Here is a 72089-nt window from a genome sequence, read left to right as displayed (position 1 = left end):
CTTGAAAATCATATACCTATTTTCTATGATAACACAAGTGCTATAAATCTTTCAAAAAATCTTATACAACATTCCAAAGTTAAACACTTTGAAATAAGATATCATTTCATTCGTGATTATGTTCAAAAAGGAGTTTTTAACATAAAATATATTGACATTGATCATCAATGGACTGATATATTTACCAAGATTTTAGTTGAAGAACATTTTAGATTTATTAGAGACCATCTAAATCTAAAATGTATTTTAGGATATAAAAAAATGTTGCATTGTCTTACCTTCTATTGCATAGTCCTACCATGTTTCATCCAATATGCTCCATCTTATACCTATGTGGACATACATTAGTTTGTGCATACTTTATATTCATATGTGTACAACAATGTATCATCTTGATTTGGAAAAGGTATCACATGTATTAAATGCTCTTAAATGCTTAACATCATTATCTAGCTCAGTTTTTTAAAAAGGCAACGTGTGGAGAAGATGGAATGATAAAGGCACATCTTGTCAACATAACCTACCCTCCATTGTCTTTTTAGTCTACCAACTACAATTCATAAACTACCATTTTCTCTCTCCCACGTTTTCAAACACTTAATCATTTCTTTCACCATCGTTCTTACATTATCATATTTCTAAACTTAAAACCCTAAAACTCAACTCTCTAACCTTCACATGGAACCTAAGACTCACACTACTCAAAGCAACAACAAAGTCCTTATGGAAGAACATCTTGAATCTTCTTTCTTCTTGGCAGGACCATTGTAGTACAAATTCTTTAGGATGAAGGATATCTTATAAAGAATTATTTGGATAGGGCTGGATGGACCAACTTTGCAAGGATGTAGTGTGACTAGTTCCATGTTGGTTTTACCTACTTCTAAGCATCGACAAGACTAGAGGCACATGCTTTGGTGGGAAAGGTGGACTAAGCCACCATGAGAATTAGTTGTCTCATTATCGCAACCATATCTAGTTGTAGACAAGAAAGGAGTCCTACTTTGGTGATTGGGAGACGACCATCACGCGAGGAACTATCGACGCGATCTTGTACTCCATCTCTCATCCTACTGAGAAGAAAAAGCTAAAGAAGTATCTCCATGCGGCCAAATGGAAGCCCCTATGCAGATTGTTCTATAATCTGTTCTTCAACACATTCATCCTTATGTTTGGTTCTAGGGATATGTCTTAGATGTAGACAGATTCTACCTTCATCATCTATGCTTGGGCGTGAAGATTAACCTACCTAGTTTGGTTTACAACCACTGGAAGTCATGTCTCAAACAACGAGACCAGGAATGCAGCAAGCAAGCACCCATTCCTTATGGGATGTTTTTCACCAAGATCATCTAGAGGTTCAACGTGGACACCACCGGTTTAGAGAAAAGGAAGGATTGCAACCACTCTAAAGCGAATGAGGATTTTCCATTTGTTTCCTCAAGCTAAGAGGAATATTATGGAAGTGAAGATGAAGCCTTCAAAGGAACCTTCATTGAAAAAGGCCACAACCAGCCACTACACCACCAAAATCCACCCTCAACCACAACCTTTCATCCAACCACCAATTCTCCCTCTAACCTAAACACAAGCCTCTCCTCCACCACCAAAAATAAAAATCAAAGCCTTTTTTACCCAAATCTCTTCACATTCATGTCTACGAGTCTTCATCTTACTTAGACAATAAACCACTTTCTTTTTGTCTCCCTTGACCAACACCTACTCCTAAACCACCATCATCACCACCTCAATCGTTTGAAGTCACTCTTCCCCCAAAGTCTAAGAAACACCATTTGGTTTGAGGTCTCGTTGAGCCTCAAACCACAAAGGAATAGTACAGGCTCTTCAAGCGTGCCAAGAATCAGTCTCAACTGGAGTTAGAAGAGTAAAGAAAGAAGGATGAAGAGTTGACTGCTAGCTAAAGAAGCCAAAATGCTTGAGGAAGCATATGTTTATTAAAAATACCTGACCATCACATCAACTTCATCTGATTATGTTGGACGTAGACACTGGTCTTCATCTACATAACCATTTTCTAACATAGATGAGGGTCTCAATCCAACTTAAACTGATGAGTTTGTTATTCAGACGAAGCTTTTGGATGTTACCCCCTACACCAGTCCAACACACAGCACCAACCACTCTTTTTGATTTGTCAATAAGGTTTGTTGGACCTATTATGCCCATGTTTCCTAAGTTGGTGGAACCATCTACTCTTGCTTATGACATTGCTCCTCTATCTACTAAGATAGTAATTGAGGCAATTCCTTTACAAGTAGATACGTCGTTGGTGGAGCCAAACCCTTAAGAACTAGAAGATTTCCTATCATTTATTCCCCCAATTGATGATTTTGAGTCTAAAAGTATTGACTCTAAGGAGGAAAGAGAATTGCAACATATGGAGGAGGAGCGTATTGTTGAAGATGATTAGGTACCTCAAGTCCTTGATGCCACCAGGAACTCTCCTTACTTCTACGAGAAGGAGTACATCATCATGTGTGCGTTACTATGAAGCTCTTGGGAATGTCATCAAGCTAAGGACATCCTTGCAGATTGAACTTAGGCCCATTTATCTCAATGCAACACCATGTTTGGACATGCAAATCACTTAGCTGATCCAACAACAATACCATGAAGTACAAAATTTGATCCATTTGTGAGCTTCCTTGTAATTAAGCTATGAGGGAACACCTCATCATCTGCCCCAAATGCTTGGTGAAGTATATAGGTCATGGATGATCCAACCATGGACTATGTTCTTCATCAATGAAACTCGTCTTAAGGATACTTTCCATTTTTTCCGCAAAGGTAAGGAGAAATTGAAGCCATACTTGGATGATGTGCACTACATGAGATATGCCAAGTGTCATCAGCCTAGTGCCTCCAACAGAGGCAAGATTGAACATTTTTCCTTCATTGTTGGAAGACACATCCATATCTCCCCTAATCCCCTCCATGATTATGCCATCTATCTCCAACACTCTCTCCTTTCATCACCAATTTACCACTATTACTCTCCTTTTAATTTTACTTTTTTATGTTTTTCTACTTGGTAATATTATTTTTCTTTATAGTAAACTTATTTGTTTACCCTCCTCTAGTCAACCAAGTTCGTTTGCTCCACCCCAAACTCCTCCTATTGTAATTGAAGATAGGAACAACCTTCTTGTTGGTCTCTTCAAAGCTCTTCAACATGCTTACTAGAGGCAAGTGATGAGTCATTCTTTTCCCTTATTTAATTTATCTTTTTGTACTTATTTTAATTGTTGATTTGGGTTTAATTGCTTGTTAACTGCACAGTTTTACTATTTGGGCTTCATTGGGCCAGTAATTCGAATTTTAATTAATTTCAATTCACTTGGTCCAATTCTTGTCCATTAATTATTTTCACGTTAATTGTGAATCATTTTTGGGCTTGGATATTTCGGACTTGAAGAGACAAAGTGCCATGTTAGCGCAACATCAGCACCATATCAACACCTTATTATTAGACACCTATTTTTTTATTATCGTTTTTGTAATTTCGGGCCAAACACATTGGAAGGGGGCCCATCTACGTTTTCTAGGGTTTAGGTATCTAGGTTAGGCTGCCCATGCAGCCACCCAACCACACATACTTCAGACTTTACGTTTATTTCTCTGTTCCTATTTTTTTTCTTCTTCTTCTTTCATGTTTTCTCTATTTTTTTTCTTCTTTCACGTTTTATGTTCTTTGTTACCTGAACTTGCATTTGAATACTGAAGTTAACACAGATTCATATTTTTCCTTCTCTTGTTCTCTCTTGTTGTCTCTGCATTTTCGTTTTAATGGAAGGCTAAAACCCTTAGGGTTGGCTCCTTGAGCAGATTGTAATCTCTGTTTGAGGTTCTATTCGTATTGTCCATCTTTGTTCTGCTTAGTTCTTCTTCATTAAATTTATGTATTAATGCATTCATCCTTAATGGGTTGTCTTTAATGTCACAGTTTACTTAATCATGTGGAGAGGTTTAATGTTGTATACGTTTGCTTAATTCGTGTAAGGAAGTCTTGAGTTAATCTTCGCTTAGTTGGTTAACTCGGATGGAACAAGGGTTAAGTTGATAGAGAAATCTCTTGTGAACTGGGGATAAGAGAGTTGCAATCTTAATAAGGAGTCAATCTCACTTTGCATTATTATTTCATTTTCAACCTTGCTCAATATGTCCAAAACCCCCCACTACGTGTTTAAACCTTTGTCAGAGAAAGGATGGTCCTTGGGAGACGACCTAGGAAAGCTTCCTAGTACTACATTTACTTGTTTCTATTTGATTGGATACGGCTTTGATCAGCAAGCCCGCTATGAATGAAAATTTCACAATCTACTTAGCTGTCTGAACATCATTTTGAACTCTAATGAGCTTTGTACTGGTTTTTGTTGGTGCCAAAATAAGGAGTAGAAATTATATTTTTGAACAATACCTTTACTTTGTTTATAGTTTGTGTTTTGATTTGATTATATTCTTTGCCATGATCTGACTCATAATAATATGCTCTGATATAACAAATGATATTCTTTTAGATCATGCATGTTTTCAAGTGGAGTCCCCTATGCATCGCATTTGATACTTATATATGTTGATATGTATGTCATACATAAGTATATGCTCTGATAAAAATATTAGACTTTAATATTCATGATAGATAACATATACTTTGATATGCAAAAATGATCTAATATATTCCCTTTGATAAGTTTTGAAATTCATAAGTAGTGCCAATACACATATTTGCTCAAATTTTAATAATGCCCTGATATAAGATCAAGAGAATACATTGATATACATATCTTAAATGAATGTACGCGTAAAATCAAATTGTTCATATAATCTTATACATAACGTTTAAGAGATACAATCTTATATTATTCTAATGAAATTATAACGCTTCCACATCTTAATGAAAATCACATTTTGTATAAAAATGATTTTTTCGAATTATTCAAAATAATAAAGTGGAAGTTTAGTCAAGAAAAATGTTTCGATTTTAAAAAACGTGTTTTTCACCATAAAAGGGGGAGAGATTGTTGAGTTAAAAGATGATTTTGGATCTCTTAAGCTTTCAATTTTTAACAATAACAAATAGAATATTTTTCTGAGATATAATGTTTTTGTAAAATACTCATCAAATGAAACATAAGACGCAAATCATTAGAGAGACGATATGTCATTAAACGAAGCATATAATTTATCTTTATAAAGTCTTAAATGTCTATCATTTCTAATGACTAATGACTAGTCGTTACGCGTCTAAGTGATTCCTTAACAGATCAAACAAAGAAAGCTTTTTGGGACTCAAAAATCTATTAAAGAGAATGAAGTCATGTTTGTGCTAAAACCAAGCACAAATAGATCCTTGAAATCACAAAGAAAGTCAGCAAAAGTTAATGCAGAACCTGTTTCTTGCTAAAGTTGATAAGTAGTCTCTTTGATCATATAAGAAGTAAAAATTTGGTGAAACACATTTGATGCATCAAAAAACTCTTCTCACCTTAAGGAAACTATAACAAAGAAAAATGAAGCAGGCTTATAAGGAACCCTTAGGGTTTTGAAATGGTCATCTTCATCCAAACTACTATATAAAAAGCTTCATGATCAGAAAGAAAGGTGACGATGTAGAGAAAAATAGAAAAAAGATAGAAGAATCTTTTTGCAAGTATTTGCATAAAACATGTTCTATTTGTAAATCTCTTTATACTTAAATTTTTGTATCACATCTTGATAGGAAGATGAAACAACTTTGTAAATCTTAATAACTGTAAGTTATTCGATTTTGTTGAGTCGGAAGCCCTTTTGAAGATTTTTGTGAACATGAAGTTTTAGTTTTGATGTAGCTATATTTAGCTTTGATTAAGTTTTGCTTCATTTTATATCTTTGGCTTATGTGAAAAGGATATTATATTGATGAAGTTAGCGGAAAAACACATAGAAGGAGGGTTGAATATGTGTGTGTGAACAAAGGAATTTTAAAAATGTTTTCGTAGAGAAGCTCTTTTTCGTCCAGTAAAAATTATTTTGATTTCTTAGAAAAAATGTGCAGAGTTAGTTTAACAAAAGAGTTTGTGTTTGAAGATTTACCGTGTGCACATGGAAAATACTTCTTAAATGAAAACTGCTCTTTAAGATAATAAATTAAACAAGTGTGGTTTTCGTCTGAAGATAGTTGTAATGAACAATAAGCATTGGACAAAGTTTTCAGTATGATAAATCAACTAAACAAAACTGGGTCTAAAACATAGAAAAGTAGTGCAAAGATTTTTATACTGGTTCGCTCAAACTAAGCTACGTCAATCTCCTTCAATTGAAGGGTTCCACTAGATTTTCAACGAAGTACAAGTATTATCACCACTTTTGGTTTATTATCGACCACTTCTGGCCCGCCAACTTCACTCGTCAACGTAGTATTCTTTGATCAGCCTCTTCAGGCTCATAGTGAGTATTCTTGACCACTCCTGGTTCTGAGTATTCTTAACCACTCCTGGTTGGCTAACTTCACTCATTAGCTCTAGTATTCTTTAATCAGCCTCTTTAGGCTCGCAGTGAGTATTCTCGACCACTCTTGGTCCCGAGTATTCTCAACCACTCCTGGTTGGCTAATAGCACTAGTATTCTTTGTTCAGCCTCTTCAGGCTCTCAGTGAGTATTCTCGACCACTCCTGGTCTCGAGTATTATCAACCACCACTCATTAGCTCTAGTATTCTTTGTTCAGCCTCTTTAGGCTCTTAGTGAATATTCTCGACCACTCCTGGTCCTGAGTATTATCAACCACTCCTGGTTGGCTATTAGTTCTAGTATTCTTTGTTCAGCTTCTTCAGGCTCCCAATGAGGATTGTCGACAAATCCTGGCCCGCTAACTTCACTCATTAGTCCTAGTATTCTTTATTCAGCCTCTTCAGGCTCGTAGTGAGTATTCTTTGACAAGCCTCTTCAGGCTTTTACAAGTATTCTTTTCCTAGCCTCTTCAGGCTTTACAAATGATAGATGGATGATTTGGTTTGAGTATTTGGTTTACTCTCACAAAGAGGATACAAGAATTTATACACTCACTAAGGTGCATGTTCCTAAGTTATACTTAGAACTTCCTTAGTCTACAGAGATAAATACATTATGGTACATTTGACTCTATAAGCTCTGTCTTTGGTTCCATTGCTTCATGGGCTTGATATGACTCTTTTTTCAACACCAGCCTTTCCAGGTTTGAAGTTATGACATATATATAGTCTTGTAAAATTTGCCTATTACAAGTGTCCATTGAAGCAGGATGTAGTCGTTCATGACTAGTTCGATCTTCTCATTTAATGCATTAGATCTTGCATTGAATGTTGCTTCCTGTTTATAGACATTGCATGAAGTCTTCTACGTTTGTTAGTAGTAGTGTATGACTTTAGTTGAGACCTAGGAACTTTTTGTCCTTTTCTGGTCGCGTAACTGTAGAGCGTTGTCTTTATCTTAAAAAGTGATGTACTTTTTCTGACACATGCATGCTTTTACTTTTGGCTTGTTTTTCTTCTTCTTCTTCTCTTCCTTTAATCACGCGATCATGTTGAGAGCTTTTGTATGATCGTAGATGATGCCTGAGTTGTCCTTTGAGACTTGATTCTTCAAATACTTGTATGGAAATCTTTGTCTGCGATCATGGTAATAGATTACTACTGTTACGAGTTTTTAATGTTGAAATCTATTTTGCTCTATAAATATAACTCTTTTTTAAAAAACTAAATAGGAATGAAATGATATTGTCAAAAGAGAGCAAGAAAAGAAAAGAAAACATGGTTATAATCTAAAAACATTTTTTAGAGAAGATCAAATCAAATTTTTCAGAAAAACTACAAGAGCAAGATTGAACTAAGAAAGATGTGTTCTTGAAAGGACTTGAAAGATTGTTGAGCTAATCTCTATGGAAGATCATTCTACACATCAGGGGTATTGTTTCTAATGTTTAAACTTTGTTTTCACTACTGGGTATATGACTCTTTGAGATAGGGTATCTCTAGAAGAGTTAAAAGAAATCTTGGGATAGGTTTTTCTTAATTGGGTTCTTATGGGGTGCAAGAATTTTGTGTTTGTGAAATCTTGTGTTATCAAGATTGTATGGTTTACATTCTGAGTATAATATTGCTTGTACATGGTGTTTGTGAAGAATATTATAGTGGAATGACTTGATTTAGTGGGATGCTAAGTCAGAAACTGGATGTAGGCCCTTGTATGCTTGAACTAGTATAGATCACTATGCAAATTCTCTCTTAAACTTCATATCTTGATATAATTCTTGTTAAAATTGGTAAAAAAAAAAAATTTCAAGAGATTGTTTCTATGATTGTTATCAATTGCTGATTCAAATTATGAGTATTTTATATGAAATTTGGTGATAAGTGAAAAAAGGTAATTACTAAAATCAATTTGGATTACAAGAATTTGTTCCATTGTGTAATAAATATGATATTGTGTATCCTTGATTGAATTGTAATCTAAATGTGATTAACTGAAATTGCTCTAAGAAAGTAAATAATTAAAAGGAATGTTCTTAAAAATCATAGGAAGCCATCTATGTGAAGAATCTACTCAACCCTCTCTTTCTAGATTCGTGTTCTACCGGGACCATCGAGTTTGAGCTTGGAGAGGCTTGTCTGTAAAAGAATACTTGTTGTTTAAGCTTGGAGAGGCTTGTTTGTAAAAGAATACTTATTGTTTGAGCCTAGAGGAACTTGTCTGTAAGAGAGTACTTGTTGTTTAAGCCTAAAAAGGCTTAAATGTAAAAGAATACTTGGTGTTGAAGCCTGAATAGGCTTTGTGTGAAAAGAATACTCGGATAGATTGCTTGAAGAGACAATTCAAAGAACACTTAAGTTTGAGCCAGAAATGGCTTATTGAAAAAATATTTGTATCTTGTTTAAGATAGTGAAACTCAAATTGCTTGGATTGAGAACTGGACGTAGTCTCGGTAGTTGAGACGGACCAATATTTTTATACTATGCGTTTTATCTGCTCTCTCTTCAACACTGTTAGCATTTCTACTTTACTACTTGAAAAAATGTGAGTTTTTGATTGACATTATTCAACCTCCTTGTAGTATCTATCTTTTCTCCATAATTTTTCTATCTAAAATTCATTTTTTTGTTATTATGTTAGATGAAATTTAAAGTGCGGTTGATCATTCAAAATTCTAAAATTCTAAAATTCCTACATTTTATTAGAAAAATATAAAAGAAAAAAATTGCATCATGCATACGCATAAGTTAAGCGTTAGTTGAAACATATAAACAAATATTTTTCGTTATTGTCACATTGTTTTAACCATATTATCTTTATTTTATTTTTTCCTTGTTTAAATGTCATTGTTTGTGATACTCTACTATCTAATGTACATGTCACACCCTGTTTTTCTTATTACAAGTATTTGCATAATTATTAATTATTGTATTTTTGTTATAATTAATTGAGTTGATTTCAATAATTATTTTAATTATATATATATATATATATATTAAGGTTTTATAAGTAATTGTTTCATTATTTATTTATTTATTAATTAATTAAAGAAGGATTTTTAGTAACTATAGTTAATTGTTTTTAATTGAGGGGTTAAGGGAGAATTATGTTTTTAAAAGGGAAGTTCTTATTAGTTTTTTATTTTATGCTCCTACACTTTTTTTACGCTTGCACGCTTCAGACCTTGGAGAACTTGAGTTCGAGGGCAATCACTCCGGAGATCCACATTCATCTTCTAGCGCTCATCAAGGTAAAAGGGGAGTGAGAAACCTCACTTTGAGTGTGAGATTGTATGCTAGGTATTGGGATTGATCTCTAATCTTATATTTGTTGTATGTTTTATGTGTGAGGATTTTTCTTTAAATGTGTCTTTGTCTTCTCCGTTGCTCTTTTATGTTCTAATTGTTGTTATGTACATGCATATGCCCTTAATTTCATGTTTTGATATGTAATCGCATGTTTTGGATTGCGTGTGGGTTTCGATAGGAACCCTAAATGATTATTATATAAATGGATAATATGCGTATGTAATTAGTGTGTATAAATTATGCTTTTTGCAATATAACATGTCCTTTGGAACTTTTTCTATCGATTGAATGTTCATTTTTGGTGATTCTTGATGAGTTTTAGTGATGAGATGAGTTTCAGAGTCTAAAGAGTCAAAATTCGCACTGTTAGATTTTGCCATAGTGTGACTAGTGAGTCATGGGTGTAACTGATGGGTTACAACCATGACTCTTTCGAATTTCAACCTTATTTGGATTCTCGCTGAGTTAGTCACGGGCATGATCGACATCACAGTTGTGATTTGTGAATCACAATTGTGACTCATGCTAATACTCCTTTTTCTCATTGTTTTCTTGTCTTTTCTTCCTTTTATACTTAAGATAAGTCATATTTATCAATTTGAGATACAATGTATGATACTTGTGTATGAATCTTGTATGAATTTGATGATGTGTTACCTTGGATTTGGATATAATGAGAAGTTTAAGCAAGACTTAGCCATGATGCGAATATAAAATGAAATGAATTAAGATATAATCATGAGTATGTATTGTTGTAATGGGATAAGGTATTGAGTCTATTCAACATGCATCATACACATAAAAGTATTTTTTAAGTGTATGATATGAAATATATTGTCAGGGAAGGTCCCCTTGTGTAAAAGCTTGGGGATTAGTCCTTGGGGATAGATTGATTTAGAAGTCTCAGTCTCATCCATTGTGTTCATGGTATGTATCTTGCGTGGCTCAACTATCCCAACTAGACCTTGATAGTATATCCTCCTAGTGAGAGTGCGTTGAGGATGTGACCCAACATGTATTCCTAAGCTACTTTGTGTGTTGCTAGCGACAATACACCATGTGATGTTTTTATTAACGCCACATGCATGATAATATGTAGTTTGTGTTCATTGCATATGCATCTTTATGTTATGTGTTATTCAATTATTTTGTTAGGAATGAGTGAATTGTGTTATTGTTACTGATTTTTCTATCCTATGTATATATGTATGTCTTATTTGTGGTTGGCTATCCAGTTGCATTCTTGCATCCTGAGCTATATTAATATGTTTCTCACTTTCTTTGCTTTATGTTGCTTTCCTTTGGTTATTATGCAAGTGATCATCAATATGGAATTCAGGATGTTGTTGATGAGGTCTAGTCCTCAATGATGGGTTATGCTTTGATAGGATGTGATATTAAGGCATATTTAGGATATTGCTTTTGTGGTTTAATTTTGAAGACATTAGTTTTGTTTCCTTATAATTTTAGTTTGGTTATGTTAGTTTTTTTAAGTTAAGAATCTGATGTTTTCTACCTGCACATATTTTGGTTTTATTTATGAAGATTATGTTATTCAATATTTTTATTATTATATATTATGATATGTAGGGTAAAGGGTGTCACAAGACAAATCCAAATGTAGCACCCCTCATAATTGAGGTCTTAACGACTTCATTCCTGACTCTTCACATAGTGACACTTCATATAACTCTTCACCAATCATAACCCTCTATGGGTAGCCTTTTCTAAGATGCTCGACCGCCTCTAAGATTAACAATTATCCCTACAAAGCAATACGAGACTTTTTAACTTATTTTTTCCTTACCTGTACATTTTTTGGAAAACTTCCCAAGAGCTCAGACATCCTTAAATAACTTCAAGTCAAATGCGTTTAACAATGAAGTTCTTAAGTGATAATTTACTGAAAAGTAGATACATCTTGTTAGTATAAATAATAGTAATTCATTCTTTTAAGTCATCCTTAGTCTCACACCTATACAAATATCTCAATCTCTTTCATTCTAATGTGTTCGAATGTTAGACCAAACATGTCATTGTATAAATATTGGGAAAATAATTTTTTTTATGATTGTTGACTACTATTGTCGAAAAAGATAATTTAGTAGGTAACATAACTTATTCTTATTTAGAATATTTTTAGGGCATAATCAATTGAATATTTTGTAAAATAAATTAATTAATATAGATATCAATTTTTATTATAAATTTTTGTAAATATATTTTCTACTATATATTTTTGAATTATTAAAAAAACATACAATTATAATATTTTTAATAAAACTTAATGTTTATTTATTAGATAAACTTTATTTTTTTTTTTAAATGCCCCCTTCCCTTACTCCTTCATTCGTTACTTTGCCCTTGGAAATAAATTATTTTTGACACTTCTCAATGAAAAAACTTATCCAACCAATATAAAAAAATACCCCAATGTATATTTATGGTTATTTGGACAACTAACATAATCAGAATAACCTATCACATCAAGGTGATTAGGGGTGGGCAAATTAAATTGCACTAAACTGAACTGTTAAAAACTATATTAAACTGAAAAGTAGTTCAATTAAACTGAACTGAACTGAAAATTAGATTACACAAACTGAACTGAACTATTTTTTATTCTATTAAACTGTACTATACTAAACTATACTGAACTATACTATGAACTAAACTGAACTGTTATGCACCTTAATCTGTTTCTGAACTGCACTATTTTCGAACTGAACTATTTATGAATTGCTTCTAAACTGTGCTAACTTTTCTTAATACCTTGAAAAAAAAGATAGGAATCCAATATAAACTGCAATTAACAAAAAATGTGTCAAAGAGATTGTAGAAATGCAAATCCAAAACTAAGTTGTGAGATCCTATGTTGGCTTGATAAAGTTCCAAAGGATCTGCAGCACCAATTCTCTGGCAGATTATCACATAAGCTGATGACGAGTATTTTCGAACAATTTGGTAGCCCTGCTTGTAATATGATATTAAAACATCTAATAAAACTACGCCAGCAGCTGGTTCATTCAATAGCTCAATTCCTAGCAATGCAGGATGTCTTGCATATCTGCAACTGAGAATGTTTAGTAGAGTGTTGTTTGGTACTTTGGTTATTCACTATGGCAGTGAACATTAGCTAGGATGATTCCAAATTTGTTACTATTTTTTGTGTTTCTTCAAAGAAAACCATGTCAGTTTCAATAGAAGCTCACCTTAGCTGGCACAAGTCAGTCTGCCACAAAATACTTCCAATTTGAAAGATACTCAAGTTCACATATTAAAAAAAGACGGTGTATTACTAAATCAAAAGCCTTCAAATGGATTAGCAAGAGGATGAGTATTAACCATTTCACCATAATTGCGTTCCAACATATTATACCAGATGGAAAATTAAAACAAGAAGAACACTATTTCCATCTTACCTTGAAGGTTTCCCATGAAGATGGGACATCCCTGTCAACTGTCACATTCATTCCTCCTCTATTGTCAGTAGATACATACTTCTGCAATGTCACTGACTTAAATTGAACCTCTGTCCCATCCTACATTTTTCAATATCAACATATAGATCAGTCAGATGAGTTATTAACACCCCAGAAGACTCATGTTTTTCAAAGAAAAAATGAATCAATAAACAAAATAAACAAAATGTGAAGTAGCTCACTAGCATGTCTCCATTGGCAATGCCATCAAACGGTGAAGGCTTGATCCAACCTTCAATAACCTTCAATAACCCAAAAAAAAAATTATTAAAGAGAAGAATATCACAGAATACCTTAAAACCGTGACATTTCAATAGCTATTCAGATAATTATTAGGAATCAACAAAGGAATGAAAAAAACAAATATTTTAGGGAAAAAGGGATACCCAGATGAAATTTTACATAGAAAAAGTGAACCTGAAGAAAGAAGAGAGAATCCGTGTGGTTGGTGCTTGAAGATGGTTTGGTTGGACGTCAGGAACCCATGCGGTGGCTGGTGCGAGTTGCGATTTCTGCATATAATCAGGAACCCTTGGCAGTGGGCATTTGCACATTTACCTTGTGCGGTGGCTGGTGTGAGTTATTTGTAGAGGGATGCCTAATAGCGTTTCCACCTAAAGATCTATTACTACAAGAGCCAACCTCGTGCCGTGCTTTTATTTTTTATTTGTAGTTATTTATAGTTAACCGAACTGTAACTTAATAAGTTCAGTTTTTTAAAATTGAATTAAAAAATAGTTTATTTCAGTTTTATTTTAAATAGTTTTAATTTTTTAGTTTAAAATAATTTAGTTATTTAATAGTTTTAGTTTAATTTAGTTAATTTTGCCCAACCCTAAAGGTGATTAAATTTTATGTAAGTTAAAAAATACTCCTTGGTAATCTATAGATACCTCATAACTCGTTTAACAACTTGCCAACAATTCACAAAATTTTCTTAAATACCTCAAGTACACTTATTGCAAAAGTAATATCAAGACATGTACAAACTTAGGCATACATAAGATACCAACAACAAAAGTAAGTGAGATTGTTTCCATTTATACTATTTCTTTATCATTTTGGGGACACCAACTATTAGAGAGTTTCTCACCTTTTGAATAAGTGTAACACAAGAATTATACAAATTTGCATTGAACATGTTCACAACCTTTTAAACATATTTTTTTTACTAGAACACTAAGAAATACCTCCACAATGTACAACAATATTAACAATTATGAATAAAATATTTATTTAAATAAATAAAATTAAATTACCAAAAAAAGTCAAAGACAAGCATTAAATTAATATCTCTAGTAAAAAAGGGGTTATATAAGTTCCAGTTTATTTTGTTGAGCAAAGTGCATGAATTACTGTAAACTTGATATTGAAAGTGATTTCCATTAATAAAATAATAATAAAATAAAAAAGAATTTATAATATTTATTAATGATGAAAACTATGTTAACTTCAACAAACTTTTCCACCTACACCAAATATATTTGAACCAATAATGAGTCCATATATTTATTTATTTTTAATTTTTTAAATAAAATAATAATAATAATAATAATTATTTTATATGACTGTCAAACTTATTTAAAAAATAATAATATTTATTTAAAAAATGCCAATCTATTTTTAAATAATTATTTATTTAAAACACATTTTTAATTTTAAACAAACTAGCCCATTATTTTTCCAAAAGTTAAGCATCAATAATACAAGTCACCTAACATTAAAATAATAATAATAAAAAACTTCCTTATGTTCATTGATGATAAATAAATGTATTCAAACCACAATTGATTTAAAACCCATTAATTAATATTTATCTTTCCATCAATTCAAATTGCAATGCACGGGTGAGAAAAAACCATTTTGAATCACAACAAAACAAACACAGAGAGATGCGGCCAACAAATTGGGTGAACATGGCAACACAACTCGGAGGCCTATCTATCTCCCAAGTCTGAGGCTCTGCTGTAACCGAGAAAACAAAGAACCGCCAAACATTCAATTTTTCCCTCTCCGATCTCAGATTCCCAATTCTCTGCGTCCCACATCGATGGCCGCTTCCGCTTCCAATGCCGTGCTTCTCGGAGACGTTTACTTGGAAGACGTGACGGCCAAGCCTTCCGGCGTTCACTTCAGAGAACGAATGCGCCGAGGGGCGCTGCGAGCCACCGTGAACCTCCCTAGGCCAAGACCGCTCAGTGCTCTTTTGAATTTCGGCTGTTCGACTTCCGACGCGTGTTGGAGGAGTTGGAACCAGAGCTCGCTCCCTGGAGCCAAGAATTCCTCGTTCGCTTGCTGCTCCGCGGAGACTACGCCGCATGTTCAGCACCTTGCTACATCGACGTTTGCAATAGACCAGTACGCAGCGTTTCGTTTCGTTCTCTGTGTTTTTCAGTGAACCCTCGTTTTGTTATATGAAATTGTTGGAAGTGTTGTTCGTTTTGTTCCTGACTTTGATAACTGTAGTTTAATTTACTTTTTATTTATTTTTTATTTACATGTGAAATGGCAGTGAAAAAATGAAGTGAAAATGACTAAAAATCGATTTTTTATTTTATTTTTATTTTCTTTTATTTTACGAACATAGGGATTGTAGTTGTCATAGCTTTCAAGGCATCTCAACAAGAAGTTTGTGTATTGTTACTTTCTATTAAACTGAAGTTTGGGCATTTCAAACTATAAGACAAATACACTAATAGTGTGGGCTAAATCACCTATTTCATCCCTGAAAGTGTTAGGCATGGTCACCTTAGTGCCTAAAACTGAAATTTGTCAATCACTTTAGTTCAACCACTACATGCAGCATATGATTTCATGATAATATAAACATATATTTAGAGACTAAAATGACGGTAGGTGATCATGTTTAGAGACAATTTCAGGGATTTATTTAGAACTTTCTTAATTTAAGAGACCCATGTAATAGCTGAACACTTTCAGGGACTAAAAAAATGATATACTCTTATAGTGTGTGTTTGGACACATCCACTGGGCTTGTTAAATTTGTTCAATTAAGCAGAAGCTATAAATTATTGATTCTGGTGGAACACGCATAACATACAAGAAGATGCATACACAAACATGTTGATAATCTTAGAAACTTGAATGAAAGCTTACTATTATGTTTTCTTAATTTAGAGTAAACCCTCAAATTGGTATTGTGTTATATACTTTTAAGTTATTTTATTTCGTAATTTTATCAAATTCAAAAGATTAGTGCTTGAGTTTTAAAACATTATTTGCATTAGTTTAGTGATAAGGTATTAAATTGTTAATGACTTAATGTCCAACAAATCGTTAGTTCGAGTGGTATTGGACTTAGTTCCCTTAAGTAAGGTCTCGAGTTTAAGTTTTGTGTATGAAAAAACCATGGTTGGAAGAGGAGATCTTCCTAAAGGTGACCAACCAGGTTTTCCGATGGAGATTAGTCGTCAACAAAACTGGTAAATACTTTGTACCAATAACATGATTACTAAAAAAAAATACTTAATGTGAATGACATTTTCCGAAGGCAAGAGTTAAGTTAGGCACTAAAATTAACTACACATTTAGTATCAAGATTAAAGAGAAGGTCCGCTCTTTAGATTTATATTTTTTTTCATAATTACTAGGTAAATATGTTGACTAATGTTGTTTTTCAGGACTAATTTTGGTGGCGAGAGGTTGAAGCTATTTTCAGGGTCATGTTACCTACCACACCCGGATAAGGAGGACACGGGTGGGGAGGATGCACATTTTATTTGCACTGATGAACAAGCAATCGGTGTTGCAGATGGGGTAGGTGGCTGGGCAGATGTTGGTGTTAATGCTGGACTGTTTGCTAGAGAACTCATGTCCCATTCTGTTAGGGCAGTTGAAGAGGAACCCAAAGGTTCTATTAATCCAGCAAGGGTTTTGGAGAAGGCTCATTCATGTACAAAGGCTAGGGGTTCTTCAACAGCTTGTATCATTGCTCTTACCGATGTGGTATACTATTAATTTATAACATTTTTTACAATCAAAATGGTTTTCTTCTTTTTCTGTAGGACAGCATTAGATGTGGTTTTACTTCTTTATTGCATTTTTAATGCTATGTATAAGTATTTATATTGTTCCCTTGTGCTTCAAGACAAACAGTTTTTGCATGTTTGCTTATCTTGATATACTTTTTGTTGACTTTATCAATATTACATTAGATAATGCATCTCCCCAAAATGTACATTTTATGTCACACGGTGTTTGATCTAAAATCTTGTACAATAAAACTAGACTCTTGTCTACGTCCAGATTCAGAAATATGGTTATGTTCCTTTAAAATCAATAACTAAATGGCTTAGGGAAAAGAATTAAAGCATGCACAGTTTTGGCCAGCTTATTTTTTCTTTCATGTATAGGTGATATTTTTCTCTATTATACTCATGTTAACATACAGTTGAGGCATGAGCACATACATATTATTACTCTTGTCTAACCTGCTCCAAAGCCCTAGGATCTTATTTTTTTTTTTTTTTTAGTGTTTTAGCCTGCATCTTGGTTGACTGAAGCCCATCTGTTTACAGCCTGTAAAATTTGGGTAGCTTGCTTTCTCGAGTATAAAAGGAAGTGATCGAGAGTATATCAAATTCTTCATCTGCTTACTATGTGTTTGGTTTCTTGATACAGGGGCTACATGCCATTAATCTGGGTGACAGTGGGTTCATTGTGGTTAGAGATGGATGCACCATTTTCAGGTCCCCTGTTCAACAGCATGACTTCAATTTTACATATCAACTGGAGAGTGGTAATGGAGGTGATCTTCCCAGCTCTGGCGAGGTAAGTTCTCACATAAAATTGCACCACAGGATTTACTTCTAAGGAATAAGGATATTACATTAGCAATATGGAAATCTCAAAATTAAGGCTCTAATTTGTTGAGATAGTGCCAGGGACTACTTACTGAAATAGTATAGCCTTACTGTTCTGACAGTGCAGTTCTGGTTCCATAAAACAGTTCACAGCACGTTCCTTCAACCTCTTGTGATTAATATATGAAGCAACCAAAAAAATGGATTGGCATTTGGAATTTCTTTTTTATCCTATTTAGTGATTGATTTGAAGAAACTTGGTGTGTGACTGATAAAGGTTATAAAAAGCCAGAGAGGGCTTTATTTTTATTTAAAAAAAGGGGACATCCAGACAGGAAGAGGGGAGTGAAAATGGAGATGTTTTGGTTTTTACTTGTCCGCACATGGTAGTATGGCACTTGTAAGATGATTTGCAGGTCAATTTTTCATTTGCAACTGTTTCCTCTCTTCCCTTTTAAGGCTTTAAGTATATACCATTCTAATACAATGAAATTCTCTGGCAGATTATTATTTGTTTTTTCTGTCTTGTCACACCACAGTCATCGTCCTAGAATTATTCCCTAGGAAGTCACGTAGCAGATGAAGTTTGTGTGTTTCAAACAAGTTTGTATATTTCTGGAAAATTAAACAAACTAACACATCTGTCACAATAACATATTCAGGTCTTTACAATACCTGTTGCCCCAGGAGATGTTGTCATTGCTGGAACAGATGGATTGTTTGACAATCTGTACAATGATGAGGTAGCTGAAGTTGTTTTACATGCAATTAGAGCCGGACTAGAACCCCGAGTAACTGCTCAGAAGATATCAGCACTAGCCCGTCAGCGAGCACAGGACAGGACTAGGCAGACACCATTTTCTACTGCTGCTCAAGAGGCTGGGTTCCGTTATTATGGTGGAAAGCTTGATGACATAACAGTTGTTGTGTCATACATAACTGGCTCAACATGTATGAGTTTTTTGCCATGTTAACTTTGCTACATATTGTATATTCGTGTTTGTCTACAGCGGCTGGGTTGCTAGCCTTATCTGTCATTTTTGACCTGAATGCTCTATTGATTCTAAGTTTCCTCTCAAACTTGGGTTGCTTACTTGCTATAGTGGTTAAGTATAAAATCGTGGGCCAGAATGGCTTAATTTCCTTCTCGCTTTGCATTTATAGTTATACAACCCCAATTTTTTTTGGCCATCTGTAGAAACTATTTTCACGAATATGAAGATCTTTATTATAGAGATCATTAATCATCAAACTTAACTATCCCCTCACAAACAAAAGCTGCAAAACCTTATTTCTTGTAGGACCATATTATTGAAGTTACAGGCCTATCCTCTGGGTTGTAACCGTTAAAGGTGTATACAAGTTGAGACAAATTGAGGGGTTTGTATTCATTTTCTGGTTGTGTTTCAAGTAGGGCTTAAAAGTGTGTTGAGCAAGCTCTCCTGTTAATAAACAAGGGAATGTCGGTTGAGATATGCAAGGCAAAAATTGGCATTTGCAAAAACTGTTTTAAACTGAACTATTGAAAAACTGACCTGAATTAAATTATAAAAACCACAATTTTTTTTTTTTTTAAATCGAACTGAATGCATTTTAAAGTTCAGTTGGAAAAAACCAAACTCTTATAATGAGTAGTTTAGTGCACTCGAGTTTAACAAAAAAAAATCTATTAGAATGATGTTCGCACAATTGGTATGTTCAATCTTGCATATTTAGTGGTTTTGATTATAACTAGAACAGTCCACTTGTTCTTCGGCTGTTTGATTAAAACAAGCAAGGAAAAGACAACAGAAAAAGTAAAAAGTTAAAAAAAAAAAAAAAAAAACTGCAGCGAACCGGAAATCGACACAAGGCCAAAGCTGGATAGATTTTATAATATTATATATTATATAGATGAGTAGTATGAATGCATCGGTTATTAGTTGAGAAATATATTTAAAATAAGAAATAATGATTACATACATTGATGTGATGCGCATTTAATAAGTATGGGAAAGATTATTTTACTATCTAAGTACTTAAAAAATTAGTATTTAAAATAAAATAAAAGCGTGTTATATTTGATGACAAAACACATTAATGAATTTAGTTCGAATATTGCAGGTAAATAAATCACTAGTTTAATTAATTAATTATTATTGTTCAATAAAAGTACTTTTATATATATAGAAGAAGATTATAATAACATTAATGTAATTTTTATTAAGTATTACAATATTTAATAATAATTTTATTTTATAAGAATGAAGTATCAAATAATATTAGATTAATATAAAATTATATATATATAATTTAAGAGTAAACAAATTTTAATATAACGGTTGAATTTAAAAAATTTATATTTAATATAAAATTATTAAGTGGTGTAATACTTAGTAAAAGTTACACCGGTATCGTTTGAACCTTTCTCACACACACACACACACATATATATATATATAAAGAGATCAAACGACTCCAATATAATTTTTATCAATTATTACACGGTTCAATAATTTTATATTATATTTGAATTTTATTGATCAAACCAGTGAATTATAATTTCATATTATATTGTACGTATATGTCAAATTTTGTTAAAATTGAGTAATAATTTAAAAGTAATCAAATTATTCATATATATATATATATATATATATATATATATATATATCGATATATTTTAAAATGTATATATTACGTCAATTTTGATCTATATGAATGAAGTATCAATTTATTTTAGATTAAATAAATAATTGTACATATAATCTAGGAGTAAAGAACTTTCAATCTAATGGTAAGTTTTAAAAAGTTCGTATCTAATATAAAGTTATTCAGTTGTATAATAGTTGATAAAAGTTACACCGGTGTCATTTGATTTCAAGGCCAACCCAACATATTATTAGGCTCAAAGCAATTCTCTAAAGTGAGACTTTTTTTAAAATTAATAATAATATTTTTGATAAAAAATTAAAATATTTTAAAAATAGATCTTGAAAAAAATAATTATATTTATATATCTTTTAGAGATATACTTTTTAAAAGAAAATTTTAAGAATGTAAAAAAGTAACTTTTTAAATTATGAAATTTTGAAAAAAAATATATGAATATTAATATAAAATATTTTTTTTAAAGAGATCTAAAGTGAGGGCTTTGTTGACCTCACCCTTGAGCCAGCCTTGTTTGATCCCCTATATATATAATTATAATATAATTACAAATGTTATTTAAATTAATTACTAGTATTTAAGTTTAATTATGACAAATATATCATTTCGTTTACATGATCATGTTTTTCTATTAGTATAAAGTCTAACATAAAGAAAATTGTTGATTGGAAATTTGGTTCAATTTAGTTCAAAGAAATGATTTGATTTAGTTAAGAAACGGTTTAATTTAGCTCAAAACATAATAAAATATTTGATTTAGATTAAAAAAAAATAATTTAATTCAATTTAAAGTATAGTTTGATTTGAATTTTTAGACTGTAGTTAACTAAATTGAAAAATAATTCAATTTGATTTGCATAAAGTTTTTCTACTTCAGATCATGTGAGCTATATTTTTAATTTTTACATAATTCAACTTAATTCAACTCTTTTTTGAACACTTCTCACAAGTCACAACTAGTCTCTCAATGGAAGCATAACTCTTAAAACTTATAAACAAATACAAGATGAGTAAAGGAAAAGAAAAAAAGAAAAAAAGAATGATCCTTTGAAAAGAAGTTACAACAAATGTCCTATTTCATGTGTTTGGTTGATGGATAGTATTCATATACATCTATACTTATAGAAGAACCTTGGTCAAAGGTCCTACTAATAGGATTATGTTTAGAAAGATATAAGAAGATTGAGCCACAAATGAGGTTAGTAAGTTTAAGCTCATCTTAAGCTATAGGTTACTAGATTTTTAGTTCAATACTTCTTATATATATATATATGTATATATATATATATATATATATATATATATATATATATATATTCTTTTATTTTGGGCCTTGTATTATGGGACAAATAGCTTAGGATTTGGTTTCATGTATTTTAACTTGAGGTGTAACTAGTAGGCTATAGGAAGTGCAATTAATATATGAGGTGTCATCATGTGATGGTTTGGAATTGGATGTCCACATGGAGTGTGGTATGCTCCATTTTTAGGTTAACTAATTCAAATTAGTCACGTGTATCATTAATTAGTCACACCATCCTTGCTTGCCTCTTGACATCTTCTCATAGGATATTAGTTTAGATCACAGAGCACATGGGACACATGGGTAAGTATGATTAAGCAACCATGATTCATTTTTGTATCATGGTTAGCTTAACTCACTTCCTAAGCTACCTAACTCTATATAAATTTGTTTCCTACTTGTATTCGTCACTTGGAGAGAATTTGATAAATTGAATTACAAATTTCTCTCTTTAAAGTCTTGGTCTCACTTTGGAGAATTCTTTTTTATTTTTTAAGAACTTTCATTAATGAATTTTTTCTTATAGTAAGTTCATCACTTTTTGTTTATCTCTCACTTGAGAGTGGAACACCAATCCTCTCCTTTTCCTTACCATATTTATCTTGTTATTTTTACTAATTGGAGCCATAAATGAAGATTGAAGGATCTTAGAGTCTTCCTTAGAGAATTCATCCATCATGCTTCCTAGAGAATTCAATTACATGTTGTTGAAGGGAGCCCCCAATGGTCCTTTCTTTACTTTCATAAACTTGGTTAAGAAAACGTCTTTGAATATTTTCGCATAAGTTGATGCCATTATTCACTAAGAAAGGGTAAGTTTTGGTCGGAATGAAGACAAAAAAAAACATGGTTTAGAAAATGTCTTTGAATATTTTCGCATAAGTTGATGCCATTATTCACTAAGAAATGGTAAGTTTTGGATGGAATGAAGATAAAAAGAAAAACAAAGTTTAAATTTTTTAAATTATAAGTTATTTTAATTAATTTATAAAAATAATTTGTAAGTTCTTCCAAAGAAATTTTGTATGAAATAAATTTATTTTAATCAAATTAACTTATAAGTTAGTTAAAAGAGTTTATAAATTATTTAAATATCTTGTTAAACACATTTTATATTAAAGTTATATAAAAAGTTATTATTAGTGTCACTTTTTTAATAAATACTTTTATCGGACAAAACTTTTGTGGGCGTTTACTAGAGTCAATAGGGAAGGGCTATCCATTTCTTACATTTTTAAATATAGTTAAATTAAAATGATAATTTATTTTTATACCGGATGATAGCCGACTAGGTCGAATACCCGAGCATCCGACCCGACTGACCTAATCAACCTCGTTGAACACGCCGACCACCTTCTATCTGAGCCAAACATGTCGGTGTGCTCGGCGAAGTTACGGATTTATGCCAGGACAATTAAAGAGAGGTTAATTTACGTAATGTGCCGGATTAGCCCCCTAATTTCCCGGGGCTCAGTCCCTAATCATGACCCAATAAGAATCACTATAAATAGGACCCCAACGAGGTACGTAACTAACTTTTAATTACCGCATTTAATACGCCGAGCACTTACTTGAGCGTTGGAGTGTCTTTGCAGGCACCCCCCCTCTCACTTCGAACTGATCGGAAAGGAACGAGAAGACATAGACCCAAGACTAGACTCGCTACAATAAGGACAAGTGAAGTGTGTATCCTAGTACAGGAACATTTTGGCGCCCACCGTGGGGCCGCAAAGACGTTTTCAGCCCCTTTGAACTCTACGACTAAGACCGAGACATGGTAGTAACACGCAAAGGACCATCAACATCGACTCAACCAATCCCTAACCCCGAGAACAATCTCGTCATGACCAACCAAGAACAATACCCGTATGGAATGCCTCAGACACAACCGGAGCCTGTAATACAAGAGGTTGCGTTCGGAGCCTAGCCCGACCTCCACGATGACTTGTGCGCATTGCGCGAGGAAATGGCAGCCATACGTAGACAGAGAGAAGCCGATGCCAAGGAATTGGCCGAACTGCGTCGCCAAAACGCTGAGCTCCGAAGCCTGAACCAAACTTACGTGCCGTCCACTCCCACGCTCCTAGAGGAGTCAGCCTATCACGTCCCAACCGACCAGGTCACCCAAACACTGGTTACCTCTTTGGTTGGCGGCAAGGTCGACACCACCACTCACTCGTTGAGACACCTTTTGTCCCGAAGGATAATGGAGGCAACCCTGTTGGACCACTGGAAGAGCATGCCGATCGAGAAGTATGATGGGTCTACCGACCCCGAAGAACACTTTAACTTTTTCCTAACACAAGCAACCCTCTCTACTCAAGACAACTCCGCCTTGTGTTGGATATTCCCCACGTCGTTGAAAGGAAGGGCTTTGAGCTGGTTCACGCGATTGTCGAGCTCTTCCATCGACTCGTTTAGCGAGATGTTATCCCAATTCACTCTTCAGTTCGCGACGAGCAAACTGTACAAGACGACCCCGCTAGCATTGGCGGGGGTTCATCAAGAGAAGAAGGAAAGCTTGAGAAGCTTCATGGACCAATTCAACAAGATCGCCATGGAGATTGGCGATCTCAACCCAGCCGTGGAGATGGATCGGCTGAGCACCGCCCTCAGGCCGGGGCCATTTGTGAATAGCTTGTGTAAGAAACCGCCCGGTGATATGAACGATCTCTGACGCCGAGCTGAGAAGTACATGCAAATGGAGGAATTAGCGGAGACCAGAAATCAAGCTAGGGCCGAGGAGGGGAATAGCCGAAAAGAATCGGGTCGAGAGCCGACGAGAAAGGCAAATGCCGAGCCCTCAAATGTTCGTCCCCAGAGAGGACCACTCTACACAACGTATACCCCCCTCAACGCGAGTAAGGCCAAGGTAATGGAGCAGGCCCTCGCTTCGGAGATCCTTGTGATGCCGAAGAGGGCGAACACTCCCCCTAGAGCAGACAAGGCCAAGACGTGTCGATTCCACCGAAACAGGGGGCACTCGACTGAAGAATGCTTAGCACTAAAAGACAAGCTCGAGGACCTTATCAAGTAGGGTCACCTTAGGAGCTTCGTCACCCTCAAGGACCACCAGGCAAGGGGGAGAGACCCTCACCCTCGCGAAGTCCCACAGCCGAGAGACTGATGCCACCGATCCCGTTCAGCCGAAAGGAGGAATCATTCACGACACTCCCGGGAAGACAACGATCGACCAAGGAAAGTGATAAACACCATAGTTGGAGGCTTCGCCGGGGGAGGTTCCACCTCTTCGGCACGGAAGAGACACCTCTGGGCGGTGCGATCAGTAAACAGTGTGAATCAGCCGAAGACACTGAGGATGCCACCAATAACTTTCTTCGATCAAGATTTCTGTGGCGTCGATCCCGTTCAAGACGACCCCATGGTGATTTCGGTTGAAATGCACAACTGCATTGTGAAGAAAACCTTGGTCGACCAGGGAGCTCGGTCGACATCTTGTATTGGAACACCTTTGTGCAGCTAGGGATCCCGGAGGAGAGCCTAGAACCGTATCACAAGCCGCTGGTAGGGTTCTCGGGCGAAAGAGTGATGACGAGAGGGTGCGTTGATCTATACACTCGTTTCGGCTTCGACCAAAAGTCCTCCTGAGAGATCAAAATCCGTTACATTGTAGTGCATGCGAACACGTTGTACAACATCCTGCTAGGCCGACCTTCTATTAACGCACTAGGGGCCATTATCTCAACCCCTCACCTATGCATGATGTTTTCGTCGAGAGATAGGCAGGTAATAACCGTGCACGCCGACCAGAAGACGGCAAGGGAGTGTTACCTTTCTAGCCTGAAGGTGTGGCCCATTACCGACCCCCCGACGATGAAAGGTGTGAATGTGGTCAGGTAGGAGATGACGGAGGGCATTGACAACAAAGACAACAAAGACATGCCAGGAATAGATCCCAAGTTCCTGTGTCACCGGGTGGCCATATGCCAGGACGCACGACCGGTCGCACAAAAGAAGAGAAAGATAGGAGACGAGAAGAGAAAGGTTGCAAACGTCGAGGTGCAAAAACTGTTGCAAGCTAAGTTCATAAGAGAGGTCACCTACACCACCTGGCTGGCTAATGTGGTGTTGGTCAAAAAGGCGAATGAAAAGTGGAGAATGTGCACCGACTACACCGACCTCAACAAAGCCTGCCCCAAGGACGCCTATCCACTCTCCTGCATCGACCGACTCGTCGACGGTGTGTCCGGGCACTCCATCTTTAGCTTCCTAGATGCCTACTCCAGTTACAACCAAATAAAGATGCACCCGGCTGACGAAGAAAAAATGGCGTTTATCATTGACAGCGCCAACTTTTGTGATAAAGTGATGCCGTTTGGATTAAAGAACGCCGAAGCGACCTACCAGAGGTTAATGGATAAAGTGTTTCAGGGTCAAATCGGCTGGGACATCAAGATTTATGTGGACGTCATGGTGGTCAAGTCCAATTCCATGGCCGACCACATAGCAGACCTAGCCAAAATCTTCAGTGAACTACGCAAGCATAACATGAGGCTCAACCCCGAGAAGTGCACCTTCGGGGTCAAGGGAGGCAAATTTCTGGAGTTCATGCTATCAGCTAAAGGAATAGAGGTGAACCGAGACAAATACCAGGCTGTGTTAGATATGTGAAACCTAAGCAACCTCAAGGAGTTGCAACGACTATCCAGGAGGTTGGTCACCTTATCCAGATTCCTTCCTCCCCTGGTCGACAAAATCAACCCGATGACGAAGCTCTTGTGAAAGAGTTCGACTTTCTTGTGGAACGAGGCCTGTGAAGAAGCTTTTGTAGCGTTGAAGACGACTTTGGAGATGCCACCGATCCTCACGAGACCCGAACCTTCAAGCCCACTTCAGGTATACTTGGCTGTATCCGAGGAGGCGATTAGCTCGGTGTTGGTACAAGAAAAAGAAGGCACCCAGACTCCCATATACTTTGTCAGCCGACTACTACAAGACTCCGAGACCCGATACTAGCTGATAGAAAAGGTGGCGCTTGGCTTAGTACATACCTCTCGATGCCTAAGGCATTATTTTCAGAGTCACCGAGTGATTGTACACACTGATTGCCCAATTTCTAAGGTCTTGGGCAAGCCTGAGCTAGCCAGAAGAATGATGGCTTGGTAAGTTGAGTTGTCTCAATTCGACATCGCATTCAAGCCGAGGGGGCCGATCAAAGCCCAATGCCTTGTTGACTTTGTGAATGAACTTCACCCACACGACCAATTTGAAGAGCATTGGGGGATCCTCCACGTGGACGGCTCCTCAAACTGCCAGGGGAGCGGGGCAGGAGTAATTTTAGAGGGACCCAAGGGGATAACCTTAGAACAATCCTTGCGGTTCCGGTTCAAGGTTTCGAACAACCAAGCTGAATATGAAGCCCTGTTGGCCGGATTAAGGCTAGCCGAGGACATGGGTGCATCGAGAATTAAATGCCTGACCGACTCCAAGGTGGTGGCCGAACAGGTGGGTGGCAATTTCCAAGTGAAAGACCACAACATGATGAAGTACTACCACACCTACCAAAAGTTGAAGGCAAATCTTCAAGAGGTATTGGTCGAGCACATTCCATTAAAGGATAACACCCGAGCCGATCAGTTGGCCAGGTTGGCCACGACCAAGAAACCGGGCCAATTGAGAACTATCATTCAGCAAGAAATCGACCACCCAAGTGTCGAAGCGGAGATGGTAGGAAGTGTCGAACCCGATCCCAACGACTCCCAAGACTGGCGAGGTAAAATCAAAGCATTCATCACCAATGAGGTCACGCCAGACGACCCGATAGAGGCCAAACGACTGAGAACGTAGGCCAGCAGATACGTCATCATCGCCGACCAGTTGTACAGACGCAGCTTCTCCACCCCGCTACTGAAGTGCCTAGACCCCAAAAAAGCGGATTATGTGATGCGAGAGGTGCATGAGGGAGTTTTCAGAATGCATTCCGTAGCATGAACGACCGTTGCCAAACTCTTGCGTGCCGGGTACTACTAGCCGACCATGAATACCGACTGCGCAACCTTTGTGAAGAAGTGTCAACCATGTCAGAAAGATGGCAACTTGATCCACCAACTGGCCGAGCGACTACATTGCATTCCCCCAGCATGGTCGTTCGCCACATGGGGGGCCGACATGCTTGGACCTTTCCCGGTTGCTAAGGGGAAATGCAAGTTCCTCATCGTCACCGTGGACTTGTTCACTAAGTGGATTGAAACTGAGCCCCTGGCAAGCATCTCGGCTCATCAAGTTCAAAAATTCCTATGGAAGAATATCATCACCCGGTTCGGCATCCCATCAACCCTGGTGACCGACAACGGCCTTCAATTCACTGACCAAAAGTTCAACAAGTTCCTAGCCGGCCTAGGAATACAACATAAGGCCACCTCGGTCGAGCACCCACAAAAGAACGGTCAAGCCGAGTCTGCCAACAAAGTCATCCTGACAGAGTTGAAGAAGCGGCTAGGAGAAGCAAAGGGAGCATGGGCCGAGCAATTGCCCAAGGTGCTATGGGCCTATAAATGTACACCCCAGTCGACCACAAGAGAAACCCCTTTGTGTTTAGTCTATGGGTCCGATGCAATGCTCCCGGTGGAAATTGGGGAACCATCATTTCGCCGAGCCCACTTCAACAAGTCGAACAATGAAGTCGAGCTCCAAGCAAGCCTGGACGTGGTAGAAGAGGTCCGAGACCGAGCACTAGTGGTAGCCGAGGCATGCAAGCAATGCTACAAGAGGAAATTTGACACCAAGGTACGACCAAGAGAATTCAGGGAAGGCGACCTCGTTTAGAGAGTCACAGGCGAAGCAAGAAAGGACCCGAGGCACGGAAAGCTCGCCCCAAACTGGGACGGACCTTTTTGCATACGACACAACTTGAACAACGGAGCATACAAGCTAGAATACCTGTCAGGAGAACCGATTCCTAGGACTTGGAACTCTACTCATTTAAAGATGTATTACAGTTGATGTACAACCATGCACTCTTTTCCTTGACCGACTCTTTTTTCCCTAAGGAGGGTTTTGGGTCGGGAAGGTTTTTAACGAGGCACTAAATGAATATATGAATTCAATTTCAATTAATATTTGTGATGTGTTTGCTGACCTTATCGTATGCGTATGTGTTAATCACGTTCATAAGTCTACCTTTGGCCTAGGCATACCAAGCCGAACACTCCGTCCAAACGTATACTCGAGTCGTTAGGTTTCCTTCCCGAGTACTCTCCTCGGCTAAGGATGTACCTAGGCCGAGCACTATAACGAATCCACATAGACGCCGAGCAGTACTTGGCCGACCACTCAAACGTGCACTCGAGCCCGACAGGTTTCCCTCTCGAGTACCCTCCTCGGCTAAGGATGTACCTAGGCCGAGCACTATAATGAATCAACACAGACGCTGAGCAGTCCTTGGCCGACCACTCATATCGTTAACTTGAGCCCGTTAGGTTTCCCTCCCGAGTACCCACCTCGGCCAAGGGTGTACCTATGCCAAGCACTCCAGACCGATGCCGAGCAAAATTCTCGGTTGAACATTCCGTCAAGACATGCACTCAAGCCTGATAGGTTTCCCTCCCGAGCACTCTCCTCGTCCAAGGACGTACCCTAGGCCGAGCACTCCACACCGATGCCGAACATAATCCTCGGCCGAACACCTCTAGGTAAAAACACCCCAAGTTCCCACCTGAATCGCCGTTGAACCGAGCACCCTCATCCCAGTATCGTACACCGAGTATTGAGATCGTGGTAAATATACTAACATGAAGCCTACCCCCCTCGGCCAAGCATACAATTCGGTTACGTGTTTATATAACTATTCGTTAATGAGCATTGCAAAATAAAATTGAAAACAAAATTAAGTTTCATTCAAAGTATGATCGATCATCCACGGCTACTTACACAAAAAATAATCAGTTCCTACCGACACCAATGGCCGACTACAAAAGGCGCTAATAGCCTGGTTACAAAAACCAAAATCCTAAACCTAACCTACTACCACCCGAGCTGACCCCTATACAGCAGTCGAGTCTTCTGGATTCCCGTCGCCGACCACATCGATGACAAGCTCCTCCTCCTCCCTGGTCACGGGTACTTCGGCTTGGGTCGAAATACCTCGGCGTGGGGCCTCTTCATCAGGTTGGGCGCCGCGGGGGAACTCGGCGTAACTTATATACTTACCACCGTAGAAATCCCGGCTAACATCGAACAAGAAGTCCGAGGGAACCTCGCAGAAGTAGAAGGCCTGTCGAATAGCATGTTGGAAGCCAGCGTCATGCTGGGCAAGTATTTTCTCGGTGGCATCGGCCTTGAACTTGGCGGTGGCCTCGTTCAGCCGAGCAATCTAGCCGGCCGCTGCAGTGGCCTCGGCCTTCAGCTTTTGGACCGTCAACTTCAAGTCGTCGGCCTCCCTCCTATAGGCGTTGGTGGCCCTCTTCAGCTCATCTGCCGACTCAGTTACCTTAGCGTTGGCACTCAACGCCTCTTTCAAGGTGGTCTCGGCTTCTTTAAGCCGCCCTTGGAGCCTTTCCTCAGATATGGTGGACCTCATCATGATATGCTTAGCAATCAGAGAGGTCCGAGCATCAAGCTCACAGAAGAGATTTTCCTCGGCCTTTGAGGACATCCCCTCCAAGTATTGAAGTCCACCACCGGAGGTTAAGTCCAAGCCGACCAGGTTCTTAGTCTGGGTGTTCGGCACGAGAAAATTAGAGCCGGCCACGACCGCCGGGATGGCAAAGGCACCGCAACCCGACTGCTCCAAGGTCGGCTACTTCTGTCGCTTCGTTGATGAGCTCGGGCGGTCAGATTCTATGTTTTGCTCGGCCTGACGCACCTGAGCCGAGCTGGCTTTCTTTTTGGGGTCCCCCAATGGAACCAGAACGTTCGGTGGCCTCTCTCGCTGAAGCTTCAACGCCGACCTTGCCGGCAGCACTTTCCCACTCGCCTTAGCAGCTTTTGCTCGGCTTGCGAGCATCGCAGTCACGTCCAGATCGTCACAGGCCATTAATCTTGTAACAAAACAAAGTTTAACATCAATTCAAAACACCGTTATAGTACAAAGGTAAAAAACATACCTAACAGAGTTAACTCAAAGTTTGGAGTATCAAATATGTCAAGGAGGCCTCGGACAGGCAACCCCTTCAGCAATTTGTCGAGAAGGTCCACGATTTCTCGGTCCTCGGCAGGGAGCTTAGACGCGGCCATCGCCTCGAAACGCGTCGGGTGCTTCGTCCATGTTTGACCCCCAGCGAATCTTAAAAAATTCACTCTTAAAACCCTTATACGACGATGTAAATGCCCTTGGGAATCCACGCTTCGGCACCCGAGCTAAGGAAACCCACTTCACTGGCTTGCTCGGATGGCAAATGTAATAATAGAGGAAGGAGAGTGGTCGGGGAGTAAGGCCTAGGGAAAGGCATAGGTTTTGGAAAGCCTGCATGGCGGCCCAAGCATTCAGATGCAGTTGGGTCGACGCCACGTTCAGGACTCGGAGCACCCCCATTTGAAAATCTTCGAAGGGAAGCTTTATGCCGAGATCCTGGAACCAGCACATGTACGCGTAGAAGTAATCCTCTCCCATCGACCCCTCTCCCTCCGACCCCGGCTCCAAGAAAACAAAGTCAGTGTCTGGCCCATCATCGTTACATGCCTCGGCGATTAGGGGTAACTCGTCTTCCCCACCCCCGAAGCACTTCTCTAACGTCACAAACTTATCGAGTAGCCCCTGGTCGGAAAACGACGAGAAGTAGATGTCGACCTCCCCGTCCACCCACTCGTACCCGGGCATCTCAACCGTCCCATAGTCAATTTTCACCCGAGTACTTGCATGACCCACGGCCTCGCCTTGGGCATCACCGAGCACGTCCACGTCATCATCAGTCGCTTCGGCGTGGGGGGTCGTCTCATTGACGTGTGCCGATGCAACTGCTAACGTCACGGGGGGCGACACCTCGACCAGTTCATCCCCACTATCTTCTTGCTCGGCAAAATCCGAGGGGAACACTACTTCACACTGCAAAGAAGGCAACCTGGAGACTTCGCTTGACTCTAATCCCTCTTTCCCCGACGATGCACCCAACGCCTCGGACGATGTCCAGCTCCTAGCCGAGGAGTAACCTCTTTCCATTTAATTATAGGGCTTAAAGCAAATGAATTCTTACCTCGATCGGTCAACTCGGACAAAGCTTTGAGGTTGCGAGTTCTCGGGAATTTTACAACAAGTAAATTCTCCACACACCCCCTATTTATTGGCAAGGTAAATGGGGGGGAGGTAAAAAGACACCCCGAACCCGCAACCATTGGATCTTGACCATCCAACGGTCCAGATTTGATAGCCGTTGGGCTTTTAACCGCCATGGCCAGCGTGGCATACTTTAACTATGCCCGCTGAGGTCTCGGCATAGGCCTCTTTTCACCTACTGACCGTAGCTGTCGGTATGCCCCGACTCCAACTCAGAAAAATTGCGTGGAAACGCCGAAGCCTCATCCGAAGTTACGAACGGACGAACACTTAGTCATCGGATAATCATCCCAGGCCCCGAAACCGATGACTCTCCTTCTGCCGAGGGCATCACCATCTAGCGATCGGCCAAAGGCAATAGACCGTGAAGGGAATCGGCAAGTTTAAATACCCGCCGACCACCTTCTAGCACTCCGATCCTCCACACTACGGGGGTTCCTTTCCGAATATCCGACCCGGCCAATCCAAGGTCTGACGGATCACGACCACATCGAGCATGACCGCACGACACTCGCTAGGGAGCAGAAGCTACTACAACACACTTCCATGGCTGCTCTCCAAAACGTAATCATGCCTATACATTTCTCCAACATTATCCATAAATCAAAGCTTCACACCATTGTAAGGCCGACCATACCTTGCACAACGCCGACCCCAGTCTCATTTCAAAAGGTCGACGAGGCACACCGTACCCAGTGTAACACCCAGGTACCACTATCGAGGTCGGTAAAATCTACCATACTGTGGGATCAGCATACACACTTGATTCCTAGAGGTCGGAAGCACCATCTTCACTCATTTTATGCCGAGAACCGAAGCCCTACACATTTAGCACGTGTGTGGTCCGACTTTAGAACTTCATGCCGCGAGTATGTATCACTGTCTTCGTCCTCCCAATCCTTGACGTTGCGGGGGTTGTATATCGGATGGTAGCCTACTAGGCCGAATACCCGAGCATCCGACCCGACCGACCCAATCAACCTCGCCGAACACGCCGACCACCTTCTATCTGAGCCAAACATGTCGGTGTGCTCGGCCAAGTTACGGATTTATGCTAGGACAATTAAAGAGAGGTTAATTTACGTAATGTGCCGGATTAGCCTCCTAATTTCCCGGGGCCCAATCCCTAATCACGGCCCAATAAGAATCACTATAAATAGGACCCCAACGAGGTACGTACCTAACTTTCAACTACCGCATTTAATACGCCGAGCACTTACTTGAGCGTTGGAGTGTCTTTCCCCTCTCACTTCAGACTGATCGGAAAGGAACGAGAAGACCTAGACCCAAGACCAGACTCACTATAACAAAGACAAGTAAAGTGTGTATCCTAGTACAAGAACAATTTTATATATTTTTTTATTACTAATTGATCAATTAAATAGTCAATAGACTCGTTTCTGGGAGATATATGTAATTACTTAATTAAATCAGTTGATCACATTGTTTGCATATAAAAACGGACAAAATTTAAATATAGTATTACGTACAGGTGTTATTAGTATTTTTTTTTAAAATTAAAATTTTATTTTAATAATATTGTATTAAAGAATTTCATTAAATATAATATATATTATTGAGATAAAATTTCAATTTTAATAAGAAATAACACCGATAATATTATAACTTTTCTCCTTAAAATCACTTTAAAGAACTTTATTAGAATCAAACTAGTGGCTTATGTAATACACAAACTTATTTTTTAATCAACTCAAAATATTGTTGATATATTATTGACTTATTTTTTTTAAACTTATTTTCTACACAATATTTATTTTTTAATTTATTTGTAACACAATGATTTTTTTAATTCACAATATGAATTTCAATTATCTTGCCTTTTTTTTTTTTAACTTGTTTGCCACCTAATATTTTTTTAATTAACTTTCATATGTGTTTCTCTTTTTCTTGTATCTCCCTATTTCATATATAAACCTTCTACCTTCTTCATCAATTATGTTCAAATACTATTGATATATTTATTGATATGAATTTATTCATAAATATATAAATTATTTTTTTGAATAGTAATATATGAAGAATAAAAATTATCTTAAACAAATTAAAATGGAATACCAAAAGGAAACTAAGAAAAATGATTTATCTCGTTGAGATGACCGACAATGGCAACACAATTCTGCAATGCAAGTGATCAATTTTTCTAAATCAAGACCTGAAATCTGAAATGAGAAAATGCATTCAATATTAGACAACACACTTGGGATTGGGATATATAGATTATAATTTGGAAGATACAATCGATTAAGCTATCCAGATAGAGGAAGAGCTGAGGGTTCAAATCTTTTTATTATTTAGTATTAAAAATGAAGAGTTTGACATGGTTGCTTATTAAATAATGAATTATTATCAAATAAATAAATTGAATCGATTAATTAAAAGTGTTAAAAAAACATTTAATAAAAAGTAGTTGTAATAAGTATATAAAGTATTATAAATGGAAAATGGTAGAAATATATACAATATTAAATAGAAAATAGGCAATAAATGAATTGAATTGGTGGTTTAAAACAAAATTATATATATTATATAACTAATTCAAAGTTATCTCTTAAAAAAATGTCTCATGACTTTTTCTCATTATAAGATGTGATCGAATTATAGAAAATTAGTAAAAATAAATGTCCCTCCTCCAACTATATAAAACTAATATTATACATAGCAGAAAGAAGTCTAATTAAGTATATAATTGAAAAATATATTATTTTTTATTATTTATTTACATTACTATTTGTATTTTACATAAAAATTGTCCAAAAACAAATTATTTATTTAATTAATTTATTTTAATTTTACAATTATAGTTTATTCATGATCATCCTATTTTGTTTAATCACATTAATTGATGGAACTATTTGAAGGGGATTGATGTTCTTCAAGTTGAGCCGTTCAAGACCTTTCTCCTCTTGAGGTTATCCACGTGAAAGAAGAAGAATCTCCGTTGAAGGAACTTCAATGGAGGAGGAACAAGCTTGAGAGTGTTCGGCCACTCCTTGAACAAGTGTAGAAGCTTGAGGAACCAAGCTTAAAGGTTGAAAAACCTTTGAGAGAGAATTAGGAATTGTTCTCCACGGAACTAGAGACTCTTGAGTTCAGAGAGAATTCTGAATTCTATTTCTCAAAATGTTCAAAAGTGAGCTACAATGAAGGAATTACAAATATACAGGGAGAGGTAGCTTGGAGAGGAAGTTAACCTTAACCATGGTTCACTAGGAACCATGGTAGGGTTTGCTTGACTAAGGTTTAGAAACTTGGAGAACAAGCTACTCACTTAACTTGCTTGGTAAGCAAGCTAAGGAGAAGCTTATAGTTCAAGCTTTTAAGCTTGAAGAGAGTGAATGGTGAATCCGGCCAAAGAAGGAATCATAGGCTAGGCGGGCTTAAGCTCACTTTGCTCACTTGATTTATTTTAAAAATGTTTGATTTGATTTAGTTAGGTTCATCCAATGATGATGAGACCTAACTAAATCAAATCTATAAAAAAATTAGGAGCAAAATGAGTCTAATATGTAAAATTTTGCCTAGGTCCAATTACTAGTCACACCCTCAAGCATTGCTAACTGTCACCCCTTTTCTCCTACTGAAAAAATAGAAAATGAATGTATCAACAAAAGAGGTTAAATGGAGTTAAACTTTCCAAATAACCCACCCTAAAATCAATATACAATGACTAATAAAAAGCAAGTAAAGTACCTCACAAATACAAAGTCAAAAATAGACTTATACAAGAGACTATGTACAAACTATACACAAGTAGAACTTAGGCCTTCTCTTCATGATAGAGTAGTCCAAGTGAAGAATACCTTGGGCTTGAGAAGCCCGCTAGTCTTCAAGAGGTCCAACTCTTCTTGTATTTTCCTAGTCATAGCTCTAGTGATTGGGCCCTTGGCCCATGGTCTATCATTAATCCTTTTCTTATTCTTGCAAATTTCAGTTCATGGATATCAAGTGTTGTACAAATTTAAACTTAGAATTATATAGTTAACTATAGTTAGTTTTATGATTACTGTAACTTTTGGTTTTTTGAGTTTTGAAGTTAATTAACTTACAACTCTTACCCATATATTTGGTGCTCTGCACATTATAATGACCTAATATAAATTAACTTAGTAAAGCTTATATCTAACCAGTTATTTCAAAGCTCAAATTTTAATAATTATTTTTTGAATTCTAAACATGAGTTTGTCAGACAACATTGCATTACTAATCTTGAAGCTATTAAAGTTCCTCCTCTCACCTGCATTATAATAAACAATTTCAAACTGAATCAACCATATGAACAGAACACAATCTCATTAAGCTTGTTTTAGTTTTAAACGAAATTACTTATATATACTTAACTAAGCTGAAGATAGATATGCTGAAAGAAACTGTTAGATGTAAAACTCATGCTACTTATAATAACTGGCATGCACTCAAACGAAAAATGATACCAAAAAAAATTGTATTTCAAAACAAAAGAAAAAGGTATAAAACAAACTTGCCATGCAAGTGATCTATTTTTCTAAATCGAAACCTGAAGTTATTTTTTTTGGTAAAGAATGAAAACTAAAATAGCAGACAACTCAAGACATAGAGTCTCTACCTAACGGTAACAAGATAAACTCAAGAGGACTCCTCCAAAATACATTGGAACCTATGTTCCGTGCACCCCAATTAGCCAGCGTATGAGCTACTGAATTCATCTCTCTAGGAATATGGCTTACATAAACAACCCATTCCCTAGCTATGATGCACTTGATACGACGAATAACATCATAGTGCTTATGCAGATAATCCCGGTCCGTTGACCGGTCTTGAAAAAGCGTAACTGCACCCAGGCAATCACAATCGCAATTCACCTTCCGGAACCCACCTTCCCAACAAAATGATAATCCCTCCTCCAAGGCCAATAGCTCGGCACGTAACGCATCGCCATGAAGAGCTCCCCGCGAGAAGCCACCCCGCCACATACCTGCCCAATCGCAGATTACTCCGCCCATCCCCATAGCAGAAGCCCCACTCAACCAACTCCCGTCCGTGTTCAGTCTGACCCACAGATGCTCCGGAGGCCTCCAAAGTGTTTGCTCCACCCAGAAACGCCTCTTAGTGTTGTACACACTGTTCTCCACTATAGACATTGTCACCTTCCGACGGACCACTGAAATCATCCAAAGCTCGCCGTTAAACAGCATGTTATTCCTAAACCGCCAGACCCACCACAAAGTGATAGAAAGCTTAATAGCATCCTTATGCAAAATAATCCCTTTCAGCCACTGGAAACAATCCACTTCAGAGAAAGACCAGCCCACACTTATCTCACCAGACATCAGCACCTCCCGCGAATACGGGCAATCACGAAGTGCATGTAAAATAGTTTCTTGAGGGCAAGAGCAACGCGAACACGCACAAGACTCGGCCAACCTCCTATCAGCCGAACCTGATTCGTTGGAAGAGCTGAATGAAGGCATTACCATAGAAAGAACTTAACCTTCTCAGGGAGCATTAACTTCCAGAGCTTCTTCCAAACTTCATCCCCTTCTGTTGACGAGCCCGTAGACAGGAAACGATACCCAGACGCCGCTGTAAAGCAACCCGAGCTATCACCCCTCCACGCAAAATGATCCAGCCCCAAGAAGGAGTTGGCGACACGCAACCTTTGGACCGAATGAATCAATTCCGCCGGAATAGCAATATATAAGGAAGTGAAGTCCCACTCTCTGCTAACCCAGCAGTCAGCGACCGTTTTGTTGGTGTCTGCAATATGATACTGGAATTTTATCTTAACAATTATTGCTAATCTATTAGATTACATATAGATATCCAGTTATGTAAACTTCATTTTTGAAATATTCAATTTTTAGTATGATAAGTATTTGTTGCAAATGTCATATCAACTAGTAATATAACTAAAATAATATATAATGTATATAAGAGGTGAACAGTTTTATCTTATAAATTGACTTTATATATATCTTAAACTCACATCATAATATATATTTTAATAAGAGGTTATGCTTGCAAAAATGTTCATCACATTATAGTTAAACATTATATTATTGTATTAATTAATTCATTAATATTCTTGATATTCATTTAAACAAACTTGATAAAGGGTTTGTGATAATATTGTAGAATTATTTACCTCGAGTTCATCTTCAAAATCATGAGATCTTATTGACATATCACTACTATATATAAGAAAAATAAATATTTCTAAGGATATTTTGTTCTTACAAAATATAATGATTGTGGGTCTATTTTTACTTATAAATATTTAGTCTACACAAAATTTAAATATTTATACTTATCATTGTTTGTTGAAATCTAGAAAATTATTGTTATAAAACTTGCATAATAGACGGATAAATTATTCGTAGGTGAATATAAAATAGATGTTGTGGACAAAATTTGTGAATTTAAAAAACAACATGATTACAATATTTATGCAAGGGCACATTTCATTATTATGTAGCAAAAAGGTACATTTTGATTACTGATGATTAATCAACACTATTTCACTTATTTTCGTCAGTATTAAAGTGTCATATTACTATTTCATATTAACATTAAAGTGTTATGACAAAGTCAACATGCAACATCATCATTAATTAATAGTTAACGAAAGGAAGGGCCTTAACAAGACTTGACCAGATTGGAGAAGCACCCCGCCTATTTTGCGCACACAGGATCGAATCTCCATGTAGGTATATATTACTGAGGATATAAACCCAAGGTTTTTGTGGAGCGTAAGCAGGTCCCAAATTAACTTCCCAAGGAGTGATACATTCACCTTTTGCGCCTCCCTAACCCGCAGGCCACCCAACGTCTTGGGTTTAGTAACAACATCCCACCTCACTGGGGACCAAAACTGTGTGCTGTCAGGTTTTGCCCAGAGCATACGGCGACAAGCCTAATCAATTCTATTGCACACTGCTTGAGGAAGCCACAAGGTTTGCATACTATAAACTGGAATAGAGGAGATGGTGGACTTCACGAGACACAACTTACCAGCCTTATTAAGAAGCTTGGACTTCCAAGCCGCAAGTCTACCCTGGATCTTATCCATCACATCAAAAAAATCTGCGCACCTCGGCTGACCATGAGTCATGGGGATCCCCAAATACTTCCCGATCCGAGCCGAGTGGCCAATCCCAAGCAATCCCTCCAACGTATCAATCCTCCTCTATGAAACCCTTCTAGAGCTCACAAACTTAGACTTAGTCGAATTGACTTTCAAGCCTGATGAACGCGAAAACTCTTCCAAGACTGACGCCATCAAACGGGCTTGGTCCTCTGAAGCTTGACCAAATAGTAAAATTTCATCAGCAAAGAGAAGGTGTGAAAGTGGTAACCCCCTAGGGGATAATTGAACCGGTTTCCACTGACCCTCATAGAGCAGCTCCGAGATCCTAAGGGCTAGGCGCTCCATGCAGAAGACAAACAGATATGGTGATAATGGATCTCCCTGCCGAAGGCCACGAGACGGAACAAAGGACGGTAATGTGCTTCCATTCCAAAGGAGTGAGATTGTCGAATTCCTCAACCCCCACATGATAAGTTGGATTGTGACTGGTGGAAACCCAAACTACACCAGCGTAGACTCCAAAAAATCCCACCTGACCCTGTCATATGCCTTCTCAAGGTCAATTTTTACAGCCAAAGACCCCACACCTGAGCCTTCCTTCCGTACGAAATGGAAGGCTTCTTGAGCAATAATACTATGATCACGAGTCCTCCTCCTAGGGATAAAACTGCCCTGGAAAGGGCCAATGACATCCTGCAGGAAGGGTCTTAGACGAGCCACTAGCACTTTAGAAATAACCTTCCAGGCAACATTACATAAGCTGATAGGGCGAAACTCTTTAAGGCTAACCGGATGATCCACCTTCGGAATTAACACCATTTGAGTCTCCAATAGTGAGACTTCCGAGAACCCCAACCGAAAAGCATCTTTCACTGTACGCCATAACTCATCGCCCACAATAGGCCAATACTGCTTGAAAAAGAACGGTTGAAACCCGTCCGGCCCTGGTGCCTTGTATGACTTCATACTCATCACCGCCCGGCGAACCTCCTCCTTCGTGACTGGTGCAGTTAAAGCCAATTGGGCCTCAACTCCCAGGCCAGGTGGAACCCCAGTATGCATATCTAGAGACTCTTGTTCGTTATCAATTGAGAAAAGCTCTCTATAGAATCGGACTGCCTCAGTTTTCAACACCCCAGGATCCGTGTGCCAAGACCCATCTGGTAGAAACAATCCCTGAATTTTGTTCCTCCTTCTCCTCGCAAGAGTTTGAGCATGGAAGAAGGACGTATTACGGTCCCCAAACCTGACCCACTTCTCTCTCGATTTTTGAAATCATAAATACTCCTCCTGAAGGCACGTTTCATCTAACTCCGCTTGAATGGCCTTTTCCAGGCGCGACAGGCTCTCTGAGTCCCTTGTCTCAAGTTGTAATTGTACCCTTCTGAGACGTCGTTGTAGAGCCTTCTTTCTAGTAGTGATATTCCCAAACACCTCGTGGTTAAACTGTATGGCATCTACGCGAACAGCTTATAGACCCCTAGCAAGGGACGGCGTACTCCGGCACCACGCCTCCTTAACAAGTCACTCAAAGTCTTTATGGGTGGCCCATGTAGCTTGGAACCGAAAAGGTCTATCATGAGAAATATCCCTTGAGCCTTCCTGCCGTAGTAGAAGAGGGCAATGATCAGAATAAACCCTGCACAGATTCTCAACATAAGGTTCCGGAAACAGCGCTTGCCACGCAACATTACACATCGCACGGTCTAACCGCTTAGCCAGCACAACCCCACGTTGATTACGATACCACGTAAAACGGAGACCCTTGGCCCCCATGTCAAGCAGGTTACAATCATTCACAACCTCCAGAAACTGTGAAGCCCATGATAACGAGAAAAGACCACCCCTACACTCAGTTGACAACAAAATTTCGTTGAAGTCCCCAAGTACTAGCCATGGCAACGTAACCCGACCCCCCAATTCCCGAAGATGAGCCCAAACTCGCTGTCAGAGGTCCACCCGAGGGTTAGCATAAACGGGCGTACACACCCAGCTCTTACTTCCTTCAACAACCTTAAACGAGATAGCCTGCGGATGAGAGGCAAATGCAGATATGTTAGTAGTGCAAGACCCCGCCATCAATACCCAAATACCCCCGGAATGCCCCGTAGCCTCCACGCTATAACACAACTGATAATCCAACTTCCTCCAAAAGGATTCCACCGAGGAAAATTGGCAATGAGTTTCCAAAACAATAAAAAAAGACGGGTGGTGGAGCCTTACCAACTCCGAGACCCTCCTTTTACCTTTGGCATTAACAGCCCCTCTGATGTTCCAACTCAAAATGTTAAATTTTGTAGTCATTAAGAACAGCAACTACGGCATATACTCAAGCCAACATGGTCTCCAATGGCTGGTCGTATTGCATGATATCTCCCAGAATCTCTTGTACACTGTCCTCGGAATCATTATGTATGGTAGTAGTGCACCCAGTATGAAGCACATTAAATGTCGTACTCGTATGTAGTTCCCCCATCCCTCCTTCTATCACAATACGTGGCTCGCCAAGATGAGGGCTGCTGCTCGGTTTACGGGCCATATGACAGCTCATCACCGCTGGGACCGTCTCGCTAGCTGGAGTGGACCGTGAGTGGGCACCTACCTCCTCTCCTCTACTTCGTTTCTTCCTATCTTGCGTGGAGCCCTTACTGTTTTGATTCTCAATCATCCCGTGGCCCCCATCAACAATATTTGAAACAAATACACGGGCTTGTTCACGTGGAGGCTCTCTCGCAGCACGTGAATTTTTTATACATGCACGTGATTCCGCCACAATGTGGGCACCCTTCTTAGAATAACTTGGCAACGCATGATTCTGCTCCTTGATTTCCTCACTTCCATTATGAGAAGAAAATCGGCCCTTACCTTGCGGTTTCCCAAAATTATGCTTCTGATTCCTCCGTTTCACGATCATCCAATCGCCATGAGGATCAGGCGCGATTCCCCCCTTGACATGCGGATCAGACTTCTCACCCGTTTGAGCAGCAGAACCTTCACTATGCGTTGGAACCCTTGGCGGCTGTTCCGTAGTCTCCTTCTCACCCACGCCAGTTGCCATTGACTCCGACCTAGCTGCGTGTGGGCAGTTCCGTAACACATGTCCATAGCAACCGCACGACGAGCACAGCAAATGTAATCCCTCATATTCCACATTATACCACACACCATTGAGAAAAAACCTTCCTACAACTGGTTCCTCTAAATTAATCTCGACACAGACCCGTGCAAACCTACCCCGAGTCATGTTCAGGGTGTTAAGTTCCACCTTGACTGGTTTCCCTATAGCCGAAGCAATTGTTAGGAGAACACTCTCATCATAGAACATAACTCCGAAACCTGGAAACCGGATCCATACGATAGTACTATCGACTTTTGTTGCTGACGCAACGAACTCCGGGGACCATGGTCTCACAATCAGATAGTGGTCAAAGAGCATCCACGGGCCCCCGTGCATGACCCTTTCCCTATCCGCCTCCAGATCAAACTTCACCATGAAGTAACCATTTGACACGTCCAGCAGCTTGAAACCTCCTTGAATCTTCCACAAAGCAGGTAGTCGGTCCCGCAAGGTTAAGAACCCCACCTCTCTCCCTAGCAACTTGATCACTAAACACTGTTCCCATGGTTCACACAACTGTTTAAGGGTGGGCGCCGTAATGCTAAATTTAGGTAGCAACCGATCTCCACCCTCAAATTCCAACGTCATCGCCCACTCCTGAATAAGATCTCGAACAGCCGGCCGCTTCGCCGAAGCACCCAGTACCTTCTCCTTAAAGGTCAATGTCTGACTCGTCTTGAGACCCCCAACGCCCCCATCCGGAGGTTCCGAAGGTGGTTGGCTCTCCATCGGCATACCCCAAATCCTCTCCATAAACCTGAAGTTATTAGAAATGAGGAAATGCATTCAATATTAAACAACACACTTAGGATATATGGAGAATATATAATTTAGAAGGTACAAATCACTTAAAGTTAGATAGATAGATAGAAGAGGAGTTGGGGAGACTCAAATCTTTTAATTATTTAGCATAATAAACAAAGAGTTTGACATGATTATGTACATAATTAATTGTCATTAAATAAATGAATTGAATTAATTAGTTAAGAGTTGTAAAAAAAAAACATTTAATAAAGAGTAGTTGTAGTAGGTATATAAAGTATTAAATGAAAAATGATTGAAAAATCACAATTGAAAAACATTTCGCTTTACATATACTAGAGTGGTCAATATACTATGTACCTCTAACAATTATATAGATAAGATGAAACGTTATTTTTTTTAACATATAATAGATATAATGATCCACTAAAAAGTTGAGAATAAAATTAGTTACATATCTTTGATATTAAGTGGTTATGGGTGTGAAAAGTTATTTTTTTTAACATATGAGAGATGTGTGTGTTATAATTTTTTTTTTTAGTTTTATAATTTCAAAAACTTTTGTTTTAGTCCCTATATTCAAATTTTTTTAAGAAATTGATCAAATACTATTGTATCATTATTAATGAAAACATCATATTAAACTCAGTAGATACTACATATTGTTTCAATCGATCACTTTTATAAATACATAGATTAAAAATAATAATTTTAAATTTAAGGGATTGAAAATAAATATCCTCTAAAATTGAAAGAGTAAAATATATGTGTGTATTAAGATTTACTTTTTAACCAAACAGTGATACAAGGAGCTTATGTGGTATGCTGTTGAGTGCTAATTAATGAGTATGAGAGAAGAGTCATATGAGGTGAATATGCTAATATCGTAACTACATAATTTTGTAAACTCTCCTTGTTGCATCAAGCATGTCTGGCTGTTTAGGTATTGCCTGAACTATTATTTTGTCTTCACAAAATTTAAAAATACAACGATAGAAGATGATATAAGTGAGATGAAACAAAGTAATCCAAACACTGTTTTATGCTTCCTAATTTCTTCAAACTCATAAGTTAAAAATTTGGATTGGACATTTAAAAGTGCATCTTTCGTGCTAGGTGGAAAAGATGGCATAAATTAAAGTTTGTGTTGTCATTGCTATCTATCAAACATGTCTTTTTGTTTTTTGTCCTTTTTCCAAACTCAATGTGGGATACAACCCATGGACCCATCATACAACACATTTAAAAACACCAGACTGGTGGGCATCTTATATGGAAGGCCCAAATTTTAAACTTTTAGCTTGTACTTTCACTTTTTTTTTTCTTCTTAATTTGTTGTCTCTAAATTACAATATTTTTTGAGCATGACATCATCTAATTGTAAATTTATCTGTTTATTTTGAAGGTATATGAGATATATCATGAAATTTTTATTTTTTGTTATTTGGATATGTATTGACCTACAAAAATGGCTAAAAGATACGTATAGGAAAACGGGTGTCTGGCCCACGAAAATAAATGTATCGAATCATATAATCATTGTTTCTAAAAAAATGTTAACCACATCCACTACTAGATTTTAATTTTTTAGCAACATTTTCTTATTTACATTTGTTAAAATGTTACTAAATATTAAATAAATAGGTTATTTTGTAACACTTTTTTAAAAAATGTCATTATAGATAGAGTAACATTTTTATTTTAATATTATTCTTTCTAATTATTTTCAAAATCAAGGTCTCATATAGAGTAAAAATATTTTACATAAGTTATTTGGCAACATTTTTTTTGAAAAATGTTACTATAATTGTTTCTAAAATCAAAGCCCCACATCAAGTAGAAAAAAATATATTTTTCTTATCTCTAATTATTATCCATAATTAAATTCCCACATCGAATAGATTAATGACTCATAAAGAGTATATATAACCATATAGTTATACTTAAGATAAATGAAATTTGATATTTTATATATAATTAGTGGTAACTAATTAAGAATGTCTTCTCCTAAAAGGTAACTAAGAATTCCTAAGAGTTTAACAGACATAAAAAATATAATAATTAATAGTAATATATCTAAATTAAATTAATTATTATTTTATAAATTAACAAAATATTAGTAACATCATTAAAATGTTACAAAAATACTACTTTGCTAACATTTAAAAAATGTTACCTAATTATATAAAAATGTTATTAAAAGTCATTGTTGCTAAAACAAATTAGTAACATTTATACATCATTAAGTAACAATTTTCAAATGTTGCTAAAAGCTATTTGTGTTGTAGTGATCTTTGTATTTTTTTTAATTTCTTATATTTAATGAAACAGTATCAATACTTGCTATTGTTTCAAGTAAACAAAAAAAGTGTTGTGTGTGGTGATAATTGAAACACTATTAAGGAGAGGGCCAAAGTTTAAACCTTCACGAGAATATACTTGTAGGAAGTATCTCGTAATTGCAATAGTGCCGACTAATTTCTGATAGAACACATAAGAAAATAAATTTTTACCCCAACTATTAATATAGGCATTGTTAATCATTTAAGGGTATTGGTTTTTCTTTTCTTTTCTATACAACATGTATCATCGGTAGAAACAATCCTATTCTAGTAGAAATTAATGATACTAATTGAGAAATCATAATATATATATATATATATATATATATATATATATATATATATATTTTATTAAAAGTGCTATTGAATGTACATTAAAAATATAGTGAGAATACATTAATAATATTTCATAATAATATTTTATTTTTAATTTCTTAATCAGGGAACTGTTTATCATTTACTTAATTATTAGTAGTAAAGATAGATGAAAGCAGACTCGTACAAAATTGAAGGGTTAAATTATAATAATGAAAATCGAAGTTTATATTTTATTTGGTTTACGAAGTTTATACTTAAAATCACTGAGATTTTTTACCACTAAGATTATACTTAAATCAAAGTTTATCAAGTTTATACGAAGTAAGATTTCAAATTCGGATATTATATATGAAAATAATATAGTAAAAAAAAACAGATATTACTAAAGTTGACAAGTCAGGTTCCCTAAATTAAAGAAATTAGTTATTGATAAAATAGGTACATATTTCCTATCAATAATACAATTAAAAAAATTAATTATTGAGTTCGAGAGTAAATTAAAATAATATTTTTATGCATAAATTAAAGAACAAAATTTAGATCAAATTCTTTAGTTCTCGTGATCTTGTTTTATAATGACAATATAATATGCATATTACTTTTTACTTCAAGAGAACTAAATAATATAATGTAATTAAAATATCGTATATATATATATATATATATATATATATATATATATATATATATATATATATATATATATATATATATATATATTCTTACCTGAGATTAGCAGGTGAGATGACTTCTAAGTAAGATCGGCGAGCCTGTTTTACTTGGTACGTCTGCTGTTTCGAGATAAGGTTGGTACTTACAAAAGAGACTTCAATATTTAAGTTAGTTTTTGTGAGTGAGCAGGTCTCATATATATAATGCACGTACCTTAATGTGGATTAGGATTTTTTCTTGGTGATGATGAGTTTGGTTACGATTTGATAAGATCTCAATCTTATCAGTTTATCTTATCAGGTGGAGAGTAAGTTTATCTCAATAAGTTGGCGTGGTCCGATCTCATTGGCACTGAGGTGGGCCCCGGTGTCGAGGTGGGCCCCGGTGCCGATGTGGGCGGTACACTAGTCTCCCGAGTTCCGAGTGCTTTTAGCCGAGGAGTTAATGTCGAGTTCATGTGAAGGGTCGTGGCTTTTCATCTTGATTTTTAGGTTGAGTGCCACGTGTCATCGAAACATCGCCTCGTTTCACGAATCGAGGGTGGCTTGTCATAAAGAGTGACGGCTTGTAATGATGGGGCGTGCCCTATCATTATGAGCCCTATTTAATGTTTTTGTCCCCGTGTCGTTTTTTGTTTTAAACACTTGCTTCCCTCTTTATTTCCCCACAGCTTCATTTTTGTCTTCTTCGTGTTTCATTTCCTAGCCTCTCTACGTTCTCCGTCGCCCCCATTGTTCCCCTGTAGTAGTGCTCACTTCGCTCGTCGTCGATGTTTGCGAGTTTTGGTCCTAGGAGTATCAGGTATTTGCTCTCAATCTCTCCCCTTTTGTTAGTCGTGGTTCGAACGATGGTTGGTGAGGGTTCCGCTCCCCCCAGGGTCGCGTCGGGCAAGGGCAAAGGGAAGGCCAAAGCGGGTGGGGATGCGGTGGTGGTGGCCGGGGAAGTGGTCGCGCCGATGAGGAGAAAAAGAAAAAGGGTGGAAATAACTCTAAAGATTCACATCCTGCCATTTCCGTTTCGGGCTACGAGTGGGTTAAGGGGGGATGTTAGGGAGTTCTAGAGTGTGTTTAGAACTTTCCTCGAGGTCAATGCCCTATGGAAGTCGTTGACGATTTGTAAGTCGTCCATTTCCAAGCTCATCCAGGTTGAGCCTTGTCAGCCCGGTGAGCGTGTTTTCATGGCGGATACTGTGAACACCCCATTTTTCTACATGTACCATTATTTTTTCAAGGATCTCGGTGTTTTTTTTCCATTCACCGAGTTTGAGTGTGGTTCTCTCTTTTTTGTTAATGTGGCCCCTTGTCAATTACACCCCAATAGCTAGGGTTTTTTGCGAGCCTTCCAAGTGTTGTGCTCAGCCTTAGGGATGAGGGCGTCGCTTTCCGTCTTTCTTCATTTTTACCAACTTAAGTTGGGCGAGCCTCCTTTGGGTTAGGTGTCACTTAGTGGGAGTAAGGTTGGGGGATTGTTCCAACTATACTCCCAATCCTACAAAAATTTTAAGAAGGAATTTATTCATATCCGACCTGTGAATTCCGACCCGAGGGCTGACGAGGTCTTTCATCACGAGGGGAGGCCGAGGTTCCCTTCTTTTGGCAGGCGAGCCTAGTGAAGTTTAATGGGTTGAGCTACCTTCGTCTGTCGGATTCTGACAAAGACGACATCGCTAATCTGGTGGAGTTGCTGCGCCCGTTGGATTGCAAGCTCGTCTTGGCCCTCGCCGATCTGACGAACAAGGAAGAGGGTTTAGAGAGTGAGTATTTTTGGTTGTTTTTTCTAGGTGTGCCCGTTGGTGTTGTATACTGTTTTGATTGTTTTGTTTCTTTGCAGAATTGATGGGGAAGAGTAAGTGGCGCGAGTTGAAGGCAAGGTTCAATACCGAGGAACTCGAGGTGCCCGCACCCAGTAAGGAGGTTGCTCCTCTAGAAACTCGCTGTAAAAGAAAGAGGGCGCAGAAGGAGGTCGACGAAGCTTCGGGCGCCTCTATTCTTGAAGAGGTGACATCCAAGGTCGCCGATGCTGCCACTATAGACTTGACTGAGAGTCCTCGGGTTGCGACATCGTCGAGGGAGCTTGTGGTGGAGGCTACCCTAGAGAGACAGGTTCTTGCTCCACTTCTCCTTAGTATTATCCTCTTTGCTTTGTGTGTTACTCTTATTTTTGTAACTTAGAAATTTTTTCTTAAGTTTTGACATTTCCTTGCAGGTGATTCCGATGTCTACCTCGGCTGAGGCTTGTAGGGAAAGGTCCGATCTCGGAGGTGCCGACCTCGACTCCTCTTACTTCAACTTCCCTTCCTGGTCCTTCCATTGGTCCAAGGTCGAGGTGCATATACCAGCGTTTCGACATGACTCGTCCCCTGGCAAGGTTGGACCATGTCATCATGTCGCCTGATGTGGTGTCATTGTGGAATCCTAACCTGACCGCCAGGGGGTTTTACAAGGAAGATCCCGCCTTTGTGGCCGACAAGGCAATCATAGAGAAAGTGGGTCCGGTCGAGGGGTTGGACTCGGCCGAGGTGTTTATGCAAAGGTCAATTGCAATAGTGGACCATTGGAAGCACAGATGGGAGAGGCATCAAGCCGAGTTGGAGAGGGCGTAGAAGGGTGAAGCCGAGCTTCAAGCCTTGAGGAGAGATTTTTCAAGGACTCAAAAGTCTTTGGAAGTTGCTGTGAAGGCCAATGAGGTGTATGCCGCCGAGATTGGTGAGTTAGCGGAGGTTGCCAAATCTGTTAAGGGCGAGGCGGAGGTTGCCCGAGTTTAAGCTCGGATGTTGGAGGGAGAATGCCGCCCTAAAGGCCAAGCTGCGGGCGACCGAGGAGAAGCATTTATGTGATGAGGTTCTTCTTGTGGGTCGAGCTGAGGAGATTAGCACTTTGAAGATGGACCTCGAGGTGCTGACCTCTTCAAAGAAAGATGTGGAGAAGAGGCTCCCTGGGACCGAGCGTGCCGTGGTGATTGAGCATAAGAGGGGGTTTGCCAAGGCTGCTCGCCAGGCCCAAGAAATTGCTCCGAGAGTGGATTTTTCTGGGATGCATGTGGAAAAAGATGTGCGGGATGGGAAGTTGGTGAACAAGGATGATCTTTCCGAGAGCTCGAGTGAGAACACGGCTGCTTAGGCCAACATAGGATCTCTGAGTTTTGTAATAGACTTAGTTTATTTTGCTTGCTTTTGGTCTTGTATTATGTTGGACTCATTTTGCCTTGAATGTATTTGCCCATTTTGCTATATATTGCTTAAACTCGCTCTTTCGTTATCAATGCAAATTTTCGAATTGTGAAACTTTAAGGTTCTAGTTTGACCTTTGTCAATTTGAGATTCAAACTTGGTCTTTATTCTTTGCTTCCCAAGTTCAAATTCCTCGCAGGTGTTTTGAGGTTCGAACTTTGACCCTTACATTTTGTTTCCAAGGTTCGAGTTCGACTTTGGTGCTTCGAGGGTCAAACTTGACCTTTAGTTTTTGCTTCCAAGGTTCGAGTTCAACCTTGGTGCTTCGAGGTTCAAACTTGACCTTTAGTTTTTTCTTCCAAGGTTCGAGTTCGACCTTGGTGCTTCGAGGTTCAAACCTGACCTGTAGTTTTTGCTTCCAAGGTTCGAGTTCGACCTTGGTGCTTCGAGGTTCAAACTTGAACTTTAGTTTTTGCTTCCAAGGTTCGAGTTCGACTTTGGATTTTAAATTAAGGTTCAAACTTGACCCTTTTTTTTTGTTTTCGAGGTTTGAATTTGACTTTGGATTTTGAATTGAGGTTCAAACTTGACCTCTACGGTTAAGATCCGACCTTTCACGCTTGGGTAATGTAACAGAGAGATATGTGGGAATGAGTTTATCTTATTGAAATTTAGACGTGCGTCATTAAAACCTTCTCGGCAAAAAACCCTCATTTTTTATTTTAGGGACGAAAAAGGTCGAGGAGGAAAAAGAGTACATTGTCTTAACATAAATTTTAACTGAAGTAAAATTTGAGGTGGGTGGCATTCCAAGTTCTAGGGATTGCTTTACCGCCGAGTTCCTCTAATCGATATGCACCATTTTCGAGGTCTTCATTGATCCGGAAGGGGCCTTCCCAAGTTGGAGCTAACTTTTTTTCGGAGGGATCCCTTCTAGCGTCGCTTCGGAGTTGCCAAACAAGGTCTCCAGATCTGAACTTTCTTGGTTTGACCTTGGTGTTATATTTTCTTGCAGCTCGAAGTTTGCAGACTTCTTCTTTGATCTGAGCGTCATCTCAGAGTTCGTCGATCATGTCGAGGTTAGTTGCCAATTCTTGGTCATTCTGGTTGTTGTTAAAGGTCAGCCTTTGGTGTGACGCTTCTTCGACCTCTATTGGGATCATGGCATCGGAACCGTAGGTTAACCTGTATGGTGTTTCCTGGGTTGCCGATTGTGGGGTGCAATTGTAGGCCTAGAGGATGCTAGGGAGCTCCTCTGCCCATAGTCCTCTGGCCGATATCCTAGTCTTTTTTTGAGCTCGTGAAGTATTACTTTATTTGCCGCCTCGGCCTGACCTTTTGTCTGAGGGTGTTCAATCGAGGTTACATGATGTCGGATGCTGAGTTCTTGAAGGAATTTTTCAAACTTTCGATCAATGAACTGCCTTCTATTGTCGGTGATGATTGAATGTGGCAAGCCGTACCTGCATATCAGATATTTCCATGTGAATCGTTGTACGTTCTCGGCAGTTATTTTGGCGAGGGGGCTTGCCTCAATCCATTTGGTGAAGTAGTCGATGGCTACTAACAAGAATTTGACTTGGCCTTTGGTTAAGGGGAAAGGTCCGAGGATGTCCATTCCCCATTACGCGAAAGGTCAAGGTGATTGCATTTGGCATAGGGCCTCGGGGGATTGGCGGGGTACGTGGCCGAACTCCTGGCAGGGCTTGCATCTTTAGACGTAGGCTTTACAGTCTGATCTCAACGTGAGCCAATAGTATCCTGCGCGGATAACTCGAGCAGCCATCGAGCGTGCTCCTGAGTGTAGTCCACATATTCCCCTATGTATTTCCTCGAGTACGTACTCGGCTTGGAACTTGTCGAGGCACTTGAGTAGCGGCACTGAAGTATTTAAGAATTTTTTTTTATGTTCGATACTAAATTCAAATTTAAGGAATTGAAGAGATGCATCAAGATTGATTACCGGTTCCTTAAAAGGTTTTGCTTGTTCTCTTATTTAAAAAAAAATCTAAAAAGGAAAATGATGGAAGAATCCAATATGTGGCCGAAATTTTGGGGAACACTAGAAAAAGAGCACACTAACTACATATGCTTTCTTTCTTACTCATATTGTCAAAAATTTAAACTTAATAAAATTTTAAAATAATATTTTGATATATCATTTCTGATTTCATAAGAGTTGCGCAATAGAATTTGATGCGACTCAAACAGACAAAAAAAAAACACTAAAAAAACTATAATAAGAAAACAGTAAATATTAATTTTGATTCTTTAAATACATAAGTGATTGATCACATTGTTTTCATATTAGAAAATATCAAATTAGTTTTCAAGTGACATATGTAACGTCAAATTAATTTTTTTAATTATCAAATATAATGACATTAAGTAAATTAAATTCCATTATAAATCTTAATTTGTTGACTTTAAGCAAATTCCATTAATTAAACATCATTATATTCTATCAGAAAATCAAATCATTAATTCTTATAAACACTGTTCAAAGTCTTTTGCCAAGATTAGAATTTTCATATTAAGTTATGAAACCAAATTTTTGCATTAATTATTAATACTAGAAATAATGCACATTTTATCCACATGCATGGGTGTCTAGCTCAGCTCTAATAAAACCCATCTATTTGTGATACGGAAGACAAAAATTCCTTTATGAAGTGAACCATTCGAGTTGATAACGTCATTGATCCATTGAAGTGGCAGAAAATAGCATGAGTACCACAAATCTCTCTGACTTTTTCCTTAGACGACCACAAAGTTGTGTCATAACATCTCACGTCAACCAGTGTCAAGTTAAACATCAAGAAGAAGAAGATTACGTATATAAAAATGGGAAAGAATCACATGCGGGAAATTAATGATAAACATCTGAGTAAAAACATGCATGCATCACACTTAATTGAATATGTTAACTAGTTAAATATAATATGATACAATATTTAAATTTCTCAAAACGACAACATATATATCCTCAAGGATCCTCCCCTCTATGGATGTGCCATTATACCATAGAGAAAGAGAGAAGATAGAAGATCCTCCAATATTATTCCCATGCACAAATGAAAAATCACATCGTCCAATTCCTCAACACCCTTTAACCTTTTTCTTTCTTTTTTTTCTCTTTCTTTGGGAAGTGGGTGAATGGAGACCTCTTTATATGACCCATGATAGAAACCAGAATCTCTTACTCTTACACTTCCATCTCTCATCTTTTGTACTCCTCAAGCTTCTTTTCCCTAACGCGTCACTCCCGTGTCCTTCATTCCTTCCTTAGAACCTTAATGGTTAAGTATATATATGTGATACTTCAAATTAATATATTACTATTTTATGTATGCGTTTTCGCAACCCAATATTAAACAATTAATTTCATTAGCTTTGCACTACCTTTAAAAAATACACAATTCTAATGATTAGCTTTGATTTCAATCTTGTGAGTCAATCAGTATACCCATATATATATATATATATATATATATATATATATATATATATATATATATATATATATATATATATATATATATATATATATATATATATATATATATATATATATATATATATATATATATATATATATATATATATATATATATATATATATATATATATCCAATTATTTGAAAATTGAAAGATGTTTGATTTTAATTTCTTGTATATACTTTTTCTTCTTTCTGTCTGTTAATATGGACTGATTTACATAAAATTATAAAAAATATTTTTAAGATTTATTTTAATTTGATGAATTTTATCATCGGCGTTATTTTTTTTTAATTTAATAAATTTTACTGTCGACTTTTATAAACTAACTCATTTATTAATTAAATCATTTATCCAAGTGTATCTTTGACCTGTTTAAAAAAAAAAAGAACAAATCTAAATCTTCTAAAAAGAAATCCAATTGTATCCATGATTCGTCTTGATTTTCCACTTATTCTCGCAAATTTCTTACTAGATTAGAAGTTAGTTTATTTAAACGTTTAAAATAAATTTCTTATAAAGATGTTTTAAGTAAATTATTTTACGGTATATACATTTTATATTTTAAAAGTTACTAGTTTTACTTATAAAAAAAAAAAGAAATATTCATTTAATATTTTAGTTTTTATAAAAAGTAACATAATCATTATTAATTTTTAAATATATTTATTAATTAACTAATAGAAATATTCTCTCTTTTGAAGAATACAAACAAAGAATATAATTTTTTTTTTGCAACAACATTAATTTGTAAAATATTTATTATTAGTCGGCAATTTTCATGATAAATATTTAGAGATCATTTTATAATAGGAAACCATTGTAAAGAAGATAATGTAATCGTAAACACGTGTAACTAATTTATTGGTAATTACCCATGAATTACAATGTAAGAATCGAGACATATTGTATGTAATGTTTTTGTTTTCTATTTGCTAAAAGTTTGACCCAAAAGATAGTACTTGGTTGATTTTCTCTTCCTTTTTTATCCGAGAAATCATTATGATGAAATTAATCTTATTAAGATGACTATCTTGTACATTTTATTAGAATTTTGATATTAGTGATATAATCAAATTAATGTATATGAATAATTTTTTTATATTATTTTATAAGTTGGTTTTGTTAGTTATACTTAAAATTTATATTGTAAGATGATACTGGAGTTTTATCTTAACAATTATTGCTAATCTATTAGATTACATATAGATATCCAGTTATGTAAACTTCATTTTTGAAATATTCAATTTTTAGTATGATAAGTATTTGTTGCAAATGTCATATCAACTAGTAATATAACTAAAATAATATATAATGTATATAAGAGGTGAACAGTTTTATCTTATAAATTGATTTTATATATATCTTAAACTCACATCATAATATATATTTTAATAAGAGGTTATGCTTGCAAAAATGTTCATCACATTATAGTTAAACATTATATTATTGTATTAATTAATTCATTAATATTCTTATATTCATTTAAACAAACTTGATAAAGGGTTTGTGATAATATTGTAGAATTATTTACCTCGAGTTCATCTTCAAAATCATGAGATCTTATTGACATATCACTACTATATATAAGAAAAATAAATATTTCTAAGGATATTTTGTTCTTACAAAATATAATGATTGTGGGTCTATTTTTACCTATAAATATTTAGTCTACACAAAATTTAAATATTTATACTTATCATTGTTTGTTGAAATCTAGAAAATTATTGTTATAAAACTTGCATAATAGACGGATAAATTATTCGTAGGTGAATATAAAATAGATGTTGTGGACAAAATTTGTGAATTTAAAAAACAACATGATTACAATATTTATGCAAGGGCACATTTCATTATTATGTAGCAAAAAGGTACATTTTGATTACTGATGATTAATCAACACTATTTCACTTATTTTCGTCAGTATTAAAGTGTCATATTACTATTTCATATTAACATTAAAGTGTTATGACAAAGTCAACATGCAACATCATCATTAATTAATAGTTAATGGATGAAAGAAACAAAAATTGTATAATTTTAAAACATGAAAGAATAAATTTGCATAATTAAAAATGAGGACTAAAATCCCAAATTAAAAATTATAGAAAGACAAAAATTGTAATTTAACCTTTCTTACAATGAAAAAATACATTAATATAATAAAAATGTATATGACAACATTTTTTAACAAATATATTTTTTTGGTGAAAATAACAAAACAAAAATTTATTGTGATTTGTGGTGAAGGTTGTGTGTGATTTTCTTTTGTGTACACATAAATTTTCATTATTATTATTATTATTATTATATATTGATTATTGGTGACTATTTATATTATAATGAAAAATGCATTATATTATAAGAAATGTTTCATGCAGTAAATATAAAAATAATCACTATAAATATAATATTTGTAAGTAAAAATCTATTTAATATATATTTATACATAATTTTAATGTTAATTTTAAATAAAATTCAACGATATATATTGTATCTCATTATAATTTATATTTACACATTTTAACAATATACTAGCATATATTATATTTATAATATAGATAAAAATAGTTTTTGGTGTGTTATTATATGGTGTGTACCTATAATTACTTACATGATTGTTTTTTTTTTATAGTGTTAATATAATACAAATGAACAAAAATACGTTAGATTTTGTGATGAAGGTTCACAAAACATAATATATTACGACTATACTGTATAGGATACTAGCTAGCTAGAGTAATGTTTTACATACATTTGACATTATCTTAATTAACAACAGAATATGTGATTAAAATCCAAAAAGAGTATATAGATAAACATATATAATCATGAAAAGTTATACTTTATCTTAAGAAATGAATGGAATTATTTTCTTTGGTTGTTAAAGAATATACATGAACAAAAGAGATATATTTTCTAGAAAAATTCTATGAGAGAGAGGTAGCATTGGGTCATATGGAAAAACTATTGGGATGGATGATTGTAGCCATTAATCGTTTACACCATATGTTATTTACTCAAAACATTAAAATATGTGATTACAGTATCCGAAAAACTTATTATCAAACGCATTATCAAAGTAATGACAAGTGTGCTACACGCCTACATGAATAAAAAAGTGTGCATGCATCGTGTTACGTTTGGAATAGCAAATGGGCATAAAGACACTTTATTTTTTAGGTGGCCAAACTTTCTGTTAAAGTGGTCATTCCATTAACGATCTTAGCCGAAAAAAAAAAGTCCAACATTATTTACAATAATGGAGGTGGTAGATAAAGATATGTGCGGTGTGTCTTGAGTATGTAAATGAAGGGACGCATTTCTATCTTACAAAAATTGATGCTCTATCTGTCACGTAACATATAATATATATAATCATACTTACGAATATATTCCCTTGGAGAAATTGTTTTTATAAGAAAAGAAGAAACATATAAAATTAAGTGATTTAATAAAATTTTTTTGTTAAAATATGTTACATAAATAACATCACTCATTCCTTTATAATTGCGGAAAATTGTATATATACAATTATTTTATTTTTTATTTCATGATAGAATTAATTTCATCTCTATTTTATTGTTGTACGTAGTATTAGTTATCATATTTATATTTTATAATTTTTTTTCTTATCTCTTTAAGCTCCCTACCCCCAAATTCACTTAATTTTTCGTAATTAAATATTTCTAAGACATCTAATATGTTAATACAGTAAGAAACTGATCAGTATAATTTTTTTTTACATTAACAACCAATTATATCTTTTAATTGTATCATGTTATTGTTAAAAGTAAATCTATTTATAGTGACATGACACAATTAAAAGATATAATTAATTGTCTATGTAAAAAAACTTTACAATGTCAATATATAAATGATTAACTCATATAATATTATAAGAAAAGAGAGGTAAAAATATTTCTTATTACTGAACCTATAATTTTTTATTAATAAAAAAATAAGAGAATAAATAAAAATAAATGTAGACTGTCTTTGAAATATTTTAAAAATTTAGATGTTCAAATATATCATTAGTGGTATAAACATTTATTATCACTTATAAATTTAAATGACGACCCCACACGCTCATTTGTTTGACAACCAACGGTCCCACGGAGGAGTTACCGTACCCAAACTAATCAGCATACCACGTCACTTGCTAGGCACACGCAAGGAAAAAAGATTATTAATTAAAAAGTATTATATTATTGTAAGAATATTTTTAAATAAAAATTTAAATTTAAATAAATAGAAAACTAAATTACCAGAGATTATTAACATAAGTGATTTGATACTTTATCCTTGTACTCCATAAATAAAGACATAAGATTAATCCATAATTTAAATATAAAGACATAAAAATACAGATATTTATATAACAGTTAACTCAGAAAGAGTTAAACCTATTTATTAAATAAATTAAATAAAAATATATAAATAATTTGAAAATATAAAATTTTGAGTAATAAAAAAAAACTTATATTTTCGTACTTAAAATAATAAATATTAGATGGTATTCATGATTACTAGACAAGAAGTTAATGACAATAAGAATTCATAGATAAAGTATTACTGTTCACTTAGAGTGCACTTAGATTATAATTAGAAAATTAAGTTGAGTTAAACTCAATTTTTTAAAACTTAAGTTTAATTAAAAGTGAATTTCACTTGATTTATATTTGGATATCTTTATTTTAAAAGTAGTTTCATTAAAATAGAAACTTGTTTGAATGATAAAAAATAAAATTACTTTTAAATATATAATTATTGAAATAAATACGAATTTTAATGCAATATGAATATTATTTATTATTGTTAAGAAAAATGGTGATAATATTATAAATTAAATTATAAATTGTTAAAATATTTTAAAAACAGCTGAACAACAACGTAAGGGTCCAAAAGAAAAGAATAATCAATATTATAAATAAAAAAATAAAAATAAATCAAGTCAACTCGTTAAATATAATTCGAAATCTCTTTAAATTTGATAATATATTTTTTCAGTGAGATTTGATACTATATTTTATTACTTAATCACTAGATAATTTGGTGTAGATAAAGTCTGCTATGTAATCCAATCACGTTGAGGCAAAAGCAACAATATGTTGCTTCGAATATATCGGGCGTTAGTAAAAATAGCATTCAACTCAACATTAAAGAAAGTAACCAAACGAGTTAAGCGTTCAATAGTATACCAATGCTCCTCTAAGTTAATTGAAACTTGATAGTGTAGGACTTTATTTATTAAATTGAAAACCAATAATTTTTTTTTTACCTTTAATATTAAAAGATCTTTTTAATAAATATATATCAAAAATAAGATTTTAATGATCATAAGAATTTATCCAACTGATATCATAAAAACTAAATTATTCTTGTAGTGTCCTATTGTCATCGGTGGAGACTAAATATAGTAGAGAAATTCTAGAGAAATTCCTTCATCGCCTTCAACAATGAAGGAGGGATAGATAGAACGAAGAAATTCAGTGTTGAAGAAACACAATAAAAATGTGAGATTAATCTGATGTTTGTGGTTTACTGTAAAGCACATGAAAAAGCGATTCATGGTATCCTGCGTGTCATAATTTGAAGTCTTAAAATATATTAGTTACCAATTAATTTAATGTAAAACATAGGATGATTCTTTTTCCAAGTGTGAACACTAATGGATTCTTGACAATTACGGGTTGTCCATGTCTTTTTGTTTTGGTTCGATCGCCCTTTAAATGATGACATAATAATAATAATAATAATAATAATAATAATAATAATAATAATAATATAATGATGACCAGGATAAATGAAAAAAAAAAAAAAAGAAGAAGAAAGAACTTGGTCCAAGGTGAACAAAACGAGTAGACTCCACTTCATGCAAAGCCAACAAATCAACCGTATAGCAAAATATAGATATGCATATATCAATTTGACTAATTTATTTAGTCGGTTTTACAAAAATAATTATGTAGAAAGTTTTAAAAAAATATATTGGTGAAATTCCATGTGTGTTTTATACAGCTGGGCATTAAACTTATTACTTTGTTTTAAGAGAAAAAAAAAACTCATCTTTTAAGTCGAATGTAGTTTATGGCATACTGAGTGCTCTAATTATAAGATTAAGAAGTTCCTAGCAAAATATGCAACTGATTAAGCTTTAGACGAAAGGGATCGTTGAATTAGAATGTCAAACAAGGCCATAAACAACTAAAGCTTGATAGTAATAATTCAACAGGGATATGAAAATCTGCCACATGACTCATGCATCCATATATTTCAGGAAAAGAATAAAGCTAAAGTACTTTCTTCCTTTGTACGGACAGTTAAATTTGATGTGATTGAATGGAAGATGAACATGCAAATCTTACATATTGTTAAACATGGTGATGATACTAATTCCCAACAAATTTTACTGCTCAACTTTATTAAAAATGTGTAAGTCAAAAAGTACCTTGATTCGTAAAGATTTTGAGCACTGTTTTCCTAACTCGAACCATTTTCACATTTAACATCAGTAGGTTTCTTGCAGTAATTAAGACTCGATCGATTGATCAATTTTAATAAATAAAAGATAATTTTTTAAATTAATTTTACTTATTTAACGTTCGTTAATACTTTTAAACATTTCTGATTAATATTTCATTTACAAATTAATTATTGTACGTTAAAATGGCAAAGTTTACCATGCATAAAGCGGCTTGCAAAGTAGTTAATGATGGACCTTTCCCTTAACTTCTTTCCAGGGGTATATATAAAGATGGGTGGTGCTAGTTCTTGTCAAGTGGGGTCCATTCAGAACTTTTGTGGGTCCAATTTCCAGAAAGAACGGTTTACCTTGGAGCTTTAATCCCCGCAATTTGACTCTTTAATAGCTTCGTAATCAAAAGATATATACATCTTTTTGAAATGTAGCTTATACCTGCCTTCAAATGTTTTATTTTTACCTTGGTCCTATTTTTTACTTATTCTTCTTAAAATTGATCAAAAAAATCTTGGCCATGGAAAATAGACAAGTTGCACTTATATTTCAAAATGTCTCGATAAATATTATGCTGAAATCACATTTTTTTATTTGATTTAATGATATCTCGTGTTTGTGATGTTTATATCCTCAAATATATAATTTTCTCATGAATAAACATTCATTAAATTATATAATGTAAATTAAAACGTATATTAACAAGTGTTCTATTTGAATACAAACTTAAAATTATTTTTAAAAATTTCTTTATTAAAAAATAGTTTTTTATTTATAGTATAGAAATTGTCGAAAACACTTATCCCTTATATTTACACATGCTCTAAAGTATTTAAAATTAAATAGAATAAAATTAACTTGGTATGTTGGATGCTTTAATTTATTATGAAATACTTGATTAACTTTAAATTAATCGTAAAGCAATTAGGGCTTACATATTTATTATGAAATACATTTCCATGCATAGCCTTTGCTAATATAAAGAACTACAGTACTAATCAATTTGCTGTATTTGCTTCATGATCAAATGCGACTGGAAATTACCCTTGTTATGCATCTAACTAATTTGCTGGTCTTAGCTCTTAATTAAATAAATTAATCTCAATGGCAGTTAGATGATAATGTTTTGTTTCAGTCTAAGCGGATTAAAATTTATTGCGTGAGATATGTACACACAGGACATCTCCTTTTATCGCTTGGGACAAGAAAAGCAAAATGAAAAGGCAAACAAGTTTAGGGCGCTTCACGTAGAAGATTCATATCGATCGATAAAGGGTTTTTCTCTCTCCGTGTTGAACTCATGTGGTGCATGGTGATACAACATGCATGCACGATGCACCCTTGACCATTGATATGTTATCCATGCATATATAGAGATAGGCGATAGTAGATAGATAGAGAGAGAGAGAGAGAGAGAGATATTAAGTGTAACTGAGCAGGTCCTCTCTTTACACGCAAAGATAAAAAGGCAAGGATCATAGGAAGCAAAAGCCCTCTCTCACTCTCCCCAAGCAAAGTAGCGAACAAGAACAACTCTATTGAGAAAGCCAGAAAGGCATCAGTATCACACCAAAGCTTTTCCTTCTCTTAGCGATGAGAGTTCCCTCATCCCCACAACTCACCCAAAACCTCCTCCTCCACTCTTCTCCCAACACAAGCACAACCACCAACCCAACCACCTTCACCTACGAACCCACCTCAGTCCTCGACCTCGGCCGCAGCCCCAGCCCAGAAAAGAAACCCTCTGCCCCAAGACCAGACCCCCAACACAACAACAACAACAACAACAACACCAACAACCTCGACCTGGACGAACATGTCTTGCCCAATTTGGATTGGTGGGATTCCATCATGAAGGACCTATCCTTGCCCGAAGAGTCCCCCACGCCTCTTTTGAAAAATAATAACATAAACGCATGCATCCCTGATTTCCCACCCTTCGACCACCCCCCAGACTTCACAACCTCTCTCTCGGAAATATACACGAACCAAAACCTACCCTACACCTACACCTTGGAGCAATCCTTTCACGACCTCAACCAGCACAACAACAACTGGGATTTCATCGAAGAGCTCATACGCGCCGCCGATTGCTTCGACACAAGCCACTTCCAAGTGGCGCAAGCCATACTGGAGCGGCTAAACCAACGCCTCACACGCTCCCCCATGGCCAAGCCGCTCCACCGAGCCGCGTTTCACTTCAAAGACGCACTTCACTCCATTCTCTCCGGTTCCAACAGGACCCGACTCTCCTCCATGCTCGAGATCGTTCAAACAATCAAAACCTACAAGGCCTTTTCTGGAATTTCACCCATTCCCATGTTTTCAATCTTCACCACCAACCAGGCCTTGCTCGAAACCCTAAACGGATCCTCCTTTGTACACGTCATCGACTTCGAAATCGGCCTCGGGATCCAATACGCCTCTCTCATGAAGGAGATCGCCGAGAAGGCCACCGGCGCCTCCACGCTCCTCCACATCACGGCCGTCGTGCCGGAGGAAAGCGCCGTCGAGAACCGCCTCGTCCGCGAGAATCTCAACCAGTTCGCGCACGACCTCGGGATCCGCGTCCAGGTCGATTTCGTGCCGCTGAGGACGTTCGAGACGGTGTCGTTCAAGGCGGTCAGGTTTCTCGACGGGGAGAAGATCGCGGTGCTGCTCACGCCGGCTATCTTCTCCCGCCTCGGCGCCGGCGGCGCCGCGTTCCTCGCCGAGGTGAGGAGGACGGCGCCGGGAGTGGTGGTGTTCGTGGACGGCGAGGGGTGGACGGAGTCCTCGGCGGCGGCGTCGTTCCGGCGCGGCGTGGTGAACAGCCTGGAGTTTTACTCGATGATGCTGGAGTCGCTGGACGCGGCGGTGGCGGCGGGGGGAGGCGGCGAGTGGGTGAGGAGGATCGAGATGCTGCTGCTGCGGCCGAAGATCTTCGCGGCGGTGGAGGGCGCGCGGCGGAGGACGCCGCCGTGGAGGGAGGCATTCTACGGCGCCGGAATGAGGCCGGTGCAGTTGAGCCAGTTCGCGGATTATCAGGCCGAGTGCTTGCTGGCCAAGGTGCAAATCAGAGGCTTCCACGTGGACAAACGCCATGCTGAGTTGGTGCTTTGCTGGCACGAACGACCCATGGTTGCCACGTCAGCTTGGCGGTGTTAGAATAATATTAATAATCATACACACAATACAAGACACCACAACCTGCTTAATTAGACATGTGGACTTTATTATCAAGTTCACTTCACAAACATTGTAGTTTAACTTTAATTTAGTTCGTAACAGATAATTAAAAATACAAAAAAAAACTGGAAAGTACATAAGCTTGTGTTTTTTCCAGACTTTTTTGCTTTTTGTACTGTAGATAAATTGTGGGGGTGTCTGTATTTAATTTGTTTTGAGATGAGGCATGTAATATTGCTGGATACATGCATTACAGTTTCGGTCTTGTTATCATAATGAACCTGTGGCTTTTCTATTTGGGAAATGAATAGTTCTATTCTATCTTTATATATGTGGCTTATGGTGTGGAATATTTTACTGCAGAAGTCAGAGATCAATAGCATAGCACCACATGTATATGAATATGATAGGCATATTCAGTGTAGAATAACAGTTCTTAGTCCACTTAATTGATCAATTATAGGTTTTTTCTCCAGTTCTTAGACTTCTCGTTTTGTTATTAACGGTATGTGATATGTTCTCAAGAGAAAACTGCTGCCATGGTTGTTCGACGTGACATGATCGCATGAAGATGTGTGTTTCTGGATAAGAACATTCTTTTCTTTGGCACATCACCTGTATACTCGAGCATCTACGGAATGCAAATTAAAGGAAGAAAAACAAGCACCAGCGATTTGTGATAGCATCCCGGTATAGTTGTGTTTTCTGATTATGTGAGCATCATCACTTCCAGAATTATCCATTTTCTTTTAATTGTTTTTTTGAAAATTCATTTCATGCCGTGTTGATACCCTACACCAAAATTAGTTTTTTGTGGCAATTAATTTATTCTTTAGTGATCATATAAATGACCATTATTTTTTTTACCAACATTTAATTAATAATGACTGGTGTATCCAAAGTCACTAATACTATTACCGATATTTATACAAAATGCTGGTAAAGATCTACTAAATTGTCGGAAAAACTTATTTTTTTCAGTGGCAATTCTAGTAGCCATTTTAAAGGCTATTAAAAGTTATTTTTTTCAATCGTCTCCTTTCCATCCATTTAGTGACTTTTATCTTTTGTTAGTAAAACTTTAAATAATTTATTCCTATAATTTCATTTTCTAAATTCATAACTTATATACTTTTTTATCTTTAGTAGATGTGAGATTTGTAAGATGAGGTTTGTCTTCTATATTTATATTTTTAATTGTCTTGTCTCTTAAGAGATGTGAAAGTTGCTCTCTAATTAATTTATAGCACTATTGAACTTAGTAATAGTGGGTAATTTGATACCAATTTAGAATAGTGAATTAAGAGTCTAACTAATTCTTATAAAATCAACTTATAAGGTGATATATATTTATTACTTACTTATATACTATTTAATTATTTTATTCCTAATCGATGTGAGACTTAAGTTATTTTCAATAAATAATTGTCACTAATAGTAAACTTTATTGTAATATAAGAGTTAATCACCTATACACTGCTAGTGTAAAGTTTTTTTACATTGGCAACTAATCATATCTTTTAATAATGACATGTCAGTTGCTTATCTACAAGAAGAAAGGTCATTCCCAACGACATTTATTGTTGACAAATGTTAATTGTCGTTGGTAAAAAATGTTGTCTCCGCGAAAAAATTATCGTTGCATGTCACTGCAAGAACTGCTGTTGCGAAAAGTTTTGCAACGATATTTGATGTCGTTGTCACGATTTATACATTAGCAACAACAATTGTCATTATAACCACTATAGTCGTTGCCATATTTTACATATTTTAACGACTTTTATCGCTACAAAAAATAACATTTCTCATCAATAAAAATTGTTAGGATAATATAACTTTTTTTAACAATTAATATCGCTATAATTGAATATATTTTCTTAACAACTAAATTTGTTATAATAAAGTATCTTTTGTTGACAATTAAAATTGTTACAATAAAGTGTTTTTTTCCCTAAATAATATCGACTAAATTTTTTCTTAATAACAGAAGTTGATCGTGACTATAAATTACCATTTTTTAACAACATGCACCATTATAAAATTATATATATATATATATATATATATATATATATATATATATTAAATTTTACTTTATTAAAATTATATGTTATTTTAAAAAATTAATATTGATAGAGCCAATTTAATTATTACAACAATTTAAAAATAGATCAAATTTAAATAATATTAAAGAGTGTGTCTATATATATATATATACACGTAATGTATCAACAAAATTTATACACAACATATTATAAATGTGAATAAATCATTCATTACATAATTTAACGTCTAAAGTTTAAGTTTCAACTAAAAGAAACTAGTTAACATTATAATCAATAATACTATTTTCTACATAAACGGATTCTTCTTTTTTGCACTACTCCCCTTGTAATAGTTGAATCACCACCTATTCAGCTGCAATTTGAACACAAATATAGTTTTAATTTAACATATTTTTCTTAAGCAAATAATAAAAAAAAATTGAAAAGCATAGAAGTATCATCATAATTTACGTGATTCTACTATATTATAGTCATGACAAAAACATTTATGCAAACATCCAAAACTCATCAAGTAATACCAACCATATTCTCACACCAAACACATCCATATGGCATATTAAGTTGTGGTTTTCATTCATTGAACAAAATTATATCATATTTTCGTCACTATGATCATCCCATTAAACATTATCCTCTAAGACTATTTTCAGATATTCAAAATGTTTTATCTAATTAACATGTCCCTGAACAAGTAATTGAGTTTAGCATTCAAAAACTAGTGAGTTAAACAATATATATATATATATATATATATATATATATATATATATATATATGTATGTATGTATGTATGTATGTATGTATGTATGTATGTATATGTATATATTGGATGTTGAATTCAGTTTTGAAGTATTATAATGAAATATTGATGATATAAAAATTATTAATTGCTCAAAAATTTGTCATCTTACTCATTCTTAGTTTTAAATTTTATTTTATTTACTTAATTTTAAGACAAAAATGACCAATTTATATGTAACATTAATATATTATTCTTCTACTTAAATACTCACACCCTTTCTTGCAATTTCATGTCAAACATAAATTCATTGAGGCATGAGACATTTATAAAATACGACATTACTAACTAATAAAATCAAAATCAAATCCCTGTATGACCATCCCAAAGACATGATGTACATATAGATAAAGTTATTAATTAACTATTATTTACAAACATTTTAGTTAATTGATAATATGAAGACTAAATTCTTATCCTAATATAATGTATTAGATATACATACGTACCTAATACAAGTAACATCACTTGCGATTACTTAAAACATAAAAGCTTCAATTATCATCCCTGAAAATAGAATAATGTCTCACAGTTATAATTAAGTAAAACATAAAAATGTATATACAATTTTTCAAAGATTAAATTATTAAGAGAGAATGCTTGTCTGAAAGTTATTAACATTAGTATATGCTAATTTATATTATCTTTAAATGTATAACAAATAATATTTCAATTGTACGTAGACCAACAATAAAAATATTTAAGCTCTAAATAAAGCTTAAAACACAATTTCATAATAAATGATAAATAAAAACTAATGTAAAATTGAAACATTTTTATCAATAAGCATATTAAATTAAAGAACCTTCTGAGAGCTGCTTCAACTTTATCATTCGATTTGGATACATTGTAGATTCTAACGGAAGATTGCCCAGCCTATATAAATGTTTGAAAGGCTTATAAATTTAAAATTAATAATTTGAAAAGTAAATAAACTTTTAGAAAAAAATAATTTTATAGGCTTTATTTATTATTCATACTTACAAAAAAAGTGCGCATTCTAAAAAACATATCTGCAATCCTGTCATTGAACTGCTTTTCCATTTAATAGAAGAACCTCATGACTCAAGCTTAACCACAACATAATCACAGAAATATTGCACCAGCATCTTCTGATTTATTTTTCTGCATTATTCTGTTTTATGAGTTGTACATACTTAGACCTTTCTAGAATTAGTGTGTTGTACATATAGTACACGTGGTACAAGAATATGCCACTCTTCCTTTTTTATTCCTTCTTATCATTAGGACTATGAAATTCTATATAATATAATGATTTTGACACAGAAATACAAGAAGGAAGTTTTCACCTTTATACATTATTTGTTTTTGTTTTATGGTATCAAGAGCCTTTAGGGTTCCATGGCCACACCTGACAATGATTCTTCAGGTGCTGAGGACAACAACACATCTCCACCTTTCAATGATCCCAGCCACAATCCTTCTAGTCCCTTTCACATTCATCCAAGTGAAAGTCCCTCCTCTGTCATTGTTACCCCAGCCCTCTCGGCTAACAACTTCCAATCCAGGTCCAGGTCCATTCGAATAGCCTTAATATCCAATAACAAAATGGGATTCCTAAATGGATCCATTCCCAAACCAGCATTCACCGACCCTCTTTACCCACACCGGGAACGTTGTAATACACTCCTTATGTCATGGCTTCTAAACTCTCTATCCCCTTCAATTGCACAAAGCGTCATTTTCTTCGAGATTTCCATTGACATATGGACTGATCTCAGGGAACGCTTCTCTCAAGGAGATTTGCTTCATGTAGCTGAACTACAAGAAGAAATCTACGCTCTAAAGCAAGGCAACAACAATGTCAATGATTATTACACAAACCTCAAATCTTTGTGGGAGGAATTAGACAATTTCAGACCTCTTCTTCCTTGTTCTTGTTCTGTTAAGACATTCCACCAACAGGATTTCATAATCCGGTTCCTCAAAGGCCTTGATGATTGCTTCTCCATGAACCGAGGCATTCCACACTCAGGAAGGGCCATAGCTAACAAAAAATGTGATCATTATGGACGCCTCGGTCACACAATCGAAGTATGCTACCAAAAGCATGGAAGCTCTGCCCCTAAATGCGAACACTTGCGGCCGCACAGGTCACACCGTTGACGTCTGCTACGGGAAGTACGGTTATCCCCCTGGACATCCTAAGTACCCTGGTCGTCCTCGTCCTCCCAACAAAAACCAGTCCAACCATGGAGGTGCTGTCAATAGTGCTGTTGGAGAAGGAAACAAAACTACAACATATGGGGGAGACAACCCTAAGGAGACTGGTGCTGTTTCGGTAAACAAAAATGGGCTTAAAATCACTGAAGCCCAATATCAGCAATTGATAACTCTTCTCCAAGCTAATCCTGGGCTTGGTGGTGCGAACTCTAATGATATGCCTATTCAGGCTAACCTTTCTTTTTCCAGCCCAAATTATTTTTCTGACACTATATCTGGTATTCCTTGCATTTTTTCTATTTCCACCACCCTTAGTACAACTAAATCACATATTCCTCCTTGGATTATTGATTCTGGAGCAACAGATCACATTGTTTGCTCACTAGATTATTTTCATACATATTCAAAAATAAAACCTATGAATATCAATTTACCAAATGGAACTTTTGTGAAGGCTCAAATTTCTGGAAGTATTCACTTTTCACCCTCATTTGCTATTCATAATGTCTTATATGTCCTTGATTTTACATTCAACCTTCTATCCATTTCCAAATTACTTTCCACTCTTGAATATGTGATAACATTTTCTAATGATTCTTGCCAAATCCAAGAAGCTAGCATGTTGAAGACGATTGGTTCGGCTAAGCTCAAAGAAGGACTATATCACTTGGTAATTGACAAAGAGAGGGAATCACCACCCATTCTACCTTTAACCGCCAATAACATCAACTCTTCCATTAATAATCTCAATCTTTGGAATTTTAGATTAGGGTATTTGTTTGGAAATCGTCTCAATGTGTTACACTGTGAGTACCCCTTTATTCCAAAACATTTTAATGAAATGTGTGATGTTTTTCATTTGGAAAAACAAAGAAAGTTGTCTTACTCTCTTAGCACTAATAAAAGTTCTAAAATTTTTGACTTAGTTCAAATGGATATTTGGGGTCCCTTTTCCAAAGCCTCCATCCATGACCATAAATATTTTTTAACTATTCTTGATGACCATAGTAGATATACTTGGGTTATCTTGTTAAAATCTAAGGCTGAAGTCAAATCTCATATACAAAACTTTGTTGCTTTGATAGAAAATCAATTTGAGACCACAATTAAGTGCATTCGATCTGATAATGGGCTTGAATTTTTGCTAAAAGATTTCTTTTCTTCAAAAGGAATAATTCAGCAAACAAGTTGTGTTTACACTCCTCAACAAAACGGAAGGGTTGAACGAAAGCATCAACACATCTTAAACGTTGCTAGGGCCCTCATGTTTCAATCTCAAATACCAAACAATTTTTGGTGCTATGCAATCAAACATGCTATGTTCTTAATCAATCATGTACCTGTCGCCACCGGCCCGAAACGGGCTTTCGGCATTCGCGAAGGATGGTTGGACTCGTTTTATTTGTTTGAAAATGTGGATTGCTAGAATGACTTATTCTCAAACTGAGACCTCGTCAAACGAGCAATTTTATTAAAAGGCTCACCAATCCATATTAATCCCAAGCGGGACCCTCCATGGATTAGTGGTTTTCGTAAAAGGAGGGTTCGTGGAGTCGCCACCAATGTTTTACTCAAAACATTGGAAAAAGGGATAAGGCAATTGATTAAAAATCAACTTTGGCCATTACAACCAGAGTTGGGTAAGGGAGTCGGTTACGCGTGGGGAAGGTGTTAGCACCCCACGGCGCCCCTTTCGGGTTCCCTATGACAGATTATTTTCTAAAATAACAGCGTAAAATTACTAAATTACCCCTATTTATTCTAAACAATTATGAATTGACTATCTACATGATGACAGTTTAAATATGCACACAGAAAGCAGTAAAAGGAAGGATTGAAGGGAAACCTCTTGAAGCGTGCTTTTTATAAAAAATGAACTGGGAAGCGTTTTGGCGTTCCCTCGCTCTACAAGCCCGCTCCTTGCTCTCCTAGAACAAAATTTTAACTAAGGGAATCAAAGAGATTTCCCCTCGACTAGGTTCGATCCTCAAGCAAAATGGCTCGGGCTCAAGAACTTCGTCGGATCAACTCTCCGAGTGATTTCTAGGGCAGAACACTGCTCAAAAACCCCAGAATACTCAAGGAGAGGGTTCAAACTATGTTGAAAAGTGTGTTTGGACGTCCAAATGACGTCATATTTATAGGGAATAGGCGCAATACGGCCTACAGGGCCAATACGGCCGTATTGAAATTTTTGAACTTCAATACGGTCGTATTGGAGTTCAATACGGTCGTATTGAAAGTCAGAAATTTCAATACGCCCGTATTGAGTTCGCAGCGGTCGTATTGAAGTGTCAATACGGTCGTACTGACTTCAGTACGGCCGTATTGAACCTTCAATACGGCCGTATTAAGTTCAGTACGGCCGTATTGGGCTTTTTCCCTCCACTTCTTTATTTTTAGCTATTCTAAGACCTCTAGACCTACAGAGAACCCTCCTAGGGTCTTCCAGGAGTCCTTCTGGCTGATTATCCTTCAGTCTTCGAGAGTCTTCTAGCTTTATTTCCGACCCGGACAATTTTAGGGGTCTACAGCTGCCCCCCCTTTACTTAGTCGGACGGCCTTTTGGTGTATCGGCTGACAAGTAAAGGAGTTGACCCAATTGTCCGGGTATTGTGCCGACCTTCTGACTTGTAGCGTCTTCCGGTGGAAAAATGTTGAGTAGCCTCTCCAGGTGGGTGCATACCTCGGCGCTTTTGACATCCTCGGTAGCTGAGTTTACCTTCTCCAAGGTCAACTTCACTCGACGCTCGAGCCGGAAGTTGGACATCAACGCACCTCTGATGACGCTGATGGTTGAGTACCGCCTCTCCAGGCTTAGCTTCACTCTTTGTTTGAGCCGGAAACCAAGCACCTTTGCGACGACGGTGAGCAGTGTGAGTTTTGCCTCTCCAGGCCTTGCTTTGCTTGTTGCCCAAGCTGGAAGCTGTGAGTACCGTCTCTCCAGGCTTAGCTTCACTCTTTGTTTGAGCCGGAAGCTAAACACCTTTGTGACGACGGTGAGCAGTATGAGTTTTGCCTCTCCAGGTGGGTGCATACTTCGGCGCTTCTGACATCCTCGGTAGCTGAGTTTACCTTCTCCAAGGCCAACTTCACTCGACGCCCGAGCCGGAAGTTGGACATCAACGCGCCTCTGATGACGCTGATGGTTGAGTACCGCCTCTCCAGGCTTAGCTTCACTCTTTGTTCGAGCCGGAAACCAAGCACCTTTACGACGACGGTGAGCAGTGTGAGTTTTGCCTCTCCAGGCCTTGCTTTGCTTGTTGCCCAAGCTGGAAGCTGTGAGTACCGCCTCTCTAGGCTTAACTTCACTCTTTGTTCGAGCCGGAAGCTAAACACCTTTGTGACGACGGTGAGCAGTATGAGTTTTGCCTCTCCAGGCCTTGCTTTGCTTGTTGCCCAAGCTGGAAGCTGTGAGTACCGCCTCTCTAGGCTTAACTTCACTCTTTGTTCGAGCCGGAAGCTAAACACCTTTGTGACGACGGTGAGCAGTATGAGTTTTGCCTCTCCAGGCCTTGCTTTGCTTGTTGCCCAAGCTGGAAGCTGTGAGTACCGTCTCTCCAGGCTTAACTTCACTCTTTGTTCGAGCCGGAAGCTAAGTACCCTTGTGACAACGGTAAGCAGTGTGAGTTTTGCCTCTCCAGGCCTTGCTTTGCTTGTTGCCCAAGCTGGAAGCTGTAAGTACCGTCTCTCCAGGCTTAACTTCACTCTTTGTTCGAGCCGGAAGCTAAGTACCCTTATGACAACGGTAAGCGGTGAGTATCCCTTTTCCAGAGATAGCTTCGCTCATTGCTCGAGCCGGAAGCTGCATACCTCCGTGTTTGTGACGACGGGGTAGCGTGAATATCTCCTTTCCAGGGATTCGTGATGATTTTGTCTCCACAGTCCACGATGCTGCTTCGACGGTTGTTTTTTGATTTTGTGCCACTAAGGGCTGGATAACGCAGGGATCCGTCTAGGGGATGTGCAGTTACTCATAGGTTCTTGTGTCCCAACTTTCCATTGCGTAGTTGGTTCCCACTGGGGAATTTCTGATTCCTTAGGGATGCAGACACAAAAATGCTCTTTCTGATGTGAGCGGTGCCTTATGATTGGCTGACGTCCTTTCGACGTTGGTGGAGTATCCCGGT

General features: G+C 36.5%; 4 protein-coding genes and 1 long non-coding RNA gene across 6 annotated transcripts; 4 read left to right on the top strand and 1 right to left on the bottom strand.

The window, feature by feature from the left end:
• Positions 1-12328: 12328 nt before the first annotated feature.
• On the bottom strand, positions 12329-13947 carry LOC109789824 (uncharacterized). Of its 2 annotated transcripts, XR_002238871.3 has the most exons (4): positions 13713-13947; positions 13478-13537; positions 13236-13355; positions 12329-13045 (listed from the first exon to the last, which is right to left on the bottom strand). It is a non-coding gene; the product is annotated as an uncharacterized LOC109789824 (long non-coding RNA). The 2 variants fall into 2 exon arrangements; XR_002238870.3 differs by having other exon boundaries at positions 12329-13355; positions 13713-13941.
• Positions 13948-15135: 1188 nt separating this feature from the next.
• On the top strand, positions 15136-19261 carry LOC109789823 (putative protein phosphatase 2C 55). The gene is made up of 4 exons (XM_020348858.3): positions 15136-15653; positions 16937-17261; positions 17937-18086; positions 18781-19261. Exons 1-4 carry the CDS (start codon positions 15346-15348, stop codon positions 19090-19092), a joined length of 1095 nt encoding a protein of 364 aa, XP_020204447.1. The 5' UTR covers positions 15136-15345; the 3' UTR covers positions 19093-19261.
• Positions 19262-25934: 6673 nt separating this feature from the next.
• On the top strand, positions 25935-27878 carry LOC145957913 (uncharacterized). Its single transcript, XM_083074340.1, has 2 exons — positions 25935-26663; positions 27231-27878. Exons 1-2 carry the CDS (start codon positions 25935-25937, stop codon positions 27876-27878), a joined length of 1377 nt encoding a protein of 458 aa, XP_082930466.1.
• Positions 27879-61060: 33182 nt separating this feature from the next.
• Positions 61061-63237, top strand: LOC109789822 (scarecrow-like protein 15). Its single transcript, XM_020348857.3, has one exon. It carries the CDS (start codon positions 61336-61338, stop codon positions 62887-62889), a length of 1554 nt encoding a protein of 517 aa, XP_020204446.1. The 5' UTR covers positions 61061-61335; the 3' UTR covers positions 62890-63237.
• Positions 63238-67137: 3900 nt separating this feature from the next.
• Positions 67138-68769, top strand: LOC109789819 (uncharacterized). Its single transcript, XM_020348855.1, has 3 exons — positions 67138-67795; positions 67890-68629; positions 68725-68769. The coding sequence occupies exons 1-3, from the start codon at positions 67138-67140 to the stop codon at positions 68767-68769; spliced, it is 1443 nt and encodes a 480-aa protein (XP_020204444.1).
• The last annotated feature ends 3320 nt before the right edge of the window (positions 68770-72089 follow it).

The sequence above is a fragment of the Cajanus cajan genome, chromosome 5 (assembly GCF_000230855.2).
Source record: "Cajanus cajan strain Asha chromosome 5, NIPB_CcT2T_4, whole genome shotgun sequence".
Lineage (NCBI taxonomy): Eukaryota > Viridiplantae > Streptophyta > Magnoliopsida > Fabales > Fabaceae > Cajanus > Cajanus cajan.
The sequence above is the reverse complement of the archived record's forward strand: the minus strand, read 5'-3'. Positions and strand labels throughout refer to the sequence as shown.

Coding starts and splice junctions, on each gene's coding strand:
- LOC109789822 (XM_020348857.3), top strand. CDS start 61,336: ATGAGAGTTCCCTCATCCCCACAACTCACCCAAAACCTCCTCCTCCAC.
- LOC145957913 (XM_083074340.1), top strand. CDS start 25,935: ATGACGGAGGGCATTGACAACAAAGACAACAAAGACATGCCAGGAATA. Junction 26,664..27,230: donor TATCAGCTAAAGGAATAGAG/GTGAACCGAGAC, acceptor ATCGCATTCAAG/CCGAGGGGGCCGATCAAAGC.
- LOC109789819 (XM_020348855.1), top strand. CDS start 67,138: ATGGCCACACCTGACAATGATTCTTCAGGTGCTGAGGACAACAACACA. Junction 67,796..67,889: donor GGCCATAGCTAACAAAAAAT/GTGATCATTATG, acceptor GCGGCCGCACAG/GTCACACCGTTGACGTCTGC. Junction 68,630..68,724: donor AAGAAGGACTATATCACTTG/GTAATTGACAAA, acceptor TTGGAATTTTAG/ATTAGGGTATTTGTTTGGAA.
- LOC109789823 (XM_020348858.3), top strand. CDS start 15,346: ATGGCCGCTTCCGCTTCCAATGCCGTGCTTCTCGGAGACGTTTACTTG. Junction 15,654..16,936: donor TCGACGTTTGCAATAGACCA/GTACGCAGCGTT, acceptor GTTGTTTTTCAG/GACTAATTTTGGTGGCGAGA. Junction 18,087..18,780: donor ATCTTCCCAGCTCTGGCGAG/GTAAGTTCTCAC, acceptor TAACATATTCAG/GTCTTTACAATACCTGTTGC.